The 72,089-nt window shown below is 35.7% G+C and overlaps 2 protein-coding genes across 3 annotated transcripts; one reads left to right on the top strand and one right to left on the bottom strand.

The window, feature by feature from the left end:
- Positions 1-15,446: 15,446 nt before the first annotated feature.
- Positions 15,447-42,815, top strand: LOC121406247 (RNA-binding protein 28-like). The gene is made up of 16 exons (XM_041597266.1): positions 15,447-15,617; positions 20,575-20,649; positions 21,974-22,107; positions 23,369-23,550; positions 26,595-26,760; positions 28,327-28,410; positions 29,978-30,045; positions 31,167-31,453; positions 33,549-33,658; positions 35,794-35,849; positions 36,471-36,618; positions 37,503-37,723; positions 38,971-39,120; positions 40,286-40,360; positions 41,308-41,688; positions 42,417-42,815. The coding sequence occupies exons 1-16, from the start codon at positions 15,472-15,474 to the stop codon at positions 42,552-42,554; spliced, it is 2,421 nt and encodes an 806-aa protein (XP_041453200.1). The 5' UTR covers positions 15,447-15,471; the 3' UTR covers positions 42,555-42,815.
- A 5,685-nt stretch (positions 42,816-48,500) lies between these two features.
- On the bottom strand, positions 48,501-70,288 carry LOC121405838. Of its 2 annotated transcripts, XM_041596806.1 has the most exons (21): positions 70,200-70,288; positions 68,326-68,463; positions 67,058-67,149; positions 65,836-66,004; positions 64,264-64,394; positions 63,216-63,354; positions 62,432-62,563; positions 61,836-61,988; positions 60,986-61,088; positions 60,190-60,316; positions 59,259-59,379; positions 57,739-57,924; positions 56,707-56,887; positions 55,696-55,844; positions 55,241-55,320; positions 54,745-54,833; positions 53,969-53,998; positions 51,065-51,222; positions 50,294-50,453; positions 49,559-49,713; positions 48,501-48,698 (listed from the first exon to the last, which is right to left on the bottom strand). In XM_041596806.1, the coding sequence occupies exons 2-21, from the start codon at positions 68,437-68,439 to the stop codon at positions 48,510-48,512; spliced, it is 2,658 nt and encodes an 885-aa protein (XP_041452740.1). In that variant the 5' UTR covers positions 68,440-68,463; positions 70,200-70,288; the 3' UTR covers positions 48,501-48,509. The 2 variants fall into 2 exon arrangements, with proteins under 2 accessions (XP_041452740.1, XP_041452741.1); XM_041596807.1 differs by lacking the exon at positions 53,969-53,998.
- Positions 70,289-72,089: the final 1,801 nt, after the last annotated feature.

Below are 72,089 nucleotides of genomic sequence, written 5' to 3'. Positions count from 1 at the left end.
TAAGAAAATCAATTTGTAATAATTTGTAATAATCAATTTAACACAAAATGCGTATTTTAAAAGTCTTTAATCGCACATGTCTAAATTTCGAATTCTGCAACTTGATTCCTTTAAATTTTCACTCCTGATGTACAATAGTAGTATTTTTTTATATTTAATGGGTAAGAAATCAATAAAGTCTGTATTTATATTTTACAAGCAGATGAAATACATAACAACAACATAAACATCAATAATAATATTAAAATCTTCACAAGTACACACAATACAAAAATTATTTCAAACTTGTATTTAAAAAAACGAATGTGCATATGGGAGTATGTTCTTATTCCCAGACACAAAAGTCTTTATCTTCATCATTTGCTTCTGACGATATCTGAGCCACTCCTTTCTTGACTCAATCAGGAAGTACCACCCCAGCCATTTTTGTTGCCAGTCGATAGCACCCACTGGAGAGTATTCTCTGAGATGATCTCTCTGATGTCTGGCATCCACAGTGGCGAGGTTCCCCCTTGCAGGTGGTTGCGGAACATCTTCCCAGTGAGGTCCCCCTCCCCTGGCCCCTAGTACGAAGCTGTGCTCTTCATCTTCGTGGTCCACAGCATTGGCTGCCAGCGCCACCCTCTTCCTCAGCTGGTTGTGGAGCACCACAGCAGTCTCCACCAAATCTCTGATGTTATCTACCTTCTGTTCCAGTGTTCACAACAGGCACCGGAACCTGTTGGTCATGATGCCAAAGGCATTCTCCACCACTCTTCTCCCCCTTGAGATCCTGTAGTTGCAGATCCTCTGTTCATCTGTCATCCCTCTTCTGCTGTATGGCTTCATCATGTAGCTCTTCAGGGCAAAAACATCGTCACCCTGGATGAAGTAGGGGTATCAAGCTGATTTTCTCCAGGGAGGGGGCATGATGGGGGCAGCCCTATGGACCCATCTTCTAGGCATTCGAAAAGCTCAGAGTGAGACATGTGTCATTTACCTCCCAGCTCAATCCAGATGAACTTGTACTCTGCATCTACCAATGCCAGCAGTGGTATAGAGAAGAAGCCCTTATATAGTTGTGGTAGAGACTGTCTGTGATTGCTGGCTTCTTAATGGCTGTGTGCTTTCCATCCAATGTACCAATTGCATGGGGGATATTCCATCTCTGTTCAAACTGCTGGGCAAGGGTGCTCCATGCTCTAGGGGTGGTAGGTATGTTGAAGACCTCATCTTTATATGCCTCTGCAATGGCCCTGCACACTCCTGGAATCAACTCTGATATGGTTGAGATACCACATCTGAAACCATATGCCAGTGATCTCTAGTTGTCCCCAGTGGCCAGATGTCTCAAGGTGATTGCCAGGCCAGCGGACAAAGGGCGCCTGCAGTTAGTCTCTTAGTCGCTTCTGGATGACTGGTGCAACTCTCGCAAGGATCTCATCGAACACCTCAGGGGTTACTCTGGTGAACGTTGTGAAGGCAAAAGGGTCCTCTAACCGCGGTTGTGTGTCTAAGAGGATAGTGTACTGGCCATATACTGCTGTCTTCTTTCTTCAGTGAGCCATGGCCTGGTCCAGCAGCACCTGATGAATGGTCTTCTCCCTCCTGCTGGTAGTTCAATCTCCTCTTGTCGTTGCTGTTCTTTCTCCTCTGCCTAGAGGACTATCATGTAGTTATATACAGGGAGACAAGGGTCATGTCTACATCATAGGATGGTTCATAGTCTGGTATATATTGAACTTCCACATCTCGTTCTTCTGCCAAAGATGAAATGATGTCGTGTATCTGCTGCATCTTTATATACTCTGGATCAGAGTCGGGATGCAATCAGAATCTCGAATTTCGTCATTGCGTAACAGAGCTTGACAGACCCTATCAATGCACAAGAGATCTTGATAATCATATCAGAGCGTTATTTAAAGCGTGATAAGCGCATCAAAGCTTATCAAAGAGTAATAAAGCATATCAAAGCGTGATTTAAAGCGTAATAAATCCTGATCAATCGGCATCATAGCGTGAGAAGCCGTAGCTATTCGGGAAATAATTGTCGCACAAGCGGGAACGAACTTCGTATCAGAGCGCATCAGAGCTTATCAGAGCATAACATATCTGATGAGATCGTGAGATTTTTTAAAAGTTGAAAAAAAATGACGCCGAATTGATCGCCGATTTAAAGCGCGGCATTCGCCGTTGGTGTGAACTTAGCATAAGAACAATATATGCTGCGAAATCGAACAATGTAATAAACGTTCAAAGTTGAACCTTTTTAATGTCAATTACAACGCACCTTATCAGGTTCATGCATATTTGCACCTATTAAAATGCGAGCGAGCATTTTATTGGTGCATTCATAAAAAGATGCAATTTTTCACCTTTTGCAACTTAGTTTAAAAGATTACTCCCCTAAAGGTTGATACAAGTGCTTCATTAGGGTGCAAACATTTCTTAGTGTGTGGGACTTAAGTGCCCACGAAAGACGGGGATGAAAAATAAATTAAAGGACACTGAAAAAATCAACCAGGGAAGAATCGACAACTAATTAAAAAAATATATAGCAAATAATTCAGACTTCCATTTGTTCGTTTCTTACGCATTGCCTATTTGATTGCATAGGCCTATATAGCGTACCCAAAGGCGCTTGAAATATTCCGTATTATAGAAAATGTACCAAGAAATCATGAGGTTCACACTTTTAATAGGCTTAATGATTATTTTGTTTGTCTTTTTTTAGATACGCATCCTACATGCCCCATTGATGTCCTGTTTACAGGTCTGAATCCGGGGGGCCACTTCCATTCACGAGTGGATACCATGCGCGACCATGGGGTCTCGAAAAGCACCCTAAACACGTAATTTCCATTTCTGAAAATGCACCCCTTAACAAGTATTGGCGTGTGAAACCCTACCCTTAACAAGTATGGGAAACAAAACGATATTCTTGGCAAATATTCCCTGAAATGAACCCCTAAACAAGTACAGGAATGTTTTGTTGTTACGGGTCCTTCGGTCGTCGCGGCTTTACCTTATTTGGTTTAGTACGACCCCACCTTCTACACCTCGCGCAAATCGGACCCTAAACACGAAGTTTTGGGGCAAAAAGGACATCCTTTATAAAACATTTTAATTTTGTTTTATCATCCCAGCATATTCGACCCTAAACACGTAATTTTCCTAGCGAAATAGATACCCTTTTTTCATTATTTTTGTGTTTTGGACACCCTTATCACGTTACGTACGTAACGTGCCCTATCGTGAAAAAGACATCCTTTTTACGTGTTTTTTTGGTCGCGCATGGTATCCACTCGCCAATGTAAGTGCCCCCCCCCCCCAGGTCTGAATATTAATGATAAAAAAATCTTACTCTTCGCGCTCAATAAAATGTGACTGAGATACGTTGATCTTACACTCTACCAGGGGGGGGAGGGTCACGCATGTGTACAGATATATTTGAGTGCCCCCTCCCCCCGGCTTAAACAAGATTTATGCATATCCTGGTCGGTATGCAAATGAGGAGACTGACTATTTCTCTTTTATGTATGTGAAATGTTCATATTTTCTCCACATTGCCAAGTGAAACATAAATTAATTCCTCCCTGACAATGATGGATTCCGGGTTGGGGAATTGGCATTGTCAATGGTTCTGTCAAGTTGGGCTTTATTGTCAAATGAAAATCTGTAAAAAAAAAAAATTAAAAGAAAAAACTATTGTATAACTTAAACAATAAAAAAGGAAACATTAAAATGTCATAACTTTCATTTTTTACATCCAATTTTGATGAAATTTTCAGCTTTGTGCCTTTTCCCCTATTCATTCAAATCAACATTTATCTTCGGTGAAATTGACCATTTAGGAGGAAAACCTAGAACTACATATCTACTTTCGGAAACACTTCCAAGAAGTACTTGTTTTGCATACATGTTCCCTGGCCTGTTGTCATCAGTCTTTTATCGATTATTATTAAAATATTTCCAGAAATTAAAATATTTCCCAGATTTTGAAGGAGAAAGAATTTTAAAAATAAACCTTTTATTATAGGAGGGATTTTAATATGATGAGGAATGTACTTTTAGATTACAAAGGAAGTAGCATTAATAAAAGACAATCTAGGCTTAGTATTGATTTTGAAAGTTTTTTGGATAATCATAAGGCAATGGCGATTTAGAAATATCGATAAGATGCAGTATACTTATCATCAACAAAATCCTTACATGCAGAGCAGATTAGATTATTGGGTGATATCAGACATTTTTGTTGAAAAAGTATCAAAATGTGAAATAATACCGGCTCTGTCGCCTGATCATTCTGCAATAGAATTAAATGTTAATTTTGCCGTTACTCATCCTGTTATAAAGACAGGATACTGGAAATTCAACAATAGCCTATGTTACGATGAAGAATATGTTAAAGGAATGAAAGAGGAAATAACTCGTCTAAAACTTCGGTTGTCTGAAGAAATTATGGATAATAGAATACTGTGGGATTATGTTAAGATGGAAATTCGAAATTTTACAAGAAAATATTCTAAGAAAAAAGCTAAAGAAAGAAAAGAGAAGGTTGATAAGTTAGAAAAGGAAATTATGAAATTGGAAGAGGAGGTTCAATTACAGCAAACACCATCGAACACAAATGATATTTTGATTGATCTTTTGGCAAGAAAAAGAAGTGAGCTAAAAACAATTTATGCGTACTTAAATGACGGTATAAAAATCAGATCTCGAGCCCCATGGTTTGAAAGTGGAGAACGAGAAACTGCATATTTTAAACAACTGGTAGATTATAATGGTCGGAAGGGTTTTATTAAAGAACTTAAAGTTAATGGAAATGTAATTAAGGACGAAACTAGTATTTTAAAAGAAATCAAAGAATTTTATTCTTCTTTATATTCTAAAGGAGAGGTACTAACCTGGTGATTATTTTTTTCCTAGTAACTTACCAAAATTAAGCGAAAACCAAAAGAATCATTTCGAAGTGAAAATAAACCAGGGGGGTTGTATTGAAATTTTAAAAGAAATGCAACTAAATAAATCACCAGGAAATGACGGTTTAAATGTCGAGTTTTATATTACATTTTGGCAGGTAATAGGTGACCTAGTCTTAAATGCTTTTAATGATGCTATGAAATATAAAGAATTGTCACCGTCACAAAAACAAGCAATAATTACAATTATACATAAGGAAGGTAAAGATCCGATGTTTATTAGCAATTATAGACCAATTTCCTTGCTGAATGTTGATTATAAAATCCTAACCAAAATACTTTCGAAAAGAATTAAGACCATTTTGGATAATATTGTGTCTGGCGACCAAGTAGGTTACTTAAATAATAGGAATATTGGCGATGCTGTAAGAATAATAAACGATATGATTTTTCATACATCAAATTTTAATAAACCAGGATACTTAGTTGCAATCGATTTTGAAAAGGCGTTCGACTCAATTTCACATTCCTTCCTCCAAAGGGTGCTTAAATCGTTTGGTTTTGGGCCGATTTTTAGTAAATGGGTTAACGTTCTTTACACCAACTCGCTGAGTTGTGTCTTTAATGGGGGGAAATCGACCGGTTATTTTGCAATCGAGAGGGGGCTAAGACAAGGGGATCCCCTCCCCTTACCTTTTTATACTTTGTATAGAATGTTTAACGCACTGTATTCGTAATGATAATCAAGTAAAGGGTATATTCGATTTGGTGAAACGGAAATTAAACAAATACTCTATGCTGATGATATGACTATATTCGTAGAAGACTTGGATTCAGTATATAGATTAGAATTAATTCTTGAAAAATTTAGGAAGACATCTGGACTTAGGATGAACAAAAATAAAACGTTTATTTTGCCTCTAGGACCCTCTGTTAGCCTTACTCACCCTTTCCCTTTTGGGAGACAAGTTGATATGGTTAAAATTCTAGGTATTGTCTTTTCATTAAATCCTGACGTTGCTGAAGAAATGAATTATAAAGAAATATTAAGCAAAATTAAAAAGTTATTAAATTGATGAAAACAAAGAGATCTAACTTTGTTTGGAAAGATTCATCTGCTTAAAACTTATGCATTTTCTAAATTGATTTATGTAAGTTCTTTAACGCCTATGCCGGAATGGGCTTTTAAAGAAATTGAAGAAATTTGTTTCGACTTTTTATGGCGAGGAAAAGATAAAATTAAAAGAAACACATTGTATCTGGGATATAAACAAGGGGGAATAAAAATGCTTAATTTCAAACTCTTTGTAATGGTACAGAGAGTGATGTGGGTCAAAAGATTGGTAAACGGTGATCAGAAAGTGAAATGGAAAAAATATTTCAAATTTCTGCTAAGACCATTAGGTGGTAATTTAATATTTTACTGTAATTTTACACCTGACATGATCAATATAAAAATTCCAAAGTACTACCGGAAATGTTAAGTATTTGGTTTGATATAACTGTGTTCATCAAAAAGGACATAAGTAATAAAAGAAATGAAATTTTTTTCAATAACAGGTATATTAAAAATGCAGGAAAAGCGTATTTTCATGAAAATATTTCTTAAAAAAACACATACAAATTACACCATATTGTAAATGAACATGGTGATCTATGGGTTTAAATGACGACGGAATAGTAACAATTAATGAAATATTTGCACATGTTCCTGTGGAATGGAAAGACGAATTAAAAAATAATACCTTAGTTGATGGTTTGAAGATTGAATTTATTTTCTCTAAAAATGTTTTCCAGTTTGAGTCAGTTTGTTCAAAACAGCTGTATAGATCCTGTATAAGCAAAATTGCCGACACTCCTGTCAGTTTTTACAATCTCGAATCATCATATAACATGTCTGAAAAAGAAATCGAGAAAGTATTTTATCGTCCAAGATTTTGCACATTAGATAATAAGCTAAGAGAGTTTCAATATAAATTATTATACAATATTGTCTTTGTTAACCACCATTTATATAGGTTTCGATTTACATCGAGTAATGAATGTTCTTTTTGCGGTAAAGATGAAGAAACTTATAGACATATTTTTTATGAATGTGAAATGGTTAAAGTATTATGGAGATTGTGTAGCAATATATTAAAATTTCCGATTCTTAAAAGCTTACAGTGGAAGGATATCCATGTTGGATTAGACGAGACATCAGAAAATAGACAATTATTAAATCATATCATTTTACTTATCAAATTTTTAATATATCACGGGAGGGGGAATCATAAACTACCAACTGCCGAAGAGATTCAAGTAAGCTTTTTAAAAGTAAAGAAGAAGAAAAGAAAATTGCTATAGAGAGAAAAACATTAACACAGCATTATAAAAAGTGGGAACACCTAAAAAACAATTAAGAAGGATGAGAGAGGGATGGTTTTGCCCGGTTTCCACACGTGCGGGGTTGGCTGGTCTGTCTGTCACTGTAGACTGTCCTCTTTTTATTACTTTGCTTGTTACTTCTTTCCTTTCTTTCTTTTTTTCTCTTTTTTCTCTTTATTTTCCTTCCTTCTGCTTTTCTTAATTTGTTTTTGTATTTTTTTTGTTGTACTGTCTAATTGTTTTATGTCTCTTCTGTGTGGGGGGGGGGGGGTGCACTCGAACCCTTTTCCATTTTTTTTTTTTTGTAAATTTCATTCAGTTTAATCAATGTTGAGTAATAAATTTTCTACATAACTATTGTATGATTTTGTGAATTTATATTGGTTATAAATGGTTAATTTTTGTTATTGAATTTATCCATTGTATATGATTATGTTAATACCATGAGTATTTGTACGATGATTTGTATTGAACTGAATGATTAATAAATACTATTACAAAACAAAAAAAATACCGCCGATCCCGAATTTGTCATCTCATCCTTAGTCGCTAAAACATTGTTCTCTGTGGAAAGAATTAGAAATCAAGAGGTAGAAACACTTTACCTGGGGCCCGTTTCTCAACACCGTCATAAGTCTAACTTCTTGACTAAATCGGAGATAGTGAGCTACTTGTCCGCTAACCGTTTCACGAAGCCCTCTTTACCAAGATCGGGTACAACAACCTCACTAAATATTTATGACACCTCCGAACCTGTCCTAACTTCTTTCTTAATGACGTAGTGGCATCACGTGGGTAGACTATGACATGCAAAAGTGCTTAGAAATTTTAAAATTATAATCTTACGTAATCAATCATAGAGGTTGAAATTACATCACAAAACAAGTGGGATAATGCATTCAATGATAATTGTAATACAAATAAACTAGAAAAACTGTTGTTAAACGCCACAAAACCATTCATTTTGAAATAGTAAAATGATTTAATCGATAAAGATTCTACCACGTCAGGCCATCCATAACTGAACTCGTATTTGTTGTTTTCAGACCCCTATGTGAATGGATTATGAAAGCATAATACAAAAAGTATGGCAAAGAAAAAAAATAGTTCTGCTAAGAACATGGGTGAAACCATGCACACTAAGAAATGGGGGATCAAATTTGAACCCGGGGGGGGGGTGTTTCATCAATAAATTCGTCTGACAAGTTGTCAGATCTGACAACTTTCTTGGATTCTGATTGGTTAAGAAGCATTGTTACTATAGGACTTGTCGGATAAAACGTCCGACAAGTCTTTTCATGAAACGCTCCTCGGGTTGGTACAATAGCTGCACTCAAAGGGTGCTAATGAGTGTAATTATGTTCATTTGAGGGTGTATTTAGCTATGTTAGGGTGCGAAATCGAACAATGTAATAAACGTTCAAAGTTGAACCCTTTTTAATGTCAATTACAACGCACCTTATCAGGTTCATGCATATTTGCACCTATTAAAATGCGAGCGAGCATTTTATTGGTGCATTCATAAAAAGATGCAATTTTTCACCTTTTGCAACTTAGGTTGCAAGATTACACCCCTAAGGTTGATACAAGTGCTTCATTAGGGTTCAAACATTTCTTAGTGTGTGGGACTTAAGTGCCCACGAAAGACGGGGATGAGAAATAAATTAAAGAACACTGAAAAAATCAACCAGGGGAGAATCGACAACTAATTAAAAAAATATATAGCAAATAATTCAGATTTCCATTTGTTCGTTTCTTACGCATTGCCTATTTGATTGCATAGGCCTATAGCGTACCCAAAGGCGCTTGAAATATTCCGTATTATAGAAAATGTACCAAGAAATCATGAGGTTCACACTTTTAATAGGCTTAATGATTATTTTGTTTGTCTTTTTTTAGATACGCATCCTACATGCCCCATTGATGTCCTGTTTACAGGTCTGAATCCCGGGGGGCCACTTCCATTCACGAGTGGATACCATGCGCGACCATGGGGTCTCGAAAAGCACCCTAAACACGTAATTTCCATTTTCTGAAAATGCACCCCTTAACAAGTATTGGCGTGTGAAACCCTACCCTTAACAAGTATGGGAAACAAAACGATACTCTTGGCAAATATTCCCTGAAATGAACCCCTAAACAAGTACAGGAATGTTTTGTTGTTACGGGTCCTTCGGTCGTCGCGGCTTTACCTTATTTGGTTTAGTACGACCCCACCTTCTACACCTCGCGCAAATCGGACCCTAAACACGAAGTTTTGGGGCAAAAAGGACATCCTTTATAAAACATTTTAATTTTGTTTTATCATCCCAGCATATTCGACCCTAAACACGTAATTTTCCTAGCGAAATAGATACCCTTTTTTCATTATTTTTGTGTTTTGGACACCCTTATCACGTTACGTACGTAACGTGCCCTATCGTGAAAAAGACATCCTTTTTACGTGTTTTTTTGGTCGCGCATGGTATCCACTCGCCAATGTAAGTGCCCCCCCCCCCCCGGGTCTGAATATTAATGATAAAAAAATCTTACTCTTCGCGCTCAATAAAATGTGACTGAGATACGTTGATCTTACACTCTACCAGGGGGGGGAGGGTCACGCATGTGTACAGATATATTTGAGTGCCCCTCCCCCGGGCTTAAACAAGATTTATGCATATCCTGGTCGGTATGCAAATGAGGAGACTGACTATTTCTCTTTTATGTATGTGAAATGTTCATATTTTCTCCACATTGCCAAGTGAAACATAAATTAATTCCTCCCTGACAATGATGGATTCCGGGTTGGGGAATTGGCATTGTCAATGGTTCTGTCAAGTTGGGCTTTATTGTCAAATGAAAATCTGTAAAAAAAAAAAATTAAAAGAAAAAACTATTGTATAACTTAAACAATAAAAAAGGAAACATTAAAATGTCATAACTTTCATTTTTTACATCCAATTTTGATGAAATTTTCAGCTTTGTGCCTTTTCCCCTATTCATTCAAATCAACATTTATCTTCGGTGAAATTGACCATTTAGGAGGAAAACCTAGAACTACATATCTACTTTCGGAAACACTTCCAAGAAGTACTTGTTTTGCATACATGTTCCCTGGCCTGTTGTCATCAGTCTTTTATCGATTATTATTAAAATATTTCCCAGAAAATAAAATATTTCCCAGATTTTGAAGGAGAAAGAATTTAAAAATAAACCTTTTATTATAGGAGGGGATTTTAATATGATGAGGAATGTACTTTTAGATTACAAAGGAAGTAGCATTAATAAAAGACAATCTAGGCTTAGTATTGATTTTGAAAGTTTTTTGGATAATCATAAGGCAAATGTGGCGATTTAGAAATATCGATAAGATGCAGTATACTTATCATCAACAAAATCCTTACATGCAGAGCAGATTAGATTATTGGGTGATATCAGACATTTTTGTTGAAAAAGTATCAAAATGTGAAATAATACCGGCTCTGTCGCCTGATCATTCTGCAATAGAATTAAATGTTAATTTTGCCGTTACTCATCCTGTTATAAAGACAGGATACTGGAAATTCAACAATAGCCTATGTTACGATGAAGAATATGTTAAAGGAATGAAAGAGGAAATAACTCGTCTAAAACTTCGGTTGTCTGAAGAAATTATGGATAATAGAATACTGTGGGATTATGTTAAGATGGAAATTCGAAATTTTACAAGAAAATATTCTAAGAAAAAAGCTAAAGAAAGAAAAGAGAAGGTTGATAAGTTAGAAAAGGAAATTATGAAATTGGAAGAGGAGGTTCAATTACAGCAAACACCATCGAACACAAATGATATTTTGATTGATCTTTTGGCAAGAAAAAGAAGTGAGCTAAAAACAATTTATGCGTACTTAAATGACGGTATAAAAATCAGATCTCGAGCCCCATGGTTTGAAAGTGGAGAACGAGAAACTGCATATTTTAAACAACTGGTAGATTATAATTGGTCGGAAGGGTTTTATTAAAGAACTTAAAGTTAATGGAAATGTAATTAAGGACGAAACTAGTATTTTAAAAGAAATCAAAGAATTTTATTCTTCTTTATATTCTAAAGGAGAGGTACTAACCTGGTGATTATTTTTTCCTAGTAACTTACCAAAATTAAGCGAAAACCAAAAGAATCATTTCGAAGTGAAAATAAACCAGGGGGGTTGTATTGAAATTTTAAAAGAAATGCAACTAAATAAATCACCAGGAAATGACGGTTTAAATGTCGAGTTTTATATTACATTTTGGCAGGTAATAGGTGACCTAGTCTTAAATGCTTTTAATGATGCTATGAAATATAAAGAATTGTCACCGTCACAAAAACAAGCAATAATTACAATTATACATAAGGAAGGTAAAGATCCGATGTTTATTAGCAATTATAGACCAATTTCCTTGCTGAATGTTGATTATAAAATCCTAACCAAAATACTTTCGAAAAGAATTAAGACCATTTTGGATAATATTGTGTCTGGCGACCAAGTAGGTTACTTAAATAATAGGAATATTGGCGATGCTGTAAGAATAATAAACGATATGATTTTTCATACATCAAATTTTAATAAACCAGGATACTTAGTTGCAATCGATTTTGAAAAGGCGTTCGACTCAATTTCACATTCCTTCCTCCAAAGGGTGCTTAAATCGTTTGGTTTTGGGCCGATTTTTAGTAAATGGGTTAACGTTCTTTACACCAACTCGCTGAGTTGTGTCTTTAATGGGGGGAAATCGACCGGTTATTTTGCAATCGAGAGGGGGCTAAGACAAGGGGATCCCTCTCCCCTTACCTTTTTATACTTTGTATAGAATGTTTAACGCACTGTATTCGTAATGATAATCAAGTAAAGGGTATATTCGATTTGGTGAAACGGAAATTAAACAAATACTCTATGCTGATGATATGACTATATTCGTAGAAGACTTGGATTCAGTATATAGATTAGAATTAATTCTTGAAAAATTTAGGAAGACATCTGGACTTAGGATGAACAAAAATAAAACGTTTATTTTGCCTCTAGGACCCTCTGTTAGCCTTACTCACCCTTTCCCTTTTGGGAGACAAGTTGATATGGTTAAAATTCTAGGTATTGTCTTTTCATTAAATCCTGACGTTGCTGAAGAAATGAATTATAAAGAAATATTAAGCAAAATTAAAAAGTTATTAAATTGATGAAAACAAAGAGATCTAACTTTGTTTGGAAAGATTCATCTGCTTAAAACTTATGCATTTTCTAAATTGATTTATGTAAGTTCTTTAACGCCTATGCCGGAATGGGCTTTTAAAGAAATTGAAGAAATTTGTTTCGACTTTTTATGGCGAGGAAAAGATAAAATTAAAAGAAACACATTGTATCTGGGATATAAACAAGGGGGAATAAAAATGCTTAATTTCAAACTCTTTGTAATGGTACAGAGAGTGATGTGGGTCAAAAGATTGGTAAACGGTGATCAGAAAGTGAAATGGAAAAAATATTTCAAATTTCTGCTAAGACCATTAGGTGGTAATTTAATATTTTACTGTAATTTTACACCTGACATGATCAATATAAAAATTCCAAAGTACTACCGGGAAATGTTAAGTATTTGGTTTGATATAACTGTGTTCATCAAAAAGGACATAAGTAATAAAAGAAATGAAATTTTTTTCAATAACAGGTATATTAAAAATGCAGGAAAAGCGTATTTTCATGAAAATATTTCTTAAAAAACACATACAAATTACACCATATTGTAAATGAACATGGTGATCTATGGGTTTAAATGACGACGAAATAGTAACAATTAATGAAATATTTGCACATGTTCCTGTGGAATGGAAAGACGAATTAAAAAATAATACCTTAGTTGATGGTTTGAAGATTGAATTTATTTTCTCTAAAAATGTTTTCCAGTTTGAGTCAGTTTGTTCAAAACAGCTGTATAGATCCTGTATAAGCAAAATTGCCGACACTCCTGTCAGTTTTTACAATCTCGAATCATCATATAACATGTCTGAAAAAGAAATCGAGAAAGTATTTTATCGTCCAAGATTTTGCACATTAGATAATAAGCTAAGAGAGTTTCAATATAAATTATTATACAATATTGTCTTTGTTAACCACCATTTATATAGGTTTCGATTTACATCGAGTAATGAATGTTCTTTTTGCGGTAAAGATGAAGAAACTTATAGACATATTTTTTATGAATGTGAAATGGTTAAAGTATTATGGAGATTGTGTAGCAATATATTAAAATTTCCGATTCTTAAAAGCTTACAGTGGAAGGATATCCATGTTGGATTAGACGAGACATCAGAAAATAGACAATTATTAAATCATATCATTTTACTTATCAAATTTTTAATATATCACGGGAGGGGGGATCATAAACTACCAACTGCCGAAGAGATTCAAGTAAGCTTTTTAAAAGTAAAGAAGAAGAAAAGAAAATTGCTATAGAGAGAAAAACATTAACACAGCATTATAAAAAGTGGGAACACCTAAAAAACAATTAAGAAGGATGAGAGAGGGATGGTTTTGCCCGGTTTCCACACGTGCGGGGTTGGCTGGTCTGTCTGTCACTGTAGACTGTCCTCTTTTTATTACTTTGCTTGTTACTTCTTTCCTTTCTTTCTTTTTTTCTCTTTTTTCTCTTTATTTTCCTTCCTTCTGCTTTTCTTAATTTGTTTTTGTATTTTTTTTGTTGTACTGTCTAATTGTTTTATGTCTCTTCTGTGTGGGGGGGGGGGGGGTGCACTCGAACCCTTTTCCATTTTTTTTTTTTTGTAAATTTCATTCAGTTTAATCAATGTTGAGTAATAAATTTTCTACATAACTATTGTATGATTTTGTGAATTTATATTGGTTATAAATGGTTAATTTTTGTTATTGAATTTATCCATTGTATATGATTATGTTAATACCATAAGTATTTGTACGATGATTTGTATTGAACTGAATGATTAATAAATACTATTACAAAACAAAAAAAATACCGCCGATCCCGAATTTGTCATCTCATCCTTAGTCGCTAAAACATTGTTCTCTGTGGAAAGAATTAGAAATCAAGAGGTAGAAACACTTTACCTGGGGCCCGTTTCTCAACACCGTCATAAGTCTAACTTCTTGACTAAATCGGAGATAGTGAGCTACTTGTCCGCTAACCGTTTCACGAAGCCCTCTTTACCAAGATCGGGTACAACAACCTCACTAAATATTTATGACACCTCCGAACCTGTCCTAACTTCTTTCTTAATGACGTAGTGGCATCACGTGGGTAGACTATGACATGCAAAAGTGCTTAGAAATTTTAAAATTATAATCTTACGTAATCAATCATAGAGGTTGAAATTACATCACAAAACAAGTGGGATAATGCATTCAATGATAATTGTAATACAAATAAACTAGAAAAACTGTTGTTAAACGCCACAAAACCATTCATTTTGAAATAGTAAAATGATTTAATCGATAAAGATTCTACCACGTCAGGCCATCCATAACTGAACTCGTATTTGTTGTTTTCAGACCCCTATTAACAGTTGGATAAATTCTATCTCTAATTTATGCATATAATTTGTCAAATATCGTATGTTTCGGTATCAATAATTAAAAATGTTTCGTTAAATTATATTTTGATGACGTTTAGAATCATAAAAGACCGTATAATTATCATCATTTTACAAAGAAAAAACCATTATGGTTTACTTTCGTAAACTATTGAAATTGGATATCCCGGGGGTACCCATCTCAACGTCCACAAGTGATTTTTTAGTCATGAAATGAATTATTCATAATTTAATTTTCTCTGCAATTGAATGCTCCAGTCTTCATGGTCTCGGTATGTATGATGCATAATTCACGTGTGCTATTATTTTGAAAAGATTTATTTCCCAATTTATCACAATATTTGCAATTTTGTCATAATTTTTAATTTTGAAAATTATGATATTTTGTGACCAAGGCTACGTCTCGTCTGCTCTTTTTACCGATAGTATCGATATCAAGGTATTCTAGTTAGGAAGCCTTTCGAGAAACAGGTTTAGTAAGATTGGAACTAACTCCGTGGTTGGTGGATAAAGATATGACTGACTTGTCCATGTGTTGAGAAACGGGCCCCAGGTGGGCGGTGATCGAGTGAAGAGACTTCATCGTCATGTGAGACAATGTCAGTTCAAGTAAGGAGGCACATTGCGCGTGCGCATTTACAATGACATTTAAAGATGGCGACGTCCACAGCACATGTGAGCTCAACACTCTTTATAAGAAACTTGCCATATTCGGCTACGACTAAAGATTTGGAGTCACTATTCGGAGAAATTGGTCCTCTTAAGCAAAAGTTTGTCGGGCTTGAGTCGAGACTTGACGAGTGAGTGCAGGAGCGGAGCCGGGCCGCGCCGCCGGTAGGCCGGCGAAGCGCTAAGGCAAGCGTGTGCGCGGCACTTGCTCACTCACTGCAACCTAACCCAGGCCAGAGGGCTCCGGCCGCGTAGACCAAAAGCTTCAGTCTCTGTATTTTGGTTGTTCCGCTGAACTGCGTTGGCTCACTCACCAATACATAGACTGAAAAGCTTGGAGGCCCGTACGTACAGACAACGTATTTTAGCAGTAACGTTAGATTTAACAGCGGAAACCCGATTTTCCGATCGTTTTTTTTGTACATAAAAATAAAATGTCATATTATGAAAAATAAATCACGTCCATATTTACGAAAAAATGTTTAAAATTCAGAAATATCGTACCTTAGACCTCAGTTACCGCTAATTCTCTTGAAATGATGATCGAAACATCGTCATCTTCGATCCTTTCGTTGGTTAACGTAAGTTGCCATCTTGGATGACGTCATCATCATTACAGACGTATTTACCAGTCGCTACCTATCGCGATTTGTGCCGCTGCTTTGCGCTTGGACATATGATGTGCTGTGCGTTCGGAACTTGTCGCTCGCATTGATTGGCCAAGATATCGAAAATTTAATCGGAAAGCCTTGATACAAGCACAACTCCTTGACGGCTGCCATATTTTCCTCTCCGGCAGAAAGTCAAAAAATAAGGAATAACCCGGGGAATAACTCATCGGTAACGTATATTTTCGAAATAATAAATAATGTATATAGTATCAATAGAAAGATTAGAGTCTAACGAAATTAGTGGACCTTCGTCCAAGATAATATAATGTCATTTAGAATCTAAAAGAAGTAAAAAATCTGGACAAAACCGTCCGCCGAATTGTCGGACCAGATTACACATGAAGGCTCGTACTGACACATTGCCGTCGGTAAATGGGGATTACAGTAAAATGTCAGAAATTGTTGAATAAATCCCCAGAAACGACGGTTATTCCTGTCTACCGGCCGCGTAGCGGTCGGGAGCCCAGAATCGTACGTGCATTTGTCTATGGCTCACGGAGAAGCGTGAAGTATGGTCAAAATAATTCTCTGAATATAAACTTCTAACAAAAATCAAGCACTTACGACGATTATATGGATGAAGGTCTAAGACTCTAACGAGTGGCGGTTTCCCGACATCAAGGCACAGACTGGAACATTAAAAAAACGAAGAAGTTCTGTCGCAGTAGCTCCCCTTCTTTCAAAATTCAAAGCAAAATGGCCGATCGAGACCAGTACTGAGGCTAATAAATATCACAAATCATAAAGTATTTGTTTCAGTCGATCAATATAATTTAAATTCATGTTTATGATATTTATCGAGTGAAACAAATGTCTTACAATTTTTTATTCTTTTTTGCTTGTCAAATTTTCTGGTGGAAAATCCTTGATCCACCCCTCATCCCACCTACATGTACATTTGGGGAGAGATTTCCATCCATGCTCATTAGTAATCTATCTTTATCTACTCTTCGAAATGGGAACCAGCTCTGGAAAATTCTCAAGAAGTAAAAATGCTGGTTCCTGTTTAGTGTTTTCACGAGTAAATGAATACATTGTACTAGAGAAATTTATTTCATCAGAATCATCACTGACGAAATAAATCTCAGTAATCTGTCTTTATCTTCTCTTCAAAATTGGAACAAAATGGGAATTTTCCATGCAGATTCCCATACTCGCTGAAATGGGAACTAGCGTGTACAACTCTATGGGGAGTTTTCCACTCTGGTTCCGAGCACTCATTCAATGAACAAGGTTATGATATAACCTTGTTCTCAGTTATATCTCCATGTGTGGCAAAATAAGGGTGCCAATGTTTGGATTATTTTCTCTTATTATTTGGGGCAAATGCCTGGTTTTTTTTTACACTGACAGTTTCCATTACACCTATTTTATTCATATAACTCGGCTCTTATTTAAATTTGACACTTTGAATAATTTTTTTCTTAATTAAAAATAGAGATCAAAAAATGAAAAATTTCTTGCCATATTTAACCAATAGAGGGCGTACACAAAAATATGCCCAAAATTCAAGTGTTTGAGCGCTCTGGTGAATACAAAAATTATTCCCAAGTTACTAATGTAAAATGCATGTAAATTGCAACTGTATGGAAATTAGTAATTTTGGTCACAAAAGTGATATTTTAATGATTTTTTTAAGGTGTGTGCTCTGTACAACATTGGCATACCATAGTCGTACATGTACCTGAAGTTTCCCCACAGGCAGGGTGGTAGCAGTGAACAAGTGGTTCCAAGTAGATTCTCATAGTTCACTCTACTCTATGGGGAGTTTTCCACTGCGCAAACAATGAATTTAAACATACATATACTTATAAAATACCGACAAGCTGAAGTAAGGTTGTGAAACTTTGTAATAAGAGATCAGTGATGACAGTCTGTTGTGATTCTCCCAAAATTGAGCGAATAATGCAGCGCTATACCTTGCATTTATTGAATTGATAAAGAAAAAATTATATATAAGATTTACCACTAATTAATTTAGTGCAAATATTCTCATGCGAAGCCACTTTCCAGCCTGGGCTTAAGCAATTTTGCTCGCTTTTTATGTGCTTTTTGTATAGAAATATAATCAAAAAGTTAAAAATGGATAGCCGCTCACCGGAAAGAGCCCTGGTGAGTATCGGAATGAGTTTCAACGAATATTCCTGTTTTTATATGAAGCGATATTAACTGACTACTCAAGAACCCATTGTGCAATAACATTTGTAGTGCGAGGTTAGTATACATACAGTTGGCAGCAAAATTATTCAACCTCCTCACAAGTCTGACATTCTGGTGAATTGAATGATGTTGCAATTGCAGATTGTTACTAAATCATTTAAGTAGTCGAAAGATAAAGTACAATTGAATACCAGAGAAAAATATCCAGATTTACATGTAATTCCTAGTCTATTCTTAATTGCTGCTTTCACATAGAAATTAGCCCCCCCCCCCCCTTATTCTTTTAGGCATCGAAATAGCCCAGTCTATATAGGGTTAAGCAAGGCTCCACATTAACTTTTTTTGGTGGTGGCCCGTTCAGGCCACCAAAACCTTCAAATAATTTTTTTGGTGGCCCACTAATAAAGTTTGGTGGCCCGAAAAATATAGAGAAAAACATTAATTAAAAATGAATAAAACAAACTGAAATATTCTGCAATCACTAACACGTACCACTATTCTTTGCACATCTTGTATATAAATCGTGCTTGCTGTTATTTTACTTTGCATAAAACAAAAGAAAAAATGAAGAAAGAAAAAAAACAAAGAACAGGTCATAAAAAAAATTTTGAGAAAAACAAAAGAAAATTTAAGAAAAATAAATAAAACAAAATTATCAAAAAATGGGGAAAATTATTATTATTCAGTAGAAACATGTTCTTTAATCAGGTATTTTCAATGGGAAGGGGTATAAATGGTTTAATCACTGAAAAAAATGAAAGAAAAAAATAAAATGGCAAAAGTTATCTGGAAAAAACAGTGAGACAATTCCTTCCCTATATTTGACAAAATGATGGAAAAAAAAAATCACATGTCATATCAATGAAATGCCTTCCCAAAGTATTTACTTCCTTAAGAGTGGTTTAAGAAGTCATTTGTAAACAAGAAAGAAAGAGCGGCCTACTTATTTTTGGCTCAAAGAGACACAGCTTCGAAATAAACCAAATATCAACATACATACAAATGCACATATGGGACTGTGATGTACTCACCTATGTGTATTAATGCATTTGGAAATCGGTCTTTTTGAGTCAAAAGAGAGGTCATAATTCCTCCTTTTAATGCTTGCAATTAATCAGGTTTCAGTAATATGGACTGTAGAAGGGCATTTCATTGGTGTAAAATGTGACTTTGACGTAGATTTCCAAAGTTCTGGGGAAGATTTCTTAGCAGTAACATTTCGTATCGCAGCTCCCTGGGTCTGAATAGTCTGCTCGTGCACAGCTAGCTGCATTGGTTTCATGCATGCAAAGCTCAGCCAGACAGCCGGCGCGGCCGGCTGAATAATAGTTACTGTATGCTAGCGGTAGGCCTACATACTGTCATGACTATGCACTCTTTGTGTGTGTGTATTTGTGTGTAGATTAACAAAAAAGGCACATGACGAATTGGCTTGCAATTTTAACTGTAGAAGGTTGATAAATGCATGCAAAATCGGGAGAAAAATTGCGCTACTTTGAAAATTATTGGTTGCCCGATTCGGGCCACCAAAACTTAACATTTTTTCAATAATGGTTGCCCGAGATGAATTTTTGGTGGCCCCGGGCCACCGGGCCACCGCTAATGTCGAGCCTTGGGTTAAGTAATATTGCAAGTTTTAGACCAATCACAAATTACACTGTAGCAAGAAAAAAATCAGTGGTCACCGTATTGTTTTAGAAAACAGTTGGATCAATCAATCTTCTAAACATTTGAAACTCAGAATTAATCAATTTATCCAAATAATCCCTCACATACAGCACTTCACACATTTGAACGACGTCTCTAAGCGCTTCACAGATATATTATTAACCCGGTCCTCGAATCCTTACATGCCTGCATACAATGTACATGTATGCACCTTCTCCACTCCCTGGGGAGCATTCCAACAAGAATTCCAAGACTCAATTTCTAGGCATACTACATAGGCTTTCGCATCCTACCGGGTACCCATTTAACACCTTGGTGGAGAGTGGCATATTATCGATTGACGCCTTGCCAAAGGACACTCGGCGATGGTGGGATTCGAACACACGACCCTCTGATTACAAGGTGAGAGTCAGAACCACCTCACCATGACGCTTCCAAATAATAATGTGTATCTTTTAGAACCGCGTGAGGTACCACTAGGCTGATGTACATGTACAGTGTATGAAGTTTTTGACGGTTAGTAATATTTTACATAAAGCTCATTGGTCCTGCCAACCTGTTTTTATTTAAGTTTTTAATTCCTGAATAAATTTGACATTTCTTTTTTCGTTTCAGGAGTAAAGGACAAGTGCAGAGGGTTTGGATATGTCACTTTTGCGTTGAGGCAAGTATTATGTCATGATACAATCTGGGGGGGGGGGATTTGGATTCGGAAATGGTGATGGTGTGTACATATAGCCCCAACATCTGAAGGGTCTGTGAAGGACAAGTCCATACCTACTTTAAATTTATTTGAATAAAAAGAGAAAATCTATCTAACAAGCACAACACTGAAAATTTCATCAACATTGGATGTAAAATAAGGAAGTTATGACATTTTAAAGTTCACAAAACAGTTGCACATCCTGGACTCCGTAACACAAAGGTTTGCGATTAATCGCAAATATGCAAGAAGCGCACTGATTGGTCAGTTCATTTAGCGATTGATCGCTAATCTTTGTGTTACGGAGCCCAGGTTGGTATGCGAAGAGGGGACTCATGGCATCATTCACTCATTATTTCTTTTGTATTTTATTATATGAAATATATTCTTATTTTCTCCATATTGTCATATGAAGCAACGATTTATTCCTCCTTGAACATTTGGAAGTACCATTATTTTAACATTTTATGTTTCAGTCGAGTTGGTCTTCTGGTCAAATTTGTAAAAAAAAAATCAAATATTGTATGAAGTCACACAATGAAAAACAAGAGAAAAAGAAGTGAGCGAGGGACATCATCAAATCTCTGATTTGCATATCACTGAGTTGTGCATGCATGTATAACTGTGTTGTGAAAATAAGCAAACTTTTAACTGGCATTTTATAACTTATTTTACATCTGATTTTGATGAAATTTTCAGCGTTATACATGTTTGATTTTTCTCTATTGATTCAAATCCACATTTTTCTTGGGTAGAATTGACCTTTAAAACTGAATTTGTTATGAGTGAGGGACTTTAGAATAGGGGGGCTTGGGAACTTGAAATTAACATGAAATGGGGGGAAGGTCTTCGAAAACTGACGCCGGAAATGAAGGGCTTGGGAGCGGGCGTTAATGTGTTCTTCAGTGGAAAATGGTGAAATTGGTACCCCTGGGAACTGCTGGCAAGACGTGGAAAAGGGAGGGGAAGGTTCACATACCTGTATTGCCATTATACGTGAGTAATTACTCAATTAGTAAATCGTAAGCAAGAGGTGGTGTCACAAAGTTCATTGAAGGTTGACCACCCATGATGTATAATTTATCTGTGGGACTGTGTTCCCCCCCCAAAAAAAAAAATAGATTGTTACTTTATCCACCATGGTCATGATGTACACTGTATTATCACCATGTAGCAAGTTGCATTATGGAAAAGAGAACAAAGCTAACCAATCAGGATTCTTCGACCAAACTTTTCAATTTAGATCATTGCTGTTCATTATGATGATATCCTTTCTTTTATGCAGGGATGATGCTGAAAAGGCTGTTAAAGCCACTCATTCTGTGGAAGGAAGAAAACTAAGGGTAGATTATGCCGACAGAAAACCGAAGAAAGGCACTCCAAAACAGAACAAGACAGAGACATCGTCTGCCGGAAAAGGTTTGATATTTATGCTTTATTACTTTTATTTACAGTTGTATCCATTGGTATAATACTAAAGTAGGGAGGATTGGGCTTGCCTGAAATATTATCAGAAATTTTCTATTTTGGCGGAAAATATAATTATAATTTTTCCCAGTATCACAATTTTCAAAGAAATTTCTTTCATATTTTGCTAATTTTGAGTTTACATGTGATAAAGAGTTAGTGTGGTTTTTCAATGGATTGTGGTGTGTACTCAGGGTTACACCAAAACCGAATTCTCACGAGTAACTCAGGATCAGTTCTGCCAGAATATCACTTAATTCGGATGGATTCTGTTCATTCGTATTCACCTCTGATTTGGGGAATTCCCCGAATCAAGACAAATAGGTCCTGAATCAGATCATAATCGCCAAGAATCGAATGCCCAGCATACCCTGAATGTCTCCCAGAATCCAACTGAATTCCATCCAAACACATCCCAAATGAAATTTGTCATGGTCATATACGGGAGTATTTAGGTAGGTACATGTATTTGGCTTGTGAAGAACATTTTAAAACCAGTCGAATCCCTCCAGGAATACTAGTACATGTATTTGAGAATCCCTCCCGAATTGTCTAGCATTTGGGGAGGGAGGACAGAATACTCCTGAACCCTTCAGAATATTTGTATTTGGATGGATTTGCAGCTAATTTGGTTCTGATGTGTATTAACCCAGGAAAAGTCAGTTTTATTCAATAGTACATGTTCTACCTTCTAACAAGGCTCAAAGTGGTTGGTCGATCGGTAACCATCCGATGCTGAAGGTCACTTGTGCAATTTCTTTTTGACCAGTAGACCTCTGAAATAAAGGAACACATTTTGTTTTGTTTGAAACTGTTCCTCTGCAATTCTGCAGCAGAGTACCGGTAGTCCCAAACGGACAAAGCAACAAGGTCGAGCCTATGCACCAGGACTACATGTGTGACATTACAGGCCAATATAATTTCAAGCAAGAAAATTGAGAAATTACGCTTGGAACTTTCATTCTGATTGCTCTACTTGATTGATTGAAAATTGGAATGTACATGTAGTTTGATGTGAAAGTTTTGATATATCAAAACTTCCATATCACATCGAACATGAGGATTTGCATTGTACACGTAGGTCCCCATGATATGTAAATGTAGGCCTTAAATATGATAGTGGCAATTTCTTAAATGTATGTTTGGCTGTATAAAGCATTGATCAACATACAGGCTGGTTATTGATGAATGGATTTTTTATTTTCCATTTTAGATGAAAGTCAACAGTCAACACCGAAACAAGTAGAGGCTGTTGCCATGACAACTGCTAAACACCATATGGAAGGAAAGAAGACCAAAAAGAAGAAGAAAAAGAAAAAGGTTGAAGGGACAGATAGTATCGCAGAGAGAGAGAAGAGAAGGAGTCGACTTATCGTCAGAAATTTACCATTCAAGGTGAGTCAAAACCTATTTGTAATTTTGGGAAATCCCCCTAAAAGTGTATCCTGCTATCCTGATTCATTTCTAGGGAACAAAATGTTCATGTCCTACAATGCAGTATTGATGGGAAAGGAGTGAAATTTAAAAGAAGTGTTTTATTGGATACATTTTGTGAATGAAAATTTATTTTGATCGGGTGCCCAATAAAATTTCTGATTTTTTCTGTAAAATTACTTTTCAGTCTCAGGAGCTCGAGCATATGGTGCTCGTGGGCCACTGAGTTGTTATCGATTGCAATAATTTTGGGGGCGACATTAAGATTTTACGTCGCCCCCGAAAGCATGATTTTTGGTGATTTCGAGGGCAACTTTAGACATTTCTGGGACGAATTCACCCACCGCCCCTGTGTAATTTTTTTGCTGCAACCAAGGGAAATATATTTGAATGCTTTAATGTGTATGAGAAAGCATTCTCATAAGAGCTTTTTAATTCATTCAGTTTATATTACCTCCTTTCCAGTGGTTATTTTTTTAGATTTATAATTCTTTGCTCTCTGAATTGTTATGTATTCTTTGTATTTAAAGGTCAAGTCCACTCCAGAAAATTGTTGATTTGAATCGAAAGAGAAAAATCAAACAAATATAACTCTACAATATCATCGAAATCGGATGTAAAATAAGAAAGTTATGGCATTTTTAACCCTATATCTCCCCAGTCAGACGGCAGGTCCCAAGAAAGTGGCTTCTTTCATCCATGTGATATTCATGACTTGAGTTGTTTTGCATATTTAATGAGCTTGATGCGGACCAAAACACCTCTTTTCATTCGGTCATTGCTGCTCTAATTGTGCATCGAATTTCATAAATTTGGTACCATTGTAAAGAAGAAGAATCATTCTTTTAGGTCATGTGTTTGGATTTATTCAAAGATTTTGTAATATAGGTTAAAATTTTGATCTAAAATATGCTACAAAATAAATATTTTCACCTGACAAAAGCTGCTATTTTCACACTTTATTTATGTTTGAGCCCAAATGATTTTTATATCATGATAAAGCTGAATATGTATGCTTTGAAATGATATAGGTTTCAAAATAAGAATTGGTTTAATCGGGTCAAGATCACACTTTTCATTTGCCAAGTACATAAAGCAGTTTGAAAACAAGAATACTGCACTCTGATTGGTCAAAGAGACCACCCAGTGGCAAATTCCAACGGTTCCAGTGCCTGGGTTCGTGGGAAGGTCACACTTCCCATGTGGTAATCTCCTCAAATACCCCGCGCCTGTTCTGTGAACCTTATCCAGCCAATCAGGACTCTGGATTTCATGCAAGTACAAAATTTCAGAAATCTCGTCTTGTACCTTGGTGGGAAAAGTGTGATCTTGACCCGATTAAAAGGTGCCGCATATCAAAAGTGGCATTGTGAGAAAGTACAGAAGTTCAGCTTTATGGTGATATAGATATCATTGAGGCTCAAAATAAAAAGTTTTGCACAATTTGCAAAAGAAAACAGAGGAAGAAAATTCAGTTTTGAGGCACACTTTCAGGCCAGAAATTTACTTATTTAACAAAATATTGTATACAAAATAAATGACCAATATGAAAGAGTAACTTTTACTCTATCTGATGGTGCAATAATATTTCATTTAACTTGAGATTAAAACAGGTAAATTCTTAGAGAAAGAAAATCTCACGAATCATGAGATTTTGCAAGGAGGAGGATTCAGCCACGAGATGATTTGGATGAATCTGGCCTTTTTGCTCATTAGCATAGGGACCTGCGGTCTGACTGTCCCGGGCTATTTTGATTCTTGTCATTCCGGGGGGGGGGGGCATTATGGCCCCCCCCTTAAGATCTCGGCTGCTGATCGCGCGAGCGACGCAAAAATTGTCACGCTGGTAGTGTGCGATGTAATCTACAAGGCTGTATGGTAAAATTTTCCAACATAATGAAATTTTATTTTATATGAAATAATTATGCTAATATATGCATAAATCATACTTTTTGCTCTAATTCACTAAATAAAGCTCCTAGAATGCTACTTTTGGGTAGAAATATTCTTTGTAGAATTCTTAACAATCGCAATTTAAAAAACTTCGGTTTGGAAATTAATTTCTTATGTATTTTATTGTTTTATGAATTTCTTATGTATTTCTTTGTTTTTTTACTTTGTTTTTTATTGTTTTTTCAATGGAAATTGTTCCAGACTTAATTCTGATCATTAACAAGGCAAAATTAATTAAGTTTAATCAGTGAAAGTAGAAATAATGATACATTTTGAAATTTTGGCTAAATACACAATTTGCATTTGATTTGAACATGAAATCACGTTTAAGAGCAATTTTAGGTCTGACATGCACTTACATAATGTTGCGTAATGTTGTAACCGCGTACCCGGGCATCACAAATTTGGTCTCAAAATTTGCGCGAGACTTGAAAGTAAAAAGTCAGTGAGCGGCAAAGTTTAAAAATGTCGCGCAGCAGATATATCGCGAAAATTGTCGGGAGAATTAGGGTTAAGTTTCGCTTATTTTTCAGAAAACAGTTAAATGTACTACTCAGCGATATGCAAATGAAAGAGTTGATGATGTCCATCACTCACTATTTCTTTTGTTTTTTATTGTTTGAATAAATACTATTTCTGTTTTTACAGATTTGAAAATAAGTATCAACTTAACTTAAACATAAACTGTAAATTCCTCATGTTCAGGGAGAAATAAAAATCTGTTGCACTTGACAAGGAGAAAATTTAAATATTTCATATCCATGTTCATATAATAAAATACATAAGAAATAGTGAGTGGGTGACGTCATCAGTCTGCCAATTTGCATACCGACCAGGATGTGCATAGAACTGTTTTGTGAAATTAAGCGAAAGTTTAAAATGTCATAACTTTCTCATCTTCCACCCGATTTTGATGAAATTTTCAGTGTTTTGCTTGTTGGATTTTTCTCCTTTTTTTCAAATCAACTTTTTGTTGGGGTAGACTTGTCCTTTAATGATATGTTTATTTGGCCAATGAATACTATAAATGATAATAACATCTTATTTATCAGTGCACAGAGGACAAACTCAAGTCGGTCTTTGAGGCTTTTGGGACCGTAACGGAGATCTCTATCCCTATGAAGGAGAATAAAAGCATGGGATTTGGTTTTGTGCAGTTTGATCACCTTAGCAGAGCAGCCAAAGCCCTCAAACAGATGAATGGAAAACAAATCATGAGTAAGTTCATTTCATCTTGGTTTGTAGAATGAAGAAATCGTAAGGGCCTTTTTCATAAAACTTTTGAAAGTTATGTTGAAAGAAATTATTTGCAATCAATTGCAATATTTTATTAAAGGAAATTGTTAAAGGTGAAGTTTACCCAGACTAAACGTTCGTTGTAAAAATACTTGAAAAAATGACGAAAAACATTGGTGAAGGTTTGAGATCGTTTTCACTTAATGTAGCAAGGCCATGAAACTTGTTTTGCATTAGAACTTGCACATGGTGGTTATGATAACAGACCCCTGGGGTGGTATTCTGAGATCCATTTTATCTCAGATAAAAAATAAAATATTTTATCTCCGTTAAAATCAGTGCAATACCCTTAAAATCTCTCTGAATTGATATTCTGAGAACAATTTTATCTTCATTTTATCTCTGTAAGACACACCTATTTTTAAATCAATGTCTAATTAGAAACGCGCTTTTATAGCTCTCTCATATCACTCAACCAATAGAAATTCATTCCGCTAGGAGGTGTGGCAAAGAAGTCAGATTGCGTCAATTTATTGACTCCAAATACGCTTGCACTATATGCTTGCTCATCTTTCAGAGTTTTCTTTTTAACAAAAATGACAATAATCTTGTTTTTTTCTAAGTCTATTTCGCATCTTTTCAAGCATCATTTCATAGACAATATTAGTCAAGAAAATTATTATGAAATACTTCCTGATTGTACAGGGATAACTTTATGGTGTTGTTCTCAATGAATACAGTATATAATTTTTCTTCATTTTCTTGTCAAAATTTGGAGTTCATTTACCTAGAAATATTGATGAAATCAACATCGCAGAGATGAAATAGCCCCTACCCTCTTTTAAGTTTATTTATTTTTTCTTCAAAGTAACTTGGGCGCAAGCACATCACCCGCGTTGCAACGTCCAGATACGCGATGGGTATGTCTACGCAGCCACTGTCCTGTTGCATGTCATCATAGATACGCAAGATAAAATTTTTAATTTTATCTGAGAGATAAGATGTCATCTCAGAATACCAATTTCTTTGTAAGAGATAAAATAAAATTATTTTAAAGATAAAATGAACTTAGAATACCTCCCCTGTACATGCAACTGTTTCCCTGTGGTAGCGTGCGCTGCATCTATTTTCCCCATACCATGCGTATGAAGTACCAGGAGCACATTTATTTCAGAAAAAAGACGGAGGAGATGCACACGAAATGGTACAGACTATTAAAAAGATGTGGCTTTGACTTCAAAGTTACTTAATTGGACTTATGTTCTTGTCAGATATTCTAAATTTTGAATCATATGTGATGAAAACACATACATGTATATGACTTCACTGCTCACTCATGGCGGGTGCAGTTACCTGGAAAATACCAGCACTTTATAGTCGTCTGGATTTTAATTAATTTTTGGCTTTACTGGCACAATTGATGCGCCGGCGCCTGCTTATTTCAAGGCTTGGAAGAAGCATTGATCACTTTGGGAAATCGATTTTGAGGTCATAATCATCAATTTTGATAGTTTGTATTGTCTTTTGTATTCATTGATTGTTGTTAAGATCGTACAGTGGCCGTAGACTGGACTGTTCCAAGGACGGAGTATCTCCAAGCTCTGCAGAAGACCAAAGACTCTACACCCAAAGGTTAGTGTAATTGTCAAATCATATTGTACAACGCCTACTTAGCTTGTTGTACGCGATCAAATGGGAGGCTGAATGTCACACATTCGTACCGTTGCACACAAGACATACCATCCAAAATGTACCATTGGACGGCTTTAGGTGACATCACGATGCGATTTCATTGAATAAGGTGACAATGCGCATACAGCCCGCTAGCTAAATGCGCAATGCTGTCCAAGATCATATGCGCTTGTGGGCCCGGCTTGTGGGATTTTGCTTTTCGCGTCCAATACTTTTGCTCCCTTTTCATAGATTACTGGAGGGAAAAAACTCTTTGTTTTTTTATATTTTCGCTAGATTCCGAGGCGTTGTACAACACAAATAGCGAATATTCTTATTCGTGCAATGGTGCGAGATTTCGCATGAGGTGAAAGAAAGAAATGCTCTATGAGTTGAATAGAGCTTCTTTCACCTCATGCGAAATCTTGCACCATCGCACTCATGCCTATTCGCTATTTGTATACTGTTAAGAGTCCTCCATTGGACAATATTTGCAAAGATGGTCTCTGACTCTCTGTATATACATGTAAGACCATAGACCATGCAGATTTGACATATTACCGTGGCTTCGTTAAAAATAACGCCCTGGCTAAAATTGCATTTGTAATTGGACTTTTCATAATTGGATGCACAAAATCTGCATAATACATTTAGTCAACTCTCTGAATATACATGTAAGACCATAGACCATGCAGATATGATATATCACTGCGGCTTCGTTAAAAATAACGCCCTGGCTATAACTGCATTTGTAATTGGACTTCTCATAATTGGATGCACAAAATCTGCATATGTACATTTAGTCCATACAATTGTACAATGGTACAGTGTTGAATTAACAGAACAATCAAGCATACACTAGTCAACTGCTGATTATCAAGAAGGTATTTTGAGACTAAAATATTGTGCATGGTAAATCATTGAATACATGGTTTCGTTGTACATAGATCTAAGATGTAAGCCCCCCCCCCCCCCCATTGGATCCTCCATGCCAAACTCAAATATTGACCATGGTTTTTGTTTTGTTCTTATGATGATATATTTTCAGATGATGTAAAGCAGTATTCAACATTGGCAGATACATCGGACATCCTGCCCCCCCCCCAAAAAAAAAAGGGAGAAGAAAAGGAAAGAAATCCATTTTTTTATTATTATTAGGTCAAAATACCACTTTCATTTTAGAAAGGCCACACTTAATACTCGCTGGTTATCCCATACTACACTTTGTATCCCTTTATTATTTTCAGCTCATTTCATCAATTGCAGAGCTCCCAATTAGTAGGATTTATAGTATTGTAGGATTTTTAAGGGAGAGTGACACTTGAAAGGATTTTTTTCCTTAGAAATAGGATTTTTGAAACTTGTAAGAATGATGAGTTTTGGTATGTTTTTCAAAATTTGAAGAAAAAAAAGGATTTTAAACATGAAAATAGGATTTCAAAGAATATGGACTAGTAAATTTTTCATAATTTAGGTTGGTAGCTCTGCCCCTGTATCCCATATGTTTTTTTTTATTATTCCTTTGTAGATAATGATGATGGAGTATCGGATGAAGAAGAGATGGAGGAAGAACATGATAGTAATCGCAAAGCTATGGTAGGTTAAGATGATTTGTGCACACATCTTTTTAACAGATCTTATGCTATATATCCATGACTCTTGTGATTCATCCAGTAATCTTGAAATACTAGTCAGTTGTTCAGTCAGTTCTTTTTATAAGGAACACCAGAGAATTTCGGTTTCCACTTTATTATTTCCAGTAAAATATTCAAAGTTGACTGAGAGGAAAATGAAGAATGAATAATAGTAATCGCAAAAATATGGTAGTTGAAGATGATTTGTGCACACATCTTTTTTACAGATCTTATGCTATATATCCATGAATATCATGATTTATCCAGTAATCTTGAAGTATTAGTCAGTTGTTTAATCCTTTTACTGGACTACAGATAATTTTAACATTGATTCTTATTCATGAATAAAACTTGTTAAGGGGAATCCAATCCAAATAAAAACTTGTTCTTAGGGGAATAAGAAAAATCAGACAAGTTGATAGGTGAAAGTTTGAACACTAGCTGACAAATAATAAGAAAGTTATGATTTTTTAAAGTTGTGAATATTGGTAATCCCTAGATCCATGGAGACTGCAAATTGACCACATATGTGATGTCACAGTGATGTAGGGCAAGGACTACTCTTCCATGTACTCCAATACATAAAATGGCTAATATGTCATTTTTTTCAAATGTTTTACTTCAAATTTTATTTTTCTTTCATGAGGACATAAAACAATATACTACCAGGGTTATATTTAGATTACTGCCCCAGGGGAATGGGCAGTTAGGAGAAAACCACAAATCCCTGATAATTAAGTACATGGCCTATGGGAAAGTTGTCCTTGCCTCTTGTCATAATTTACTTACCCAGTTGCCAGTTTGAAATCTACATAATCATAGGGATTTCAATTTTAAAGCAGCCATAACTTTCTTATTGCTGGTCCGATTTCTTTCAAACTTTCACCATTCTGTTTTATCTATTTTTCTCCTTTCCAACACTACATTTTATGACCAAGGCTGGATTCCCCTTTAAGGCCTGCGAGCTGCTTGTTTGGTGTGTGTTTATAATGAAGAAATTTTTTTCTACTCTTTTCAATATTCCAAAGGAGTAGGTGATGGTATCTATTGAGTCAGTAATAGAAATCATTTTGTTAACCTCAGGTTGCTGACGAGGAAGAGGACGACAGTGATGAAGGCTCAATGCAAGACAGTGAGGACGAGGATGATAGTGATGTGGAAAACAAAGATGAAGATATCGACGATGAAGATGACATGGAGAGTGATGATGATGAGGAGGAGGAGGAGGATGAGGAGGAGGAGGAGGATGAAGAGGGGGATGATGATGAGGACGAGGCGGAAGAAGAAAACCTTCCTAAAGATAGGGTCAAAGGTCATCCCTTCAAGAAACCTATTGAAGATGTTCAAGAAGGAAAGACTCTCTTTATCAGGTGTGTAATAATGATAATATTGACTGGCCTTTAGGGCAATATCAAATATGAAGGAAAGACTCCATTTTCTGGTGTGTAATAAGAATAACATTGACTGGTCTTGAGGGCAGTATGTTGCATGCAAAAGAATCATACTGTCCCCGAGTCTTTAGATGGGGACAATATGGTTCCTTTTTATGTTTCTCCACAAAGTAGAGCCAGACAATATTTTTAATATATTACAAATCAAAGGAAAAGTCCACCCCAACAAAAACTTTATTTGAATAAAAAGAGAAAAATTCAACAAGCATAACACTGAAAATTTCATCAAAATCGGATGTAAAATAAGAAAGTTATGGAATTTTAAAGTTCGCTTATTTTCAACAAAATAGTTTTATGATCGAGCCAGTTACATCCAAATGAGAGAGTTGATGACATCACTCACTCACTATTTCTTTTGTATTTTATTATATGAAATATTTTTATTTTCTCGTCATTGTCATGTGAAATGACGTTTCATTCCTCCCTGAACACTTGGAATTCCATTATTTTAACATTTTGTGCTTCAGGCAAGGAGGTCCTAATCGTCAAATTCGTAAAAATTGGAATTTTGTATAATTCAAACAATTAAAAACAAAAGAAAGGTGGACTTGACCTTCAAGTACCAAAATGAAGATAATTTTACTCCATGTACATAAAAAGAGGGTTCCCTTGATTCATGCATACATTCCAGAGCTTTAAGCCGTACCATTGTGATTTACTTACCCTTTGGAACACGTATCCAATAGTTTCATTGACATTATGGCGTGTGTTGCTGCATAAACACTGTCTCAGTATGACACATATCTCTTTCTACCATGGGAGACCGTGGAAAATACGAGGGTATATTTTTCATCATCTCTCCATACCTGAGGGTGTTTCACAAAGATTTAAGTATGACTTAGAGTCGCACTTAAAAGCCTAGTTGCGTGTGGTATAAAAGACCCCCTTGATCAGTATGCACAGAGAGACTAAGCGAAATGCAAATAGTATACCCATTTTGCCCAATGTTCCTGAAAATATTGACTGTTTTGCCAGTGAACAGATCAGACGACTTTATACATGTGTATTTGTAATGGTTTGTAATATTTGAATTTTTTAAAGTGTTTTACAACATGATCAACAAAATTAGGTAAGAAAACATATATTTACAACTAGAACATTTACACAAACTAAGATAGGTTTAACCCTAAACAGACTGGGCTATTTTGACGCCTAAGAAGACTGGGGGGGCTGATTCAGCCCTCCCCTTATGATCTCAGCTGTCGATCGCGCGATCACGACGAAAATTGGCACACACCTTACCCATGGCATTATCTAAAAAACTATATCATCAAATTCTGCAAAAAATCTCATGTCTCATTAATTATACTAATTTATGCGTAAAATCATAAGTTTGCTCTAATTAATAAAATAATGCCCCTGAAATGCTAATTTTTGTTTCACATACTCTACGTGTAAATAGGCATCTGATCAAATCTATTTGAAAAAAAATTTCAACATCACATTTATTTTCCTATGTATTCTATTGTTTTCTAAATTTCTTATGTATTTCTTTGTTTTTTGACTTTTTGTTTTTTATTGTTTATTCAATGGAAATTATCGGGGACTTTATTTTGACCATAAAAAAAAGATAAAATTGATTGATTTTAAGCAGTAAAAGGAAAAATAATGGTACATTTATGAATTTTGGCTGAAAACACTATTTGCATTGGATTCTCACACAAATTCACGTTTTTGAGTAATTTTGGGTCTGCATGCACTTACGAAATGTTGCGTACTTTCGGAATCGCGTACCCGGTGGTCACAATTTTGGTCTCAAAAGTTGCGCGAGACTTGAAAGTAAAAAGTCAGCGAGTGACGCGGTCAAAAAATTTTGCGCGGCAGATTTATCGCAAAAAATATTGAGGGCGGGGCTGAATCAGCCCCCCCAGTCTTTTTAGGGTTAAGAGGTTTGTTGGAATCTAGTGAAATACGATTGAAGAATAGAAAAATATAAAATTGGGTGAGGTATTTGAGGTAAGAATACTCTATCTAAATCCCACTGCTGGTTTTCTTTTTTGTATTCATAACACAGAAATGTTCCATATGACTCAACAGATGATGATGTGAGGGCGCTGTTCGCACCGTTCGGAGAGCTGGAATTTGCAAGGGTGGTTGTTGATCCAATGACTGAACATTCCAGGGGTAAATACATTCTTCAAATGCAAATATATATTTTCAAAGTCATTAATAGAAGACAATGCATGCTATTCTGATAATTAAACCCAGGATGTACATGTATAGCCGTAATAATAATGATAAAGTTGTATTTTACCCAGGGTATCAATTTAAAGAGAAATGCCAGTAGTTGCAGTAAACACTGATTTCATCAGAAAGTCTGTAAAACAAGGCTTAATTGTCAGTATATCATCGAGGATCTAGATCTGGTAGTCACATAAACTGAACTTAGTGAAATCTTGAAATCTACGCTGAAAAATATTCACACTGAAGATCACCAACACAGATAAGCGCACATGGGACAGTGAATTATTATTGCTTTTGAATGTCGTGCCTGACACTTGACCCGAATCCTGTGCTTATTTGCTAATTTCTCACCAATTACACAATTTCTTCCAGAATCCTTTGGCACATATTCCTTATTTATACAAACAGACACTTTGGTGTTCATTTCATTGGATTCTGTACGAACTCATTTTGATATCATTACCAAAACTGGGATTTACCTTTTAAGTTCTGAAAACTGTTCTAACAGCATGCCCTGCTTGACATTTTAATGTTATTATTACCCGACTTAAACTAGAAGTGTCTAAACTAAAAAAAAAGAATTGTCTTAACTAGAATTGTGTACCACTCTCTATGGAATGCTGAGCTTCATAATATTTGTTTACATATTCAGAGCAATTGATGTAATGATTAATTCATTAAAGGAGAATGAAACCATTGGAACAAGATAGCTTGTGTGAAAACAGAAAAATCTAAGAAACAGATCAACGAAAGTTTGAGAAAATCTGACAAATAATGAGAAAGTTATGAGCATTTGAATATTGCGATCACTAATGCTATGGAGATAGCAAATTGGCAATGCGACAAAGATGTGTGATGTCACATGTGAACAACTCTCCCCATTTCTCTAGTATATATTTCACTTGATTTGCCTCTTTTATCACATCTATCCATAAATCATGTGCTCTTTCTACATGAGGGCATGTAATACATATTTTTTAAGAATACATCATGGATAAAGAGTTTGTATCATCATAAGAAAAAGCAAAAAGAGACATTTTGAGGGTATTTCATAGTCCACCAAAGGAAAAGTTGTTCATCAGTGACATCACACATCCAAGTCGCATTGCCAATGGGAGGATCTCCATAGCATTAGTGATTAAAATATTCAAATGCTCATAACTTTCTCACTATTTGTCCGATTTTTCTCAAACTTTCTTTATTCTTATTCTTTGATTTTTTCTGTTTCTACACAAGCCTATTTGTCCTAAAGGTTTCATTCCCCTTTAAAGTACCTAATACTTGTATTTCAGTTAAATTAATTTTTGACAACTTTTTGCAGCAGGATATGAATTTTAAATTGGTGAATTTGGTTGACGAATTGGCACTCCATAAAAAGGGTTATCTACATGTAAGTTAAGAACCAATGTTTATTTATCTAAACCATGGCTATCATAATACCACAGGATGAGGGAAAAAATTATGTCCAGACAAAAATAACATTAAAAAGAAAGATATCAACAAAAATCAGAAAAACAAACAAGAAATAAAATAAGAATCGCTACATAGGTATGACAATACTGTAGAGTTGAAACAAATTCATTAAAAACCGGGCAAGCACTAAAAAGGCATTAAAAAGGCTTGTTGAAATGTGCATACCCAATAGAATTTTATCATTACAATAAGAAAGTGCAAAAGAATATGTGAAAGTATCATCTCTCCCGACCATCGAATTCTGTACAACTCAGTTGAAATTCTTTGGAAAAAAAACTGATCGATGTAGGCAATTATTTTAATTTTGGAGTCATTTCTGGATATTGACAAAAGCAGTACATGTATTTCTTGTAAGATAGGCAATGTTGATCTGTAATTTACACTGACATGAATACAATAGTATTATACCTTGCTATGCATTTGCTTTTGTTTTTCTTTTTCTGTTTAGTCTGCTTTCTTCAGTCCTAAAGATTGTTGCAGAACTGTTGTTATTTGTAGTATTGGCACCATTGTATATTTATAGTAACAAGTGATATTATTTTTTTCTTCATTGATTTTTATTTGTATGTGTATCTTGTTTTTATTTTCTTGTCTTTTTATAGGTACTGCATTTGTTAAATTCAAGACAAAGGAAGATGCTGCAAATTGTCTTCATGAGGTGAGTAAATAGTGTTCTATTATGCACTACCAGAAGGGCATATAATAAAAACTATTATCCTGTGTTAGGCCTGAGTCATTGCGTTCATTTAACCAAAAAAAGTTTACCGGTAAACAATATTAATATTCAGGTGTTTAGGGTTAACTGGGATTTTAAAAAAAATCCTTCGCCAATTTTGCTGAAATTTCATATTTTTTATCATGGCATCTATGAAATGGCCATCTTATTTCCTTGAAATTGTTTTCAGTTTTTAGTTGGAAATTATCAAGATAAAAATGAAGAATATTCTCTTATTTCTTGATTCTGAAAGGTCATTTTATGATGCTCCACTTGGTCAACACCCTGAAAGTGTTAATGTGGGACTACAATATTGGCATTATTATTGTGGTCCCACATGTAGCCTTTCATGCTGTTGACCAAGTGTAAGATCATCTGAAAACAATTTTTGATCTTTCATTGTCAAACTAAATTAGTTAATTTTTTATCCAAACCAAAGAATTCAATATAGAAATAATCTTTTTATTTGATTGTCAGAGATATATCAGTTAAATTTTCGTCCATACTATCCAAACCAAACAACTAAAATATAAGAAATAATCATTTTATTTTGATTTATGTTAGGGTGATGCCTTGAGGTTGAATGGACGATTGTTGGCGTTGAGTCCAGCTATTAGCAGATCAGAAGCAATTAAATTAAGAACAGCAGAGAAAGACAAAGCAAAGGAGGAGCAGAAGGACAAAAGAAATCTACATTTACTGCGAGAAGGACGTAAGTAAATCTAAAGGGCCATGTCTAGCTTAACAATTTATGACTTCCATATCATCATCATCTTCATCCCTAATTTCAGTCCTTTCTGTCTCGAGTATCCTCTTCATTCAGACTATTTTATCATTAAAACTGTTTTCCTTCATCACCATATCTTTCCTTGTACATGTGATGTATGATCTTCCCCTTACTCTTACAGAGCTGTCAACCAGTACATTTTTGGCGTATTTGGTACGTTTTTGCAACCAAAATACAACAGTATTTTCTTTAAAATATACGATTAAAAAAAAAATCATCTCTATATGTCTCAATTTCACAAATATGGTTATTGGAACAATGTAATTTCAGGTAACTTTGTTTTTTTTCAATCATTTTGTTAAAAACCATGGTGAGATATACACGTTTCAATGTTGGGTTTTTTTCATCCGCAAGAGCAGTGCGCATTTTTTAGCTGGCATGCAGCTTGAGTGGCGATGAGCGCTTGCGCCGCACATTTGCCACGCATTTTATTATGAAATAAAGTTTTTTTATCACAGAATACAATTTTTCATTCCCAGAAATTGGCAGGTCTGCTCTTGTGCCATCCACTTTCAGATTGCGTGCTCTTTTCACAGGTTCAGCATCTCCCCTCCTCAGCACACGGCCCATCCATCTCAGTCCGCTCTTTACAACTTCCACAGCAGTGTCTTGTGCAAGCTAAACGCTTCCATGAGTTCACTTGTTTTCTCTCTATCAAGATATATAACACCACACATTTTTCTTACCATGGCTCTCTCTCTGCTCTAAGATGCCTTCTATTGTCTTCACATTCCACTTTTCTGAGCCAGATACCATCGCTGATCTGACACAAACCTTGTAAATCTTGCCTTTCATTTTCATCATTTCAGTGATACGGCCAGGGACCAAGGCAGCGGAGGGCCTCTCGGAGCAGTACATGAACAAGAGACTCAAGATAGAAAACGTCAAGAAAGAGAAATTAAAGAACCTGAATATCTTTGTTTCGCCCACTCGTCTTGCCATTCACAACCTCCCAAAGGCTGTCGATGATAAGAAACTGAGGGAGATTGCAAGGGAGGCTGCAGGAGATAAGAAGGCTAAGGTCATTGAGGTAATAGCAGGCTGTTAAAAATAAATACCAATTACCAACCTGCCAACCAGTACGATTTAGGCTTATTTAGTAAGTTTTTGCAACCAAAATACGGCAGTACGTTTTTTCTTTTCTTTTACAAATCCGTTATTTATTGAGAAAAATCATCTCTATATGTTTCTATTTCATAAAGTGTATACAATTATGGTTATTACATCAATGTACTTTCAGGTATAAACTTTTTTTTTTCAATCATTTTGTTAAAACCAGGGTGAGATAGACACACATGTTTCAATTTTTTTTTTCATCTGCAAGAGCAGTGCCCATTTTAGCTTGCATGCAGCTTGAGCACCACAATGAGCGAGTGCGCCAAGCATTTTACAATGAATGTACACTTTTTGTGGGGAAAAATACAGTTTTCTTTATCTCAGAATGCAGTTTTTCATTCCCAGAGGTTGGGAGGTCTGCAATTGTGGTAATGATCTCAAAATGAGTTAAAAGAGAATCCAATGAAATTACCACCAAAGTGTTTGTATGTATAAATAAAAAAATAATAAATGCCAAATGACTGTGGAGAAAATTTTGTAATTGCTGAGAAATTATAGCAAAATGGGCACAGAATTTCATAAAATGTCTGGTATTTTTTCCAAATGATGTATAATACACCTGTCCCACATATGCATTTTTGTGTTAGTGGTCATCAGAGTTATCGGTTTTCAGCTATTAAGATTTCATGATTTCACAAAGATAAGTTTATTTCAATGTGCCAGAACTAGATAATATGGTGGCATGTATCCTTGATTTTAAAGACTTTCTAATGAAGTAATTGATGCTGCAAATACTTTCTTTTACCTTCAACTCTTAAATTGACGTGTTAATCCCTTGGCCTTGGTATTCACAATTACCCCATACAATTTAAAAAAATTAACCCAAATTTGGTTTGATCTTGTCTTCATATTCATGGCAAAATAATATACCAAATAAATTTTCACAGTTCATTGGGTACTCACCTTTAATATGTTTTAACATTTCTGTTTGTTTTCCTTTTCATGACACAGTTGATAATAATTACAATTTGTTGTGCAGCTACTCTCATAATATATTCTATTGCGCATAACAAAATAAATTGTACATTTCAAAGAGTAAAGAAGAAATGTCTTAAGATGAGTTTTAAACAGTTTATCTGTGGGTGATTTCCTATTTGAATTTGATTTCCAAAATTATGTATTTTTTTACACACTGTACATTGTTTGTGTTTTGTATTTCAGGCTAGGATAATGAGAGATATGAATAACCCGAATGCCCAGGGAGTCTCTAAATCTTTAGGATTTGGTTTTGTTGAATTTAGTCAATATGAACATGCCTTGGCTACCCTCTTACACCTCAACAACAATGGTCAACTATTTGGTCCAGAAAAGGTAATTTCCATTTCAGTTCTTGGATAAAGGCCACTGCACGACTTATGATTGGTCTGCGACCCAATTTTGGAATAAAACGTAAAATTTGATGTAAACATTGGTATCTGCTATGTAAAGTTCTAAGTCCATGACAATGCTACCGTCATAAGAACAAAAGAGAATTGAATATGTATTCGTATTGACTTCATATCAGTCATATGATTAACTACGGTTTGAATCCGATCTGAGCCCCGTCTTACAAAGAGTTACGATTGATCCAATCAATCACAACTATGGACGGCCAGCAACGTCTACATCTAATATGCATGTTTGTTCAAAATATTTTCCAGTTATGATGAATATTCATGCATTCATTTTGTTCTTGAAAACTCACTGCGCTTCTCTTTGCGTACAAAGGACATTGTGCAAATTTTTCGAAGGAAAAAATTATGACACTGTTGGATTTCCATAGAGTTATGATTGATCGGATCAATCGCAACTCTTTGTAAGACGGGGCCCTGGTCTTTACTCCAAAATAAAGGCTTGCAGTCGTCCAAAATTGTTACATTTGTAAACTTACAGTTGATTGGGACCACAAATGAAATATACTTTCGATTCTCATATTCAGAAAATATGCAGAATGTACTTTTCCCTTAAATTTTGATCTTGGACCAGTCGTAATGTTTGTGGAAGCCTCATTTCACACTCTCATCTAACGTCTCTATGCAATTCCAAAACAGACTTGTATATTTTTGGCCTGTAGTCTATGTAGGATTCTTTGTTTTAATTGTTTGGGGGTTATCGTGTTTGAGATATTTTCTCTCTTGACAAATTTGTGGGCTGTTAAAGTTATCAACACTTCTGCTTTTGGATAAAATCATCTAATTTTTTTACCATTTGAGCAATCTTGTTCAAATAATGATTTTCCTCTTTAATTTTGTTCATTTTTTGCTTTACACTATTGTGTGTAATATCCTTTTTTCTTATTTTTCATCAAATCATTTTTAATTTCAAAGTTTGGGAAGTTTTCATAATTGTTTTATTTGATTTCTTTGTAGCTGCAGCTTACCCTTATACCTTTTATCAGCTTACGACTATAAAGTTCATTGCTAATATTAATCATTTATAAATGAATTAATTTGCTGCTATCTCTTTCATTTTATTTTTCACAATTTTGATTTCCCAGAGGCTGATTGTTGGTTTTTCACTTGAAAACAGACGTGCTTTGGAAATTAAGCAGAGGAGAAGAGAAAAAGCATTAGTAAGTATGTTTTGGGATAATATCTTGATTTTCATCCCTTTCATCGTCTGCTCTGCGTGGCCCTAGTTTACATTGCAAGAGTTATTTTATATTATGCATTTCAAAATATCGCATAACAAACAAATGAGATACAATCTTCAGATGTTTGGAATGGCTGACCGGTCATTGCCAGCAGGCAAGATAACCTGTGCAGTACAACAAGCACACACTACTGCCCAGTCAAATGCATGTATGGTGTGGAATGGGATCGGAAAGTGCTCCAAATACAGTGAATCAATTATCTTTGCATGATTACAGTGAAACCAGATATTTTCAGCATTTTGTAAGCATGATCAAAGTTTGGTTCTGTTGATCGTGAAGAATCTTTGATGCCATTACGTGATGTAACTGATAGAACCATACAGAATCCACTGCAGTGAACAAAGCTGGGCAAATGGACAAAAAATTTCATTCTGTAGCAGTTTTAAAAAAAGGCTACAAATTGGAGATATGTATGGAGAGAAAACAGATATAAAATGGAGAAAAAGTTTTGAGTTACTCACTTCGCCTTGTTCTTTCGGGTTCAAATGCCCCCCCCCTTGACAATTTTTTTAATACGCCGCTGCACAGTTTTTCTTGACTGCGCCACTCATTGACAATTTATTTACAAGTCTTCACATCTTTTGCGACCGACTTTGCAACGCCCAGATACGAGGTTCCCAAATTACGCAACATTCTCTAACTTCATGTCAGACGCAAAACTGCTCAAAAATGTAAATTTATGTACAAAGTCAAATCAATTGACCCATCCCCACTAAAAAAAAATTGATCTGAGATTTTCCAGTTAGAATAGGGTTAATTCTGTACTGATATGTGAAATGATCATTGCATTTTGGTCTATTCTAAGATGGAAATAGTTTTGCTCTCCATCACAAACCAAAAACCTTCAACGTTGCATTCTTTAACAGATGAAGAGACAAGCATTCGGTAGAAAAGCTGAGGAGGAAGGAGAGGAAGAAGGAGGTTATGATGAAAAGAAGAAGGAAGAAACAAAAACAAGGAAACCCTACTCAGAGCAGAGACTCCAGGCACAGCAGAAGACCGGTGGTGAACCACAGCTCCCAGCTAACAGGAACATGGTCATGCCACAGGATGGCAAGAAGAAAGGGTTACCACGCCACTTTGGGGCCAAGAACCGATGGAGGGATAGGGGGAAGGTGGCGGATGAGAAGAGACAGAGACGGAAGGAAAAGAGGATGGTGTTACAGAAGCAGGTCTGGAATAGCATGAAGGCACCGGAGCCCGCTGGATTGAAGGTGGACAAGAAAACACTCCGGAAAGAAAAACAGGTGCTTTATCATTATTATGATATTGGTGGTGATGGTAGTGGTGATGATGAGGATGTGGACTAGGAGGAAGAGGGCAGTCAGTCCATAATGATGATGATGATGATGATGGTGATGATGATCGTCATCATGATCATGATTTTCATGATGATGATGTTGATGAAGATCATCATGGTGATGATGGTGTGATGATGATGATGATGGTGATCAAGGGTAATGATGATGATTGTGATGATGATAATGAGGATGATGAAAATGATGATTGTGATGATGATTTTCATGATCAAGTTGCTCATGTCAATGATGATGTTAATGAAAATGATCATGGTGATGATGATGATGATGATGGTGTGATTAATGGAAATGATGATGATGATGGTGATGAGGATGATGGTGGTGGTGACAATGGTGATGTTGATGTTTTTGTTGATTTCTTCAGTAATGATGGTGCCGACGACGATGATGGTGGTGATCACAAAGATACATCAGTGATAAGGGTAATGAAGGCCACAATAACGAATAATTTCCCTGATTATTCTTATCAGAGATAATCAGAACCACTTCTTTCAAGGCTGAACCCGACTTTGAAGCATTCTTAGTGTTAGAAATTGTTTTTAAAACTAGAAATAGACCCAAGTGGCTATAGCCCCAGTGTACATCTCATGAAACAGTTTAGTACAGTAGTCAAATATGATCTTTAATCAATATCTCATTGCCTTACAATCTTGCAGAAGAACCAGAAAAGGAAGCAGAGCCGAGCCGTTCGAGAAGAGAAACAGTTCAATGCTATGGTGAGCAAGTACAAGCAGAAGATTACGCACGGCGGTGATAAGAAGTTAAAAGGGTCCTCCAAATGGTTCGAGACATGACGACAACCAATCGGAGAAACTGATTATAAGGTGGTGTAACTCTTCCTTTGTGATTGATACTATCCAAGAACTCTTACTGCACATTAAAAGGACTTGCTATTGAGAAGTGTCTTCAGGATACCATTGGGATCCAAATGTCTTGAGAAATGGCGACAACCAATCAGACAAACTGGTTATCAGATGGTATCTCTTCCCCTGTAAATGATACTGTCCAAGAACTCTAACCCCTCATTGGAAGGACTTGTGGCAGGGAAATTCCTTGAAGATACCACTGGGATCCGAATGGTTTGAGAATTGATGACAAGGAATCGGACAAACTGTTTATCAGATGGCATTACTCTTCCCATGGCTATTTACTATCCAAGCACTGCAACTGCACATCGAAAGGACTTGAAGGAGGCCTCTTCAAGATATCATTGGGATCTTCATGATGATTTCTATCTACACTGTCTGTAGATGTCCTGTTGTGCCTGTCATTCTGTGGGGGATGTACGACATGCCTCATGAGCAGAAAGACTGGCAGCGACCAATTCCTTCTCAGCAAGGATACTAGAGATGTTAACCCTAACCAGGCCAGGCTTTTTGTGAGTGTTATGTGATCAGGAGAAGGGGGAAGGTGAATAAACCCCCCGCCCCCTTGAGATCTTGGCCGCCGATCGCATAACACCTTGAAAAAAATCACACTTTTGAGCAATTTTGGGTCTGACCTGCTCTTATGTAACATGTAATTATTCAACTGCATATCCAGGCATCATAAATTTGATCTCAAAAGATGTGCAAGATTCCAAACTCAAAAGTCTATGCACATGGTGTGGTCGAAAAATTTGCCCAGTGGAATGGTTGCGGAAGATATCAACGGAAACACCCCCCCCCTGGCGGTTTTAGCTTAAAGGGAAGTAAAATCAAACGAGCTCCAATCAACATATTTCAAATATCTTGTTTAATATGATGTGAACCCCACTACTGTAACGCTGAATCCTAGAATCCTGCATGTATGTATTTCAGCGGGACTACTCTGACTCCTTTTCAAAATCCTTGTTTAAAGTCTCATCAGTGCCTTTATCTTCACACTCCTGCAGCCCCGTAACACAATGATTAGCGATTAATCACCAATATGAAAGAGCAATGCTGATTGGTTCTGAGTCAGTCTACCGATCGTTAGTCTTGATAGGCCAATTCGTTTGGTGATTTATTGCTTATAACCTTTGTGTTATGGGCCCTTGTGTTATAAGGCCCAGATGATTGTTTGGAATAGACCAGGGGGGGTGTTTCACAAAGATTTAAGTATGACTTCAGTCGCACTTAAATGCCAAAAACAAGAAAAATTAGTTTGACAACTGATTTAGTGCATTAGATATTCATTGCTGCAACTTATTTCATTATAAGGGAGACATATTATTCGCACAAGTATGAAATAATGAAAAAAATAAGATTTTTAATGTAATAACATAAGAAAACGTAAAGTGGAGATGTGACATCATCAGCCCACCTAATGATATTCATGACGACTGGTTTTCACAAAATATTGCTAAACTTCAATAACTTTATTTGTTATCCGATTTTGATTGAATTTTTCGGCATTTTGCTCAGTGAATTCTACTCTATGTAGAATTCACTTAAATGCCGACACGTACATGATATGCAACGCGCGATCTTAATGATAGATACGCATTGGTGCGCATCCTCGTGACACGATCTGACCAATGTGGTCGAGCCTTTCATACTATACGCAACTCGGTATTTACATGTAAGTGCGACTCTAAGTCATACTAAAATCTTTGTGAAACACCCCTCAGTTTGTAGTTAGTTCACAGACAAATTTGGTCAAATGGCCTTTAATTCTTTCATTATGATAGGTAGATTTCAAAGCAAGATATTACATAACGGTAAGGTCAGGGTGAATTTCTTCCTTAATTTAATAGCAGGTTGAATCATGATTGATTTTGAATCCTGGACAAAAGTTAACAAATAACATATTTGCAATATCAGTTTTTAAGTACTGAAATCATTTTATCTGATCTGATGGTAATCTTGTAGGAATTGTGCATTTTATGATGATAACATGTCATTATGAATCAGAGACTCATGTCTCAAATTTTTTCAAGAAAAAAAAATGTAACCATGCGTTGTCAATTTAAAGATTGCCCATGGATACATTGTCCTGACACTCTGACAACCTTTTTTTTACTCATGAACATCTCGCTTGATTGAGATACATTTTGTTGCCCAAAGCAGTTGTAGAAAAAAAAGCATACAGCAACCATGTTTTGTCAATTTAAAGATTGCTCATGGATACATTGTCCTGACACTCTGACAACCTTTTTTTATTTTTACACTTGAACATCTCGCTTGATTGAGGTACATTTTGTTGCCCAAAGCAGTTGTAGAAAAAAGCATACAGCAACCATGTTTTGTCAATTGAAAGATTGCTCGTGGATAAATTGTCCTGACAACCTTTATTTATTTATTTTTACTCTTGAACATCTCGCTTGATTAAGATACATTTTGTTGCCCAAAGCAGTTGTTGGGAAAAAAAAGCATTCAGCAACCATATTTTGTCAATTTAAATATTGCTCGTGGATACATTGTCCTGACACTCTGACAACCTTTGTTTTTTTTTACTCATGAACATCTCGCTTGATTGAGATACATATTGTTGCCCAAAGCAGTTGTAGAAAAAAAGCATACAGCAACCATGTTTTGTCAATTTAAAGATTGCTCGTGGATACAATGTCCTGACACTCTGACAACCTTCCTTTATTTATTTTTACTCTTGAACATCTCGCTTGATTGAGATACATTTTGTTGCCCAAACCAGTTGTAGAAAGAAAAGCATACAGCAACCATGTTTTGTCAATTTAAAGATTGCTCGTGGATACATTGTCCTGACACTCTGACAACCTTTTTTCTTTTACTCATGAACATCTCGCTTGATTGAGATACATTTTGTTGCCCAAAGCAGTTGTAGAAAAAAAAGCATACAGCAACCATGTTTTGTCAATTTAAAGATTGCTCATGGATACATTGTCCTGACACTCTGACAACCACCTTTTTTTTACTCTCTTGAACATCTTGATTGAGATTTTGTTGCCCAAACCAGTTGTAGAATCATCTTCCCGAATGTTTCTGAGATTTGATAGTATGTGTAAAATGATTGTAGAATTTTAAATAAATTTTATACAAAATTCATTATAATTCATTGTCTTCAATGTATGTTGTATCTGTGTTCCTATGTATCTTTCACATTTCACCCACCACCCCCCCCCCCCCCTGGACCTTGGCAGATTCCTCGCTAAATCCATTCTTGATTCAGTCATTGAAATTTCCACACATACAATAATGTAATTATACAGATCTCATTTATTTCATTATTTACATTTTGATATAAAATATACAAAGTCCACAACATAAAGGAAGTATTTGATCCATGACCTGGTACACATGATTATGATATTGTAAATATATAAAACTGCATAGAAAATCAAGTTCGATTCTTATAAATATTTTGGACAGAATATTTTGATACATTTCAATGAATACATGTATATACATAGATATGAATAGGAAATAAATATAGATGGATATTTATATTTACATTGTTTTTTGCCTTTTTCATCACTGGCAGGGTAGTCAAAAAGTACTGCTTGAAAGTGACATTTGGACGGTGATAAAATGGAAAACTGCATAATAGAAAACTTTGAAATATGTATGGCATCATCTTGATTAGGCATAAGAACATATATGTAAACTCCATTCAAATCATTTGCATATTCAGAAAAAAAAAGGTTTAAGCCCTTACATATCAGATTACAATATCAAGTCGTCCAAAATTGCCATTAAATGACCTGCTTATTAAAGCATACTACTCTCCACCATGCACAAAATGAACAATAAAGACTCTATTATAACATACGTTACGTACTGCAAAGTGTAAACATAGGGATATTTGTGATGTGTTAATTTTCAAACTGGCAGCGCAGTCAAATACATATCCCTACAGAGACCGTACGGTGAGTCCAAGCCAACAGATGAAATCATTTTTTCTACCAACTACATGTTGGGTAGTCGTACTATTAAAGATCATAAAACGACCGTTTTCGACTCGCTGTGGAGGCACCATATGGGAAATCAAAAGTCGCGAGTGGGGCAAGGTTGAATTTTAAAGCTCATTGAAATATTGTTAGTTTCTTTACAGAGAGCAAAAGAGAGACACAAGAAGGAGAGATGGAAGATATATGTTAGGTTGAGAAAGAAGGGGAAAGAGAATGAAAGGAAGAGAGTGAGAAAAAAAAGATAAGTTGTGTGTAGATTTGGGAATGACCTAATTCTTACTTCACTTTATGAATTACTCCAGGCATGATAATTTGAGAGCATTAAACATTTTCATATAAAGCACAGAGCACGAAAATTTTTTTTTAAAAAGTTAATTATTGCAGTAATTCTGAAAGAAGAAAGCAGCTTCTTAGAAGCTTTACTGGGTCATCCATATAGGGGTCTGATGTACATAATGGAATTGACCTGATGAAATGAAAGTGTTACAAATTTTCAAAAACTATTCTGAATAGATCATTACACAGGATGGATCACATACATGAATACCTTCTTAATGTAAACCAGTTTAGTGATAAGAATTTTTGTTCAACATTTCTGTTTGAGATATTTCTTTGAAGATGCAATGTAGTCTGCAGGCACAGACCCTGATTGAAACTTTAATCAACAAGTGTGTCTCCATGCAAAGACTAGCACATAAAACTTTCTGTACTGAGGACCTTCAGTACACAAGGCAGGAGTAGGCTGCAATTCAGACCCTTTACTCGAGTGAAGGGTTTGCACATCAGACTAGATGCAATGCATGACAGTTTTGTGTTGCTCTTGGAAAAATGCTCAAATAGAAATATGATCGAATGGAAAGGAGGTATATACATGTACAACTAAGGGAATTCTACTCAGTCAAGCCTCTCACCATGTATGAATTATGCCTCTGTAAATATAATGTCAACTTCCTCTACAGAATATCGTTGGTGGGCTCTTTATAACCTTGAGTATCTCAAAATTTAGAGGGCAATTCAGTAAAGGCTGTACTTTAAAATATGGCAATGGAGACAACCTCATATTGTGAGAAAACAGTGTACTAATTCCTGTAGAGAAATATTTCTAAAAATCTAAAACCAAGCATGTTCTGAACTGTCCCAAACAATTTAACAAGCCCAGTAACACTATGCTAATGCAAAATATCATATTTGGTAAATGGTTCTTTTCTTCATTATCCCGATGATATAAATCCTGGGAGGGGGTGTTTACAAAGTCAAAATGTCTGAGTCAAATTGATTTCTCTGGTCCCAATAAATATGCAGGTTCATCTGTATTATTGGTCAACGCTTTACCAGGGTGTAGGATGTTCTCCAGGAGCTCTGCAGGATTTTGTAGAATGTGGTTCATTATAAATACAACTGCCTTGCAACATCATTGGAAGTGATGTTAGTTCTAGGTTCTGTACATACGGTAGGTTTCCAGGATAAAGCTTCCTCTAAGAGTTCTGCAGGAGTTTGTGGAATGCAGTTTGTCCAGTCCCTACTGTCTCACATCATTAGCAGCAAACTTAGCTCTGGTTCAGTATTATCGGTCATAGGTGTGCCAGGATGTAGGGTATTCTGTAGGTGTTCTGCAGGAGTTTACGGGATGCGGTCTGTCCAGTCCCTGCTGTCTTCTGTCATCATAAGCAGTGACGTTCACTCGAGGCTCAGAATTATTGGTCAGAGGAGTACCGGGGGTGTAGGGTATTATCCAGGAGCTCTGCAGGAGTTTGTGGATTATGGTTTGTACAGTCCCTACTGTCTTGTATCATCGGTGGCAGCAATATTAGCTCTGGGTTCAGTATTGTTAGTCATAGGTGTTCCAGGGTGTAGGGTATTCTCCAGAAGTTCTGCAGGAGTTTGTGGATTGTTAGTCCAGCCCCTACTGTCTTGTATCATCAGTGGCAGCCATGTTTGCTCGAGGCTCAGTATTGTTAGTCATAGGTGTTCCCGGGTGAAGGGTATTCTCCAGGAGTTCTGCAGGAGTTTGAGGGATGCGGTTCGTCCAGTCCTCTGTCACCGCCCAGTTCATGCTCTTTCTGATGTCAAACAGGTTGATCACAGACATTTTCTGAAAATGAATATCAGTGTTAAGGAAAACAAGAGAAAGGACACAGGATTCTCAAACTTTAACAGAAAACTTAATGTGGTCATTTCAGTGAAAATCATGAAAATTAAACTAAAATCCACCAGAAAAACCTGTGTACGGTTACAAAATCTGCTATTTAAACATTGTAGGCTTTCACTTGTGTTTTTCAAGCTTTCATTTTCATGGAAACCTCATTTTTTCATTAAAGATTTCTATTATTTACAACTGCTTTGTCACATGTTAAAATGAAAATGTTACCAAAGAATACAAAATGTGATGTTTACAGCACTGGAGGCCAGAGGATTGTCATTTCAAAAAACCAAGTACACAACGTGATGTGGTCTCTATCTTCGTGAGTTTATTTTTTAAAAACATGGTGGGAAACGTTCAAGCTAAGATCAAGCTCTGGTGCAGAAATCTAATTTCGATAGGAAATTCTTAATAGAAGCTTTACTATAGTATGCAAGAATGCTTACTTACATGTAGAACTAACAGGTTTGATTAAAATAATTCCAACTTGCTTGAAATTATATTCATTTCATTACTAGTGTAGCTGACACAGGAAACACCACGTGGGACCACACTACAAATGGGCAGGATTTCTCAGCAATTTTTCTGATCTTCATTTGCTCAATACTCTGCATTGATACAGAGTATCAATACTTTGTATCAATACATTTTCCTGAAAATTGTTTGACATAATTGACAGATATCCTTTATTTATAGTTTTACATCATATGCAAGTTTTGTTCAATTCTGTAAACTTGTTATCATTATCAGGGTTTATCTTTCAGTGAAATCAAGTTTGAATTAAAAAAAAAAGGAAGTCATATTAAGGATACATGTTTTGCTGGTAACGGAGGCAATTGAAAGATTGAAGGTGGTTGAGTGAGTCTCAGATGACCAAGTGAACCGGACGGATGGAAGTAATGATGAGCTCTTGGGTTGTACAGCTGACCTGTCCGAGTAGGCATGAATACTGCTGGCAAGCTGATATCTACAAAAAAGAGAAAGAGATATATAGTTGAACGGCTTCGGTGGCTGAACTGGGGTCCAGGAGAAGGGGACAATGACCCCCACCTCCTCCGCAATTTTCAAGACGGAAACAATGTGTTTTTTTTAATCATCAAATGATTAATAATACTGTTTAACTGCAGCGAAAGAGCTTGAAATGGCCAAATTTTGCATTCTAAAGATGAATATATATATGAATGTTATATATATCCTTGGCAACTGGTTCTTATTCTTTGGCATTGCTTCAATAAGCTATGCCAATGTCTTCACCCTTTGACCTGAATTCGCAAACAAGGCAGTTTCATATGTATCATGTTACAAAACCATGGACTATAGTCGCAATGTAGATTTCTTGTTTTCTGCTCTTAATTCAAGCATGATTAAGCACCCTTCACCCAAAGCGTGCATTCTACAATTGGACTTTTCTTTGTAAAGGCGATAAAATAAAAGTAATTACGTACTCAAATTCGGCACAGTTCATGGTTTTTACCAAGGTACAATTAAACTACCGTTGTGAATTCAGGCCTTTACAATTTCTACAATAACACTTGAAATCTCTTTACCTTTGGTAGCATCAGGACTCTGTGTGTCTTGTAAGCTAAGTTTATACGTCCCAGCTAACTGCTTCTCAATATGGCTGCTAACTTCATTCTTGGTTTTCTTCTCAAGCTCTTGTCGTCTCCTCTCGCTTTCCTCGTTGAACATCTGCAAACGCTCCAAGAACTGCACAAAAATATTTCCAAATATTATAGATTAGATTTGATTTATTGGCCAATACACTTCGAGTCAATGCTCACGGATAATTAACTAAAATACAAATACAGAGTATACACAATAATCATGATGGCCATCCATACATCAATCAAGTCTTATCAGTAAAACAGCCAAATGGTAAGGAGGCTCGAAAAACTAAATACACATTAAAAACATCGGAGATAGTATTATAAATCTTTACTCGCTATATGCCTAATACAATGCTATGTATCCTATGGAAGAGGCACTACATCAAATCCTAGCCATAAATGTGTGATTTTCATTATTCCACAACCAATGATATATGTATTACCTTGTTTTTACAATTATGTTGTCTAGTGGTTAGAGCATTAGACTTGTGATCATGAGGTTGTGAGTTCGAATCCCCGCTCTGTTTCCTCTTAATAAAAGGACCCTAAAATAATTTCTGTCATCTATCAGGTCAGCAGCGATGCTTGATTAACAGACTTTAAATATTTCCTATGTAATTTGCTATATACCAACTTGGCACTATACCAGCAGAAAGCAATCCTGCAGAGTTCCTACTGGAGCTACCATAACCTACAAAGAAACAAACTCACGTCCTTGGGCAAGTCACTCCCCCATTCCGGTAACTTGGTCCCAGTTTTCTTGCCCTTCTTCTTACTGCTTGACCGATCCTTGTCCGGAGGCTGAGGGACCACTAGCTGACTGTCCTTACCAGGTGTCCAACCTCTGAAGGGTGATCTTGAAGAAGCAACTGCAAACAAAATATGATAATAATAACAATAATAACAGTAACAATAATTATAATAAAAATAATATTATTATTAATGATAATAATAAGAATTATAATATCCGAAACTACCATCAACACCAGTGGTTACTTAAAACAATTGATACACTTTTGAAGTATTTCGTAAAGTTTGCATATTCCTTTGAACTACAGCTTCAAACAGGATTGTGCAGAGTAATGTCAAGCAAAAAGAAAAAGACTAAAACCTCAACCATATAATTAAAAGAGATTGTGAGATTGTGGGATTAAAAATGCACTCTATCAGAATCTCTTTACGATAATATCTCTCTGGCAAGATTGTCTATTCGTATCACTCAAGGTTGAACTAACCAATGTGTGATAGGTTCCTATCATAAAGCCTTGTGCTATTAAAGGAAAATACCTACCTCTAATGTAACAATACAGTTAAGTGAACTTAAGATAATTGCAAATAAATGTTAAACAAGTATCTTGTGTATTTCTCAATACCCCTCCACACACACACACATGCACACACACACACACACCAACCGTAAGATCAAGGCTTAAATTATCAGTTCAACTTTGGGAAGTTAAGGAAAATTTTCACAAACTATTGTGCTTGATTAAGATATTGCTTAAATCATATCCAATTCAATATTCAACCGTCCACATAGTTTGTTCATTCAGTTTAAAGGGTATATATTCCAGCACTTCATGCTGCAGGTCTCATAGACTCATGATCAAGTTTACCAACAACTAACAACTATTATTAAATACTGTAATTCGATTTGATAAAAACATTTAGAAAAACAAGTGGAATGCCTCTGGCCGTCTCACCTGCATCACGCGGTTCAATATAGCAGCAGTGCTGACTTTGAATACTACTCTAACTCGCATAAGATGTTCAGTGATACATGGTTACTCTTATGTCCACTTTTTATGAACTAGACCAATAAATTTACAGAGATATGATGATTATTCAACAAAAAGCCCCAACATGGCCAAAGTTCATTGACCTTACATGACCTTTGACCTTGATCACATGACCTGAAACTCAAACAGGATGTTCAGTGATACTTGATTACTCCCATGTACAGGTTTCATGAATCAGATCCATAAACTTTCAAAGTTATGATGGTAATTCAACAGATACACCCAATTCGGCCAAAGTTCATTGACCTTTGACCTTGGTCATGTGACCTGAAACGAGCACAGGATGGTCAGTGATACTTGATTACTCTAATGTCCAAGTTTAATGAACTAGACCAATAAACTTTCAAAGTTATGATGGTAATTCAACAGATACCCCCGATTCGGCCCAAGTTCATTGACCCTAAATGACCTTTGACCTTAATCATGAGACCCGAAACTTGCACAAAATGTTCAGTGATGCTTGAATGCTATTATATCCAAGTTTCATGAATCAGATCCATAAACTTTCGAAGTTATGATGGGAATTCAACAGATATCCCTAATTCGGCCAAAGTTCATTGACCCTAAATGACCTTTGACCTTGGTCATGTGACGTGAAACTCATGCAGGATGTTCAGTGATACTTGATTAACCTTATGTCCAAGTTTCATGAACTAGGTCCATATATTTTCTAAGTTATGATGACATTTCAAAAACTTAACCTCAGGTTAAGATTTCGATGTTGATTCCTCCAACATGGTCTAAGTTCATTGACCCTAAATGACCTTTGACCTTGGTCATGTGACATGAAACTCTAATAGGATGATCAGTAATACTTAATTAACCTTATGGCCAAGTTTCATTAACTAGGTCCATATACTTTCTAAGTTATGACGTCATTTCAAAAACTTAACCTCAGGTTAAGATTTGATGTTGACGCCGCCGCCGCCGTCGCCGTCGGAAAAGCGGCGCCTATAGTCTCACTCTGCTTCGCAGGTGAGACAAAAAATGATAACCCTATGAAACACCCTCTTTAACACCAAAGAGATGCTGGGTGATTTCAGGTTAAGTGCTGAACTTTTGGTGTTGGTGTTGAGCCAATAGGGAGTTTTCACATTCACGACGCACAACGGATACAAGATCATAGAAAATGTACGGTCAAATGCGCTTCATGACAAAGCACGACTAAGAAGTCTTTGTTGGAAATTGGAGAGTCAAACCAACAGTTTCGTCCTGGTGGGTGTTTCATAAAGCTGTTCGTAAGTTAAGAGCGACTTTAAGAACGACTGGTGATCCTTTCTTGTGGTAAATGGTATATACATTGGCGATGGTTAAGCGCGTATAAGAAAGGATCACCAGTCGTTCTTAAAGTCGCTCTTAACTTACGAACAGCCTTGTGAATCGGCCCCCAGGACTCTAGACAAACGACATATTTGTAATTTTTTGTCAGCTCCGAAACATAGGATGAAACTGCCGTTTTGGTTCACCAATTCTCGACAAAGACCTTCCAATTGTGCATTGTCATTTGACAGGCATTTTCAATACATTTACTATGTTCTTGAATTCATTTTGCACTGCAGTGTAAACACTATCTAATGATGTGATTTGCACCTTTTTACTCTTAACAACTCAGATTAGGTGTTGGAGGTATGGAAGCAATGAAAATGGTGCTTCAAACACCAACACCAAACTAAACTTGAAATCACCACACAGTGAACACCATAGAGACACTTAATTCTAAAAACTGAACACCATAGAGACACTGAACACAAAAGAGACACTGAACCCCAAACACTGAACACCAGAGAGTCTAAACCCTTAACCATCACTCTCTTACCCATCTCCATAACTCTTTCTTCTGACTCGTCTAATTATTTATTTTTTTAAATAAAACATGCATTAATATTCAAATGATTTATTCAGTTGACTCAAACAAATGAAGAAAGATTCTAAAACTTGACAGAAATAAAATACACCATTTACCATTTATACTTGCCATTTGAAAAAAAAAATCATTAGTAATTCTGATGTTGTACTTCTCTAAATATCTAAATGATTGAAGATTCCTTGATAATAATACAGTTTACCAGAGTGAATGTAATGACTTGAAGTGGTAGGGAGGTTGAATAACCAGTGCATTTAATGTAATTGTACTAAACATAACAAATACCGGTAGTTTATAGTGGGTTTCGTTATTGTTGTTGTTATATTAGCCTTTGTAGCATGTTTTTTGACAATGCAAAGATTTGTATTCATTATTGTAAACATGTTCATTTTTATACACATACATACATGTATTCATCATTGCAAATACGTTCAATTTTTATACACAAACTTATTATTGTAAATATGTTCATTTTTGTTTACACACAAATTCATTACTGTAAATATGTTCAATTTTTATACACATATTCATTAATGTATATATGTTCAATTTCTACACAAATTCAGTGTTGTTGATATGTTCTTTTTGATACTCTCATACTCCTGATTGAGGGTTGATAGAGTTCAATAAAATCCAATGTTACCTAATCTTATCTGATCAGGTTATGATAAAATATCACTACTCTTGGTTTTTTTCTTTTTTTCTGGGATGCATTGTTTATATCTTACCTCCTTGACCCGGTGGTGCTCCACTCAGTAGATTAAGTTGTTCAGTCTGCACTGCTTCAAGGGCTGCAGCCAAATCACGAATCCGAGATCTAAACATAAAACAATCAAAGCATAGCATTTTACACTCTCTTTAATAGGGGAAATTAAACAAAACACTGATGATAATAATAATAATGATAATAATAATAACAGTAATAATAATAATAAAGATCATAATAATAATGATCATAATAGCTGGATCTATAGAATGCTTTTTCTTCCAGGGGATACAAAGTGCTACTAATATTACCCCCCCCCCCAGGTTAAGGTTGAGCTATCACTTTCCTGGAAGTCGGTGGAAATAAATTAATATATCAAATAAACAAATGAACTTTGACAATTTAAATACATTTGTGGACAATTATTTGACGGAACTGGTTGTTTCTTTTGGGTGCTACATGTATTTCATCACTGCATGTTATTTTTGGGGGGGAAGAGGGGGGAGGGGTAAACTTACTCAAAATCTTCTGTTAGGACCGTCAACTCCTGATTGTGTTGTTCAATAACTATATCAAGTTCAGCCTTGGGGACCATTTCCTGGTAGAAATAAATGGGAATATGGTACAAATGAATAAAGTGATGAATCTACAGAAATTAATTTTAAGAATAGAATAAAGAAGTTTACAAGAAATCTATGTCCATAATTAATGACTAAACGATCATTCCAATTTTCAGATTTAACTAAAAATGGAAATATACAAATAACCAATGACTAGATCAAACATACATAAATAATGATTAATAAATTCATCTCCATTGAAATAAATCAAAGTTTTATAATAGAATAGATTTTTATTTAGAATAAAAAGTCCCATGATTAGTGAAGTAAGCAAAAAATATGAAAATAAATTCAATTGAGGGTCAGACTATTTTTTTTTCTGGAATTGCCCAGTTATGAGTGAAGGAACTTACTGGCTTCTCTGAAGGGGTGGCTGACCTAATAGTCATGGCTGAGAGGCATCTTTCATCATATTCTTTGTTGATACTAAGATCTTCTTTCTTCATCTTGTTGAGATCAACTCCAGTCAAATCTTCTACGATCTCAGTAATACTAGCAGTCTCTGTAAATGTAAACAACGTATTAGGGGTTATAATATAGCCACAAGCACTTGATTTCATAACGTTCCAATTACCACAACTAGGCTGGGAGGGAGGTGTTGGGGGTTCCGGCCTCCAGCCAAGTCTTTGTTTTTTAGTAAAAGAGGTTAAACGGTTTATGTGGTTTAGATTTTGGTTTTTAAGTAAAAAGACCAAATTCATGATGTAAGTCTACTTGTGCAAGATAATGTGGGTTACGAGTTTTGAAAGCTTTGTAGTGACTTCAAATACACTTGGGGAATAGATGTTAAAAGACATGCAGTTACTGTAATCCAATAAATTCTTAACTACACCAAAACACTGCACTGCTACTAGAGCTAAGTTCCAGTTCATCTCAGAATTTGAGACAGATCGGCCATTCTGAAAAATTAGGTGGTGAGTTGTCCATCCTAAGTCCTAACCACCTTAACCCTAAACCTAACCATAACCCTACATGTATGCTAGGATTGATACTAAAACACACAAATCAATTGAAAAAATCATGGTAGAAAATATTGCAATTAATTTGAATTCAATACAAAGAGTTGTAACAAAATCCCAATATTGGACAACTCGGCACCTAATCTTTCAGCGCGGCCCAGTTGTCTCAGCTCCCGTGTTAGCTGGCACCCTGGTGCCCATTTCACAAAGCTGTTTGTAAGTTAAGAGCAACTTTAAGACCGACTGGTGAACCTATCTTATGCGCTCAACCATCGCCAATGAATAAACCATTTACCACAAGAAAGGATCACCAGTCTTACTTGAAGTCGCTCTTAACTTACGAACAGCTTTATGAAACATCCACGTGGAGCTAGTATCCATACTTGTATCATTCGTAGACCATACCTGATTCCTTCTCAAACGTGAAGGGCTTGTGAATTCTTGTGTAGAAGAAGATGATAGGAAGTGATCCGACCGGAGCCTCTGGACTAGCTTTGAGCTTCCTGCTAGGCTTGATGGGATAGATAGGGAATGTGTGAGGGAGGGTCTCTCCTGTCTCTTCTGCACTCTCAAATATTGGGATGTCCTGAAAGGGGGGGGGGGAATACAAAGCAGTTCAAAAAAGTTAGTTTTGTTAGTTTTTAAGCACATCATCCAAAATTTTCAAATAATAATTACAATAATACCTGGATTTATATCGTGCTTTTGCCTGAGGATACAACACGCAACTATTATTACCCCAGCTTACGCTTGAGCTACCACCTTTTCAACAGCGCCCAATGCATGCAAGGGATTCGAACCTACAACCCTCTATTTAAAAGGTGCGAGTCAGACCCACTAGACCACGACATACCCACATTGTATTACAGGTTACACTGTATCTAATGGGAATTTCAGGGGGCTCGTTTTCAGTGTTGAAGGGCTCTTGGGGCGATTCGGGGGGGGGGGGGCGTATTAAACTTGAAACCCTCTTTCATAAATCTGCCTTAGTATAATCTCTCAAGACCAAAGAAATGTGTTAAACCTAGAAAGTGCAAACAATAACAATGTTTTTCATATGCTGATCTGACAAAACCTTTGACTACGATTATCATTCAACTTACAGAAAGTTGACTTATGCGGTACTGCAGCTGAGGACCGTTCTGCCTGGAGCACCATGGTTAGGGCTGGTGTGTCAGGGTACAGGTAAAGACGTATGGACAAGCAGGCGCAAAAACGCTAGCATCAAAAAAGCAGAGCAAACGTCATCACTGCCCCACTGCCAGCTTTTGTTTGTCCACACTGCAACAGACCCTAACCCTAACCCCAACAGACTTACAGGCAGAAATTGCTTTATTTTGCCATCTTCGAACCATAGGATTTTTTAAAGTTGTGGTCGTCTTCGCTAGTGAAGGACGAACATCATCATCATCATCACTGCCAACAACACATCCTTACCTCTCCGCGTAAGTCTGCAAGGTCTATGTTCCCCATCGCGATGAGTTCATCCAGGTGCCCTTGGTGGACACCTAGTTTAAGAGGCATCTCTCCTCCTAGTGATGATACCGTAGAATGACCGGACTGGACCCTAGACGGATCCTTCCCATCATCCCCTCCATCATCCTCCGCATCTTCTTCTTCAGGCTTCAGAAGAAATATAAAGCAGGATGATTATTTTTCTAATTGAGAACCTACATACGATGACCACCCAAGAATGTTACAGAAAGGGGTCTTTATGATCCCTTCTTTATTATTATTATTTATCATTTCCGTACTCCATTCATCACAATAGCATAACACGATTTCGTTTTAAGGATTTTTTTTCTTGTTCTTGCATTTATACTCATACCTACAAATCTGTCTTTTAACTTATTCTTTGAGGAATCCTCACTCAACAAGCGCTGCTTTTTACGGGATCCCTCCATTTCCTCAACATTTCTTCAAATAGTAAAGATGAATAAAAGAAGTTACATGTATATGCAAAATGCTTTATCATGATTATTCTACAGTTATTATTATCATGATTATCTCATTCATTGTAAATATTATTATTAATATGATTATCATATTGTTTAGTGACTATTGTAAATATTTATTAATCTATGTTATATTGTCATAGTGTATATACTTGTATGTTCATTTATATCTTTGCAATGATTTCTTTTACTGTTAAATAGACTTGAGTCGAAATGAAAATAAACCAAACTGAAACTAGAACTGATCCTGTGTGTTTCTGGAGAGATTCCTGTAATACATGTTTCACAAAGGGAACATTATTCATTGGAAACAGAACTACTGGGCCCTGTCTTATAAAGAGTTGTGATTGATCTGGGGCCCGTTGCAGAAAGAGTTGCAATCAAACGCAACTCTAAAAATCATGCGCAACTTGATTTTCAACCAATCAACAGCGCGCATTCCTGACTTGCAATTGATTTTTAGACTTGCGTTTAAACGCAACTCTTTCTGCAACGGGCCCCTGATATACAACAGCTATAGAAAGCCAGCAACGCCAACATCTAAAGTGCAAATTTGTTCAAAACGTTTTCCAGACAAAATTTATATTCATACATTCATCATTCTCTTAACATTTCTACTTTGCTTACAAAGGGCAATGGGCAAATTTCCTGTAGGAATATTAATTATGACAAAGATGGATTTCCATATGGTTGTGGCACCATAAAGCTTAGAGAAGGACCATACAAAATGGCCATTGCGAACCAGTTATAAAGATCAGCTATATGATCAGAAGTTAAGCTCTGTGTTTCAGGAGTCCTGGTGGGTGTTTTCATAAAGCTGTCCATAAGTTATAAGGGACTTTGTGAATGACTGGTGATCCTTTCTCGGGGTGAATTATGCGCACCAAATTTTCATTTGTGTGGAATTAGCACCTGAGAAAGGATCAAAAGTTGTTCATAAAGTCACTCATTACTTACAGACAGCTTTATGAACCACCCATATGGACCCTGATTGAAATTTACCTCTTTCTTTTTGTCCTTCTCTCCTTCTTTCGCTTGAGCTGCATCCTCATCTTTCTTTGTGAGCTCATCTTCCATGTTGAAAAGAGGACTGTCACCAATAGGAAAGACAAGGTTCTGCCACCTGGTACACACAAAAGACAAATGAATTATACATGTAGAGCAAAGAGTAGACAATGTGGAGAGGAACATTTGCTTTGGTTGTTGTTTAACAGGAAGCTCAGGATGATAATAAGAACAATCAGAGAAAACATAAATACCCTTTCCAATTTGTTTTATTTCTATCATTTTATACATATTTAGATATTCTTAGGGCAAAATAACATTTCTAAAGGCAATTTGTCTAGAGGCCATATTTCTACATTTCTGCACAAAGCATTGAACAAATCTCAAAGGCCAATGGAAGGGGCACTGGGGCAAGTCAACAGGGCATCCACGGCCTTGGTAGTCTTGAATCAATTTAAACTCCAGGGTTCCCAGCTTTTCGAGTAAACAAAATTCCCTGATTTTTCCCTGATGAAGTTTAAATGTTCCCTGATAATTACTTAAACCCATTCCCAATTTCGCATGTTTACGAAGTTGTTGCAGTGAATTACATCTATTTTCAGTATTAAAAAAATAATGTAAAACTAATTATCACCACCATAACCAGTCATTCAATGGATGTTGTTGTGATATGCAACAAAATATAACAGAGTCTGACTGACTACCGTGCTTTCAACTTTCGGGTTGATCAAAATTCCCTGATTTTTCCCTCATTTAAGGGATTTTTCCCTGAGTTGAGGTATATTCTATCAAATTCCCTGATTTTCCCCTGACTGGAAAAAGTAAAATAATTTTCCCTGATTTCCCTAATGGGCTGGGAACCCTGAACCCTGTGCTGTAACCGCCTAATGTTTGAGAATCACTGGGTACGTAAGTCACAACATCTCACCTATCGTCAATATTTCTCTCATCTGGTAACTTAAGAGTGACCGACTTTGATGTTTGGTTGTTCTTTCCTATCTTGGATCCGATCATGCCTCGCCCGGAGCGCACCTGCGAACGTCTTCCACTCAGACCTAAATGGTTCAATCAAGTGATGTCAGTCGATGTTAAGAAGGATGTGGATTCCATGACCAAACATTCTTCACATCATTATTTCAATGGATTTATGTTATATTTTGGTATATGTTATTGTTATATTTGATGAATCATTTCACGTAACATAGACCCCTATGTTTAAAAGAAATATCACCATTATCATGATTTTTGCTTGAGATATCTGGTTTGGATGATAATGAAAATATTGTCTGGCTCTTCTTTTGGGGAACATCAAATATGTTGCCCTTAAAAGACCCATATTGCCCTTGTCTAAAGACTCAGGCCAATATGATTCTTTTGCTGGCAATATATTTGATGTTCCCCTCAAGGCAGCTTCCTCCGTTTCTGACCTGATGGTTACCTTGATTATTATACATATAAAGTTTCCTTGTTTCATTGATTATAATTATATCAAGATGTATGAAACAAAACTTATTTCAAATGATTGTTGGAAATGGAAAATAACTGAAATGAAATGAAAATGAAATATATAAAAATGATAAATGAATGAGAATTTTCTAGGGCTCTAATGAGCATTTGTACCCCCCCCCCCTCCCACCCAATTCACATTGATTACTACAAGCAATGTTATAAAGATTCCCAATAAGTTACAAAGATTCCCAATAAATTAAAGGAAATTTTGTTACCCCTAGACACGGGTCTGGCATAAAACTCTGTCTTCTTGAAATCTTTCTTGAAGTTAATGCTGCATTTGATGTCTGGTCCTGTAATACCAACTGGATGGAAGACCTACAATCAGATGAGAAGATCGAGGGAGATAAATGTAGAATAATCAACTAAAATCACAAGTTTTTGAGAACATGTCACTTTGGGGAACTTTATATGGCATGACATGATATACGGAGGAGTCACAAAAATCAATGTTTAACAGTTCGTATGAAACTCTGTAATTCTTCAACGTAATTTCATCAAACCTTTACCAATATTCTCTAATTTTTCTACTGTTATCAAAATCAACTGAATATCAGGAAGAACTTCCCCTTTCATACATGTTACTCAGTTGAGAGTTATGTCAAATAATATTATAAAACGCAAACCTTCATAATTATTTGTACTATTTGAATGCATGTATGCCGAGGCAACCCAGATCGATAGAATTTGTATAAACGTGTCCGGACATCAGGACCCTGTCTTACGAAGAGTTGCGATTAATCTGATCAACCACAACTATGGAAAGTCATCATCATTATCATATAACATGCATGTTTTCGAGACATGATGTACATGCATATTCGTTCATTCATTGACAATCCAATATGCTCCTCTTTGTTTACATAAGGACATTGTGCAAATCTCCTGTAGGAAAGATTATGACAATGACAGATTTCCGTATTGTTGAGGTTGATGGATCAATCGCAACGCTTTGTAAGACAGAGCCCAGGTTAGCCAGAAGGTTCTATCAAGAATGCAAGAGATGATGCTTTTATCTGCTTACTAATGCTGACTAGGGCATTGCATCCCCCCCACCCTCCTTACCTTTATATTAAAGAACCAGTCATATTCCGGTTCATGCGTCCATACAGTCTTATCAGCTGAAGGGGGCTTTGGAGCAGGAACCTCCACAATAACCGTCTCTGGGATGACCTCGGGACCTCCTAAGCCTTTCTTGGGGTCGATGAAAGTCACTCGCTATGGAAAAAATTATAGTTATATAATAATGATTAACAAATTATAATAACAATTTGATAAAATTTCATATTACAATCAAATTAAATCAAATCAATGTTATAAGTTTGTATTCTTGAAAACTTTACTGATGTTTCCCTTTCACCTTCATATGAATATTGATTGTTAAATCACAAACATGTACCTATCTAGGTTTTTCAATTGATTACTGTTTTCCAATATTTTTCTTTATCATTTTTTTTATTTCAGCATAAATTGATTATAAAAATTTCATAACAATCCTAAGAAATCAAATCATAATACCTTGCTAGCTGGAGTGACTATATCACCATCTTATGCATCTATCTATGCAAAATACTTAATTATTTTTTATTCTAGCATGAGTTTTGATGCAATTTCTCTTACAATTACATGAAACTAAATCACTAAAAATAAAAGTTTCCTACCTTGCTTGCTGGAGTGACGATATCACTATCTAATTCATCTCTCTGCGTCTGTACGGTCGCCCTAGCTGTACTCTCGTGACCTTTGACCTCATCATCTTCGTCAGACTCCTCGGTGAAATCAAGTTCATCGGACTACAAGACAAATGCAATGGAGAAAACAATGGCATCGTAAAGTTAGTCTGCAGGTACAGACCCTTGATTTTCGCAATTCGGAGAATGAATAGTGAAGAGTATAAAGTAGTGAGACTATATTCACTATGCACTGTGGCTGCATGGGGATTTGACACAGCTAGAGAGTTTGAAGTCTAGTCTTCGCTCTAGACATGGTTTTGGTTAGTGTCAAATTTGAGTCTGTGCTTACAGACTATCATACTGTAGACAATAGTAACATATACAGCAACACAACAAGATACAGGCCATATATACACAAGGGTTGGATATAGATAAAGATATAAAGTCATGCACATGTGTACGTGAATCATACAGTCATGTAGACAACACAATACAGCAATGTAGCTGACAGTTAGATATAGAGTCATGTAAAAACAAGATATTCACTTAGATAATAGTACATGTAGTTAGTATTCAGACAATATCATACAGACAATCATTTCTTTCTTGTACCTTATTTCGCTTTAATACGTTGTAAAAAATGAACTTTGAACCTAAGAACATATTCCAGCTGTGCATACACAAGTGCATGTCCATACAAACAGTTTGATGAAACACAAGCCATGCAAAAATATTTTTGATTATTACAATTAGATGTAAATGTAATACATACTGAGCTGAGTAATTGTAGTTCATTCACTGATGACTGGCTCCGCCCATCAAATTCATTGCTCTCGTCCTTATCCCCTCCTTCTCCGTCAGAATCAGGTTCTTTATCCAATGACTCTATGTATGCTTGGAGATGCTCCATCCTAATAAAGTAAAAAAATATACATTTATCTACAACTATTCTTCATTATCATCACAATAATAACAAAATTCTGCTATTGGGGGTATTTTCTATAAATAACAATTGCCCATTAAGGCCTGAACATTCTGTAACAGAGGGATAGTACTGTCGGCCAGTCAGTCTGTAATTTTTCTTTTCGTTACAATACAGGGTATGATATGAAAGTTGTCGGATCTATTTTTACTAGAGATAATAATAATAATAGACAGTTCTTGTATAGCGCATAACACATTATAAATAACGTCTCTATGCGCTTCCAAAGGACTTGGATATTATTACCCTGGCTTTAGCCCCGCAGCCTTTTACAGCGCTGGGGCATTTCAAGGAATAAATTCCTGCCAGGTACCCATTCACCTCACCTGGGTTGAGTGCAGCACAATGTGGATAAATTTCTTGCTGAAGGAAATTACGCCATGGCTGGGATTTGAACCCACGACCCTCTGTTTCAAAGTCCGGAGACTAATCCAATGGGCCACGACGCTCCACTTTAAGGGTCAATCAGGCATAAGTGTCCTGTGCTCACAATATGGATTATTTGCTTTTTCATTTTTTAAAATAATGCAGAAAATTGATGAACAGAAGGGTGGGTTAATTAGCATATTTTGGGTTGGGTCAAGTTAAAAAAAACAATAAAGTCGGCAGGTTTTACTTGGGTTGGTTTGTTTATAGCTAACAAAGTTGTTTTTACCAGTCTCTAGACGGATGCTACTATCTTGGTCTCCGTACACTACAGATATCACAATTATTAAACATATCTTGCTTTTATGTTTTGAAGTAGACTACTGCCTGAAGCAAAAGGGATTTTTCACAAAATCAATCCTAACTAGACTGGCGCTTGATCTTGGGAATGATGATTTCTCATGGAACCTACCCCAACTTAGACTTCTGCTTGAAGTTATCAATGAGGAATTTCCATCTTCTTCCGTGTCCTCTGCAACTAGTGACCTTCGAGAAGAGTTTCTCCCACATCATAATGCGTTTCTCCTTTGCCATTCTCTTAGCCTATAAAAACATTTAAAATATGAAGATGTTTACAGTATTACAAAGAGCACTCTAGAAATATTTGTGGAAATCACACACTCAAAAATAATTCTTAAATATTAATTCAATCAGAATTGCATATATTTCATATTGATCACATAAAATAGATGTCTGATACACTTAATGAGTGGCAAAGTAAATTTGCTGATTTAAAATATAATTTTGTTAAAGCTTGCTTTGCCAAGTCAAATATATTTGCTTAATTACAATAAGAACAAAATTCAGTGCATATATATATATATATATATATACACTTCAAATATCCTCCTTCAAAAAATCAATCTGAGTATGACTGAAAATTGATCAGGTCATTGATCAGGTCATTACTTTAGTGCCCCTTTGGTAAAGGGGCAGTAATGTGAGCTGTACTCGAGTATCATCGAACATTACAATACTAAAATAGTACAAAAAGATATTGGTCATTTACAGAATTTTGGCCCATTAGAATTTACATATAAATGTATGGCATTTTCCAGCCGTTCAAATCTGTATTTAAATATAAACTCTCTATCAGTATGTTTTTTTTATTCAAATAGCAGTAAGTGGGTATTAAAAAGCTGCTGACAAAGATTACATCCTGAAATATTCAGCTCATTCCATGCCTAAGGTCTTTAATATAAACAAGACAAAACTACACACATATTTTATTTCAATCGGTAACTCAATCTTATTAAACTTTGATATAGAATTTGATAATTTTTTCAATAAAACACTTTTACTTTATATCCTTCACAACACAATCATTTAAAGCCTGTGTATAGCTTTGGTAAAGGGTCAATAATGTGATTGATAATCGAATATCATCTAATATGACAATCTTACTGAAGCGTAGAGACCGTTAGATATCTTTCCAACTGCACTTCTCTGAGAAAATTTCAAATATTCAAATATTTGATATATAGCGCCCTCTCTCGGCGATGCTTGTTTTAAATTAAAAAATGGGCATTCAAGCACTTATCTTATAAATTTAGTGATTAGATATCCAAAAGTTACAGACAAAGAACATATCTTGAAAGTTTCAGCCCATTCCATGATTTGGAATAGGATTTAATTGAAAGACAAAAACACACAGATATTTTAATTTGATCGGGTGACCCGATCAAGTTAAATTTCCATGTAAAATCGCAAAATTTATCCTGTAAAACACATTTTCATTTCATATCCTCCACATCATAACTGTTATAGGGCATATCCATTCATATTAGCTAGCAATGAATTGGAATAGTGATAGGTGCATTTTGGTGGATTTACCAAAACTATACACAAGTTTAAGGGTAAATGCATTAGTATAATTACATAATAGAATGGATTAGTGAGGTGCACTATTTTGGGAATTTAACAAAATTAAAGATAGGCTTTAACCTTGGAATTATAATAAAAATAATCATACTAATATATTTACCTGTGAATCAAGAAGTTGTAGTCTCCTCACAGCGATATTGAGCTGCTTGTGCTTGCTCTCGTAATCATTGTGAAGTTTTTTCAGAGCGGCACTCTTCTCTTCCCAGGATACAGAGAAAACTCGGACCAGTCTAACCAACTCATTGACTGGGGTCTCAAGATCATTCGTGCTGAAATTAGAGATAGAATTTGATTTTATAGTGATAGTAAGGAATATTTGGGGACCTAAAATTATGTTGGAATCACAGACCTATCAGATTTGATTCAGTAAAGTCAAGAATAGTTCACTTGAAGGGGTACTCCAGGTTGAAAATAATAGCACTCTTCCCTTCTCAGGATACAGAGAGAACTTGGACCAGTCTAACCAACTGGTCTCAAGATCATTCGTGCTGAAATTTTGCTGAAATCATGAATCTATCGAATTTGATTCAGTAAAGTCAAGAATAGTTAGCTTAAAGAGATACTCCAGGGCTCCAGGCTGAAAATAATATGACTTGATTAGATAAAATAAATACAAACAAAACACTGAAAATTTTGTCAAAACTGGACAAGGAAAAAAAGTTGTGACATTTTTAGATATTGCATTATTTCAAACAGTTCTATGCATGCTTAATGAGTATGAAAAGAGCAAGCTGATGGTGCCATACCCCACTTGTTCTTTTGTAAATCTGAAATTACATATTCAATTTTGTCCAACAAGAATGAAAAAAAAATCAGGTTGACAACCAATTTAATACATAAGATTGTTACAAGGGAAACATATCATATAATTATAATTTCTTGTAATAACCTAAGAAAGTAGAAAGTGCAGACATGACATCATCACCACAGCTATTCATGAGGGTGTGCATATAACTGCTTTCACACAATATAAGAGAACTTTTACATTCAAAAAAACTTTGTTACTTGTTATCAAATATTGATGAAATTTTCAACATTTTACTCACATTGTACAATTCATTTGAGATATAATTATTTTCAGACTGGATTACCCATGAATGTGGTTTCAGTGTAAAAATATGTACAGATGAGGTTCACACCATTGCAGCGATCAGTACCAGTATTTAGATGCAGCATATATCTTTGAATTCTTGCATTTTAGATTATTTTCAGGCTGGAGCACTTGATGAATGAGGTTTCAGTGGAAAAAAAAAGTACAGATGGTGTTCACACCATTGTAGCGATCAGTATTTGGTTGCAAGTCTTCATCATTGAATTCTTACCTTCTGAATATCCTACCAGAGACCATGATAAGTCTGGCCATCAGAGTTGGAGGTAGAGCATGAATCAGGAGTTCATCTTTCAATGACAGGAACTGACAAAGAGAAATCACAGATCCAAAACATGAGGTTCTTTTCTTAAATACTGATATTAAATAATAAGAATGAAATGAATTGAGTTTACATCATTTTTCAACCCAGAATTTTGCAGTATAATCCTTTTCAGCAGCCCCAGAGCTATTTCCGAGATGAAAACATTATGTGTATCAGTGTGAGGCTACACTGAGAAGTAAATTGAAATTTCACTTTAAATAAACAGTCTAAGTTTTCAGAGAATACAAAGTGTAACTATCAGTACCCCAGCTTGAGTTTGTGCTGCCGCTTCTTCAGCAGTGCTCAGTGCATTCAATGAATTAATCTTCCTAGGTGTAGGTGTACCTATTCACCTCACCTGGTTTGAGTGTAGCACAATGTGGAGAAATTCCAGCCTTAAATTTCGTTTTTTCTAGGGAAAGGCCACTTTTCTATAGGGCTCGTCTGTTTAACAGCACAAGTGCCAAAAATTTAAAAGGTCACAAACATAGGCCTATTCAAGGCCAGTGATAGGAGCATTAATCTTAAACAGACTGGGGAACCCCTCTTCCCCCTCCCTTCACATTTTCTCCAGCACTCTTCAATGGAAAAGGTTTGTGTATAGTGTCGCATTGTTTCAGGAAATTTTTTTCTCTCAAGTCTTGTGCAACCCTTCAGATCAAATTTGTAATGATTGGGTTTGCGGATCCAAAATTATGCGACATAAGGTACAAAAGTTACAAGAAAGAAAGAAAATTAAACAAGGAAACAGTGAAACTTGAATATCAAATACAGTAGCTAACTTCCACCGCTTTGGTAATAACGATTCTTTTCACCAATTCAAAATAGTTTGAATAATGTCTTAACATTTCCCCTGAGCAATCAAACAAAGTTTGATATCATTGAAGATATGTTGTTGTTGTTCGTTTGTTTTGGGCCTGTTTCACGCCCTAGAAGTCGCCTTAGTAGACACTTGAAGAAAGAAATAAAATAAGGGGGGTGTTTCACAAAGATTTAAGTACGACTTAAATCGCACTTAAATGTTGACACGTATCTGAAATACAATGTGCACATCCTCTTTGCATGATCTGACCAATATGGTTATGCCTTTATAATGCACACAACTAGGCATTTAAGTGCAACTCATACATAAATCTTTGTGAAACACCCCCAAGGTTGCAATTTGTGTCTGTTTTTACCTCAGCAAGAGTTGCCTGTACTAATGCTATAGAGTTGAGGACGCCATCGCAGAGCATGTCAAACTTGTTACTATCCTGCTGCGGGGCTGTCTTGATATCCACTTCCTCATCCATTATTTACCAACATCTATTGAATAACTGAGTAGCGGGGAATAAAATAAAAACACAAATTGGAAGAACATTGAGATAGCTCTACAGAAGCTTTCATTTTACAAAATGATTTGTCATCTATATCTACAACTTTTCTGTCATATTTTTTGTCTTTAGAAACTTTCTTTTCACAAAATGAAATATGGTCAATGGTTAAAATAGATTTAACGTTATATGTATATAAATCTACATTTGTCTATTTTGAATTGCAATGCTCAGGCCATCTCTAAACTAACTTATATTTGAACATAAAAATCTTTAAATGTATCACTATATCTAACGTCCGTGATTGACATCCCCCACATCATTCGACATAGTCCATTGAATAAATCTGTGGTTTTGGTCCAAGTTTGCAAACTTTCTTTTTTTCCACAGCCTACTGGATTTCTTGAGTGCTTGACAGGCTGTGGCCATACTACAGTGAAAAGTGCAATAACTCTTTCCTAAATACAGGCTTCCGATATCAGAAAACTAGTTGAGAGCGAGACTCCCACACGCCGATGATATGGGTCAAAATGAGAGAGATCATGCATGCAAACAAAACAAAGTTTTAAGTTAACATTTAGAGTTAGAATTACACCTAACAAGGACCAAAATTAGGCACGGCCATAGCGCACTAGTGCTGTCAGGGATGTGCACAAAATTTTCATAGGCACGTTGGTTCACTTGTCAATGTGTTAGTGCCACGAAAGCAGCATATTGCTAACGTTAAAGCCTATGGCAGGACAGAAGAATAGCTACTCCATTTCCCCTCTGTGATTGTACCCCTGTACAGTGTGTACAGTGGCACCGTAACCGGCTGGATTTTAGCTGATTTTAACACTAAATTTAGCTTTGAAATCCACCGTAATCCACTCAAAATAAGCTCAAATCTATTGATGATTCATAGAATCTGAAAGCTCATTTTACGTTTCGCCACATTTTTTTGTTGGCATTTTATGAATTTTGGGTTGAATGGGTCCAAATTTATGGATCCTTTTCAAAACTTGAATTGATAAAGTTTCAAGCAGCGCCAATGCATACTAAAGCCATAGATATAGGCTCCCATGATGAAGTTTGTGGATTTTCGCTGGCACGCGGCTATACGCACGAAACATGTATAGAATTATAGATCTACTCGAGATGTACGGTTGAGCTAGGACTAGTACTAGGACTACATGTAGGTACAATTTCTTCTGTATTTTTTGGCATATAAACATGATCTATTGTGCTCCTTTATCAGAAGTTATATGGAATTTCTATAACTTTTAACTAGTAGCTAATTGAGGATTATTTTCATGTGAAGTTAGACTATTTTTAATTTACAAATTAACAAAAAATACATTAAGAGCTTTATTTATTCTAAATAGTTGTTGTCCTACCTACCAAAATGAGTGAGTATGACAGATGGCAGCCCTATAAATGTATGTAAAGTGTGTGGAAAATAATGCTTATCAAACAAGCCCAATTCAACTCTCAAAAGTCCAAGAAAAAAAAACATTACGCTACACTTACAGTACAACTTAGCCAGCATAATTTTCAACATGTGGGACAATATCTACACTACAGCCTAGTAGTAGTAGTACTAAGAGCAGCAGTCTACACGTAAATTTTATAACCCATTTAAGGTAGTATATCAAGTATAAATATAAAAATATGCTAGTAACGTAAAAGTATAGAATGCTCTTCACCATCATCATGATAAACCTAAATATAATTTCGATAAAACAAGAGTAAAAGCTTACCTTCAATTCAGGAAAATGTTTGCCAATGAGATAATTGATTGGGCCAGCGTTACGTTTCCAAGCAACCCATCGATGATGGCGCTCTAACTTTTCGGACAGAGTTACTTTCGGCAACAGTCGAGTCGTCGACTCAGTAATCGACTTACGGCGACCGCACACCTTACGATTGGTCTGCGACTCAATTTTGAAATAACACGTAGCACAATTTGATGCTGATATTGAGATTTGGAATATCTTACTGTGTAATGATCGAAATCATCGTAAAAATACCTATATTCAAATCTGTGACTATATGCTATGATCATCCTTCTTATAATAAAAGCAAATTTAATATCTGGTCGTAATGACGTCACTGCAGTCGTATGATTGGCTACGATTTGAAACTAATTTGGGCTTCACTCCAAAATGAATGCTTGCAATCTTTAAAAATTGTTATATTAGTATTCTTCCTATTTATTTTAACCTCAAATAAAATGATATGTTCCATTCACATTTTCAGAAAATGAATGCGATTGGTTCCAAAATCGGATCGCAAACAGTCGTAAGGTGTGCGGTGGACTTAACTCTATTATCCATCAGTGACATAAATAGAAATGCTCTATGCATTCATGGAAACTAGGTTTTGGACTTGTTTTTAAAACAATAACATCAATAACATTGTCTCAAGCGCAGATCCCTCCTCTTTGAGAAGCAAACTTAAAAGTTTTGTAATCAAACTGTCATTAAAACAGAGGTGTGCCCCCTCTTTTAATTTTTGCTTGTCAGATTATTTGGGGTACGAAATACCCTTATTCTGTGGTTGAAAACCTTTTATTTTTTTTTTGCTTGTCAAATTTGTTGGGGTACGAAATACCCTTAATCTGTGGTTGAAAACCTATTTTTTCTTGTTTTGTCAAAATTTTCCTCCAAAAAATTGCCCCCCCCCCCCTGGAAAATACTGGATCCGTCCCTGCATTGTCTTAGTAAATATTTTTTATAATAAAGTTTCAACTTTAACTCTATATTTATTTATTTATTTATTTAGTTTTATTTATTTATTTATTTGTTTCTGCATGTCATGATAATTTACATAGTGTAACCGTCACAAAATTGATTACTTGAATTTTACATAATAATAATGTATAATTATGATGATTAACATAACATTAACATAACTGATTATAACAAGGTTGCAGACATGCAGTGGTATGACAAAATAAGCAGATGCTTGAGCTGTTGTCAGACCTTTGGATATATGATTTGCATACATAAATATAAAAACAATACTGAAAAGTCAAAACTAATGATTACTCAAAGAAGGGAAAGAAAAACAAAACAAAGAAAACTAAATAAACAAATTATTATGTTCCACAACTATTTACAAATATTTACAAGGAGTGTGTGAGGTGTAATAATACTTGAAATTATATCAATACTTAAGTTTAAAATGTACAGTACAACAAATTGTGTCTTGCTAAAAAAATTACATCTTAGAGACAAGTATGCGTTTTACCGCATTTTTGAAGGAATGCACTGATAATATATTCCTAATACTAGTAGGTATCGAATTCCAAACATCAGGTCCATAATGTCTGACAGATTTGTGAGCCAACAGTGTGCGAGGGTTATACAAATGCATATTAGATGCTTGTCTTGTGTGGTAGGTATGGATAGTATTATTTTGTTGAAACATATTGGAAAAGCAGGTAGGTAACATTTTGTCATTAAACCGATACATAAAAAGGGAAGTTTGAAGAAAGTGGACATCATCAACAGTAAGACATTGCAGCTTTATAAAGAGAGGGCGCGTATGATCACGGTAACCAACTCCAGCACAAATGCGAATTGCTTTCTTTTGCAACAAAAGAATTGGGTTTGTGACACTCGTTGATGTTGCCCAAAGAATATTAC

Source organism: Lytechinus variegatus, chromosome 19 (assembly GCF_018143015.1).
Source record: "Lytechinus variegatus isolate NC3 chromosome 19, Lvar_3.0, whole genome shotgun sequence".
NCBI classification, from domain to species: domain Eukaryota; kingdom Metazoa; phylum Echinodermata; class Echinoidea; order Temnopleuroida; family Toxopneustidae; genus Lytechinus; species Lytechinus variegatus.
Note: the sequence above shows the minus strand (reverse complement) of the source record. Positions and strands in the feature narration are given on the sequence as shown.

What these genes read in the sequence shown, in the direction of transcription:
- LOC121406247 (XM_041597266.1), top strand. Translation starts at nt 15,472, where the DNA reads ATGGCGACGTCCACAGCACATGTGAGCTCAACACTCTTTATAAGAAAC. An exon ending in ATAGTAATCGCAAAGCTATG is followed by an intron (nt 30,046 to 31,166) that starts GTAGGTTAAGAT and finishes TGTTAACCTCAG; the next exon opens with GTTGCTGACGAGGAAGAGGA. An exon ending in CTGCAAATTGTCTTCATGAG is followed by an intron (nt 35,850 to 36,470) that starts GTGAGTAAATAG and finishes GATTTATGTTAG; the next exon opens with GGTGATGCCTTGAGGTTGAA.
- LOC121405838 (XM_041596806.1), bottom strand. Translation starts at nt 68,439, where the DNA reads ATGGATGAGGAAGTGGATATCAAGACAGCCCCGCAGCAGGATAGTAAC. An exon ending in AAGCAGAAGTCTAAGTTGGG is followed by an intron (nt 63,355 to 64,263) that starts GTAGGTTCCATG and finishes TTACTTTATTAG; the next exon opens with GATGGAGCATCTCCAAGCAT. An exon ending in CACGTTTGAGAAGGAATCAG is followed by an intron (nt 55,845 to 56,706) that starts GTATGGTCTACG and finishes TTACATTTACAG; the next exon opens with AGACTGCTAGTATTACTGAG.